A 72,089-nucleotide genomic window follows, 5' to 3' on the forward strand; every position below is an offset into this window, starting at 1 on the left:
AGTAATCAATTTAAAAAAAAGAATATGTGACAGAGAACTGTGTAGACTACAAAACCTAAACTACTTATCTGGCTTTTTTTTTTTTATGTCTCCACACAGGGTGAGTAAACATGGTCAGTCACTCCCTTTAAAGAAAAATTAGGCCTTCTCTTTGATTGCCAGGGACCTAAACAGCTCTGGAATTAGTAAAATCAAATTATCAGAGCTTACATTTGACAAGTGAAACCTGGGAAGAACAATCATTTAAATAAACATGCATTTTCAAATATATTTAGTTATAATCACAACTGGTGGGCGATGTCTTTACTCTGTATTTGATGTTAATTTCAAAAGCCAACCTTCCTAATCCATATTAAAGCTCTGGCTTTTGGAGCTTCAACATGAGATATGCTGTGGAGGAAGACTGTCCACAGAAATCCCAGCTTCAGCAGTGTAGAATGAAGTTTTAGGGTTGTGTGTGTTAATTCATCTAAATTTTATCATGTAAGAAATTAATAAACTGAAACCTCAGACTTCCCTGGTGGCACAGTGGTGAAGAATCCGCCTGCCAATGCAGGGGACACGGGTTCGAGCCCTGGTCTGGGAAGATCCCACATGCCGCGGAGCAACTAAGCCCATGCGCCCCAACTACTGAGCCTGCACTCTAGAGCCCGCGAGCCACAACTACTGAGACTGCATGCCACAACTACTGAAGCCCATGTGCCTAGAGCCCGTGCTCTGCAACAAGAGAAGCCACCGCAATAAGAACTGGCTCACCGCAATGAAGAGTAGCCCCCGCTCGCCACAACTAGAGAAAGCCCGTGTGCAGCAATGAAAACCCAACGCAGCCAAAAATAAATAAATGTAAAAGAAAAAAAAAAAAGGAAAATTCAAATAGTCTTGGGAGACTAGGACTGGGAGCTCTCATGCCCTGGGATGATAGCAGAGCTCAATAGGAAGAAAACTCTTCTTTCCTAGCAAGGACTCAGCCAATGAAAAGCCATGTGCTTTGTTTACTATAGCTCTACCATCTTCCCCGGCTCCTTCCCTTGCCCTGGGGGGACTTGCACATGGCATGCCATGGTTGCAAGACCCTGGATTGCAATTGTCTGATGATTCCGAATAAATCTATCTTTGCTGGAGAAATAACTGGCAGTATATATTTTTTAGGTCAACAGTCATTTATTGTCTCACTCCCAACTGGGTGTACTTTGATCAATTCAATTCTGAGGATAAGCCCCAAGAGGTAACAATCAGGTTTAAGGGCTCAGTCCCACACAAGACTGCCCTTACTACAGAAGCCAGCTCCACATGAGGTCCCCATGCCACTCACACTTCTTTCTGGCTATAATATCGGGTTCCCACGACCTCCTCACATTTTTGAATTCTTTAGAAGCATTCACAGAACTCAGGAAAGCACTATAATTATGATTCCAGTTTTATTATAAAGGACACAAGGTGAGGGACTTCCCTGGTGGTCCAGTGGTTGGGACTCTGCGTTCCCAATGCAGGGGGCCCAGGTTCAATCCTGGTCAGGGAGCTGGATCCCACATGCTGCAACTAAAAGATCCTGAACATGGCAATGAGGATTCCACACACCACAACTAAGACCCAGCGCAGCCAAATATTTATTTAAAAAAAAAAGATACAAGGTGAGGTGTGGGAGGGAGCACAGAGCTCCCATGCTGTCTCTCTGTGGAGTCGTCATGTCACCTTCCCAACACATTAATGTGTTCTCCAACCAGGAAGCTCTATTCAGCCTTGGTGTCCAGTTTTTACTGGGACTTGATTGCATAGGCATGGTTGATTGACTCACTGGCCACTGTGACTGTGACTGAACTCAATCTCAAGTCCCCTGCCCTGTCCTTCTGGCCCAAAGTTCTAACCCTATATTCACCATCACAGGGTGGGTCTTCCTAGGGACTAGCCCTATCCTGAAGCTATCTAAGGGCCCCCCTGCCAAGAGTCACCTTATTAGCATAACAAAGACTTCTTTCACTCAGGAAACTACAAGGGTTCTATAATCTCTATGCCAGAAATAGGGGGAAAAGATCAGATATACTCTTTATTATACCACATTATTTGACCTTGTGTGTTTCATGGAAGTTCATTTAAACCATGAAGCCTCATTTACTGGAAGAAATACCTACTTTTAGTCTCTAGAAACTGGCATAAGTCATTTGAACAATAAATGTCTTTTGATGTTGGAGTTCTGTGCAGACACAGGAAGGTATATTCTTGTGGCTTAGGGTTGATGAGCCGATTATATTAAAAAATAATGCAGGACTATCTTTGTTTTTAGGTACAAAATTGGAAAGAGCTGTGAAGATTAAAAGAAATGTAAGTGCCGTGGAGCAACTAGGCCCGTGAGCCACAACTACTGAGCCTGCGCGTCTGGAGCCTGTGCTCTGCAACAAGAGAGGCCGCGACAGTGAGAGGCCTGCGCACCGCGATGAAGAGTGGGCCCCGCTCGCCGCAACTAAAGCCCTTGCACAGAAACAAAGGCCCACCACAGCCAAAAATAAATAAATAAAATTTAAAAAAAGAAATGTTAGAATTTTCTATAATATATACTGTGTTCTAGTAGAAAATAAAAGTATTATCAGGTTGAGGTAAATTAGGCTAATTCTGTTACCTAGAATGTGTTCACTGATGGGCGGCACTGTAGAACAAATAAGCTTTCTTAGATCACGAAAATCATAGCAATAAACTTGGTAAGAATGGTCAATATGAAACTCTGTGTGCCATAAACTCTATTATTAACAGAAATGGTACCTACTTTTATTGTCACAGGCTGGAAAGGTGTAACCTTACTAGTTCCATTATGCTAAATTATTTAAGAACTATGAAGTTTTCCTCCAAGAGTCACACCTTTATTTAATGGTAGTTAAGCACTAAAAAAGAAGGGACCCCTTTTAATAGCAATTTGTAATCAGAAAATTGCCAGAGTTGGAAAACACAAGGAAAGACGATGCTATTAATACATCACATGGTCCAGAAAACGAAACTGCAGACTCAAAGTGATGAGAAAAGTGAAGTGAAAGAATGTGGACACCTTCTTTCTGTTCTGGTTGGATTTCAAAGTGAGGAAGGTGGAAGAAAATTGACAGAAGAGCTGGGCTGGCTCCAGCATGAGTTCTAGGTCTTGAACTAAAATAGTGAGGACAGGAAAAGCTGGTCAGTGTCTTATGAACTGCCACCATGGAAACCACTGCTTTGATCAACAATGCAAATGAACAGCTTTCTGCAACAGGGCCAGTCTTGAGCTACTTCTTATCTTTCAGAAATGGCTACAAGAGGGTTTGACATTTTCAGGCTGTAGGTTATCATCCATTAGTCACTCATGAAAATATATCAAGTGAGGATACATATTTTGTGAAAGTTTTCTCTTGGTTATATATATGTATACAGGTCAAAATATATTTCTCGCTACAGTTGTAAGCCACAAGTTTATGGAGCTGGAAAGGCAAGACATCTTGTGGCCCCTAATTGCATCAAACACTTCACATTGATCGTGGCAGAGATAATGTGAAGAAAGAGTCACATGCCGCAATATCTACCAATAATAGTACCACAGGGAAACTCACACTGTTGTTTAAAATATATAATGTAAATATGGTATTGACATAAAAATTAAATGCTTATGAACAACTCAAGAAAGATCAAAGGGCATATAAGCAAGTACTATACAGATGGTTTCCTTAAAAGATAAATTTTAATATACAGAATAAAATTCAAGAGTTTATTTTTTCACGTCCCCCCGAATTTGTGGCCATGAATGCCTCTGAATCTGAAGAGGAAAGTTTATATTTTGGTCCAGTACGTTATTAGACTGCCTGTATGATCAAGTCCAGCTTGATTATCATAAATCATAGAGGTTAATGGAATTTACTTTGAAAATGTATTACTTTTACAGATGATAAATTTTCAATTTTTTCTTAGCTAAGAGTTTATTCCACTTTAGCCTCAGAACCAGATTCAAGATATCTTCCTTAAAAAAAAAAAAAAGATATCTTCCTTAACAGCTGGTCATCACTTTAGGCTTAATCTAGGCAAATTACTTAATACTTTATTGGAGATCATAAAAAAACTCCACAATAAATAATGAAAAGGGTATGTAAAATCATTAGCCTCTGTTTGCAATACAGAAAATACATGTCAGTTCTGGACCAAAATAATTCCACTGAAATACAAAAAGTGATAGGGAAGAATGAAAGGATTTGCGGTGACTGCTTTTGGTGGTCAGCTACAACGAACCAACAACCATCAGCTGTTTTGGAAAGTGTAGGTGAGTTTTAATTTTCAGATAAAGAATGTCTTCGGTAGTTTAAAAAAATATAAACTCTAAAAAAGCTTGTGAATCATATACAAAAGCAGCTGTCTGAGACCAAGGTTGAAAACCAGAAACTGTGTGTTAGCACCACCAGCAAGCACAGGTCCTGTGACTCATCTGCCCTTCTTTCTTGTGCAGAATGCAGACTTGACTGTTGTACACATCACTTACAGGTATAAAAACCGGCCTGGAGTACAGGTTTCCTGTTGGGTAAAGTCTTAAGCCCTAAGAGGCACCAAGCAGTTACAAAGGCTGGGCAACCATCCAGATCACAAGTTCCGACGATATAATAAATCCCGTGTTGCCTTATCAACTTTTTGCTGGTAGTCCTCCAATTTGTCAAGTATTTTCTGGGACAGCTGTAGGAGAAAAGAAGGGAACCACTGGAGAATAGGTCAAGGACTGAAAAAGACTGAAGTTATCGATCACTGACTTCAGCAACCAGATTCCCCTAATAAAGTTGTTAGCCACTGGGCTTCATTTAACCACCATTCGGTATAGGAGTCTGCTCTGTGACTCCACTGATATAACTGGACTTCTCTGCTATATACAATACTCCAACCCTGTTTCCCTGACGAACTTCTAAATATGCAAATCATACCAGTATTTTTAATAAAAGCTTTATTAGCTCTCTTCCCAGAACCAGAGAGGTTATATCTGATTTAACTAATCATCTCATAAAGGGATTGGGCAGCATGTGAAGGGCAATAAATGGCTTCTGCCCTCTCCTTAATCCTTGAGAACCAGAAAAGCAAGCTTTAAGGTGTAACTGCTAATGCAAGGGCTTATATAAAATGCCGCAGGAGAGGATTTACTCACTGCAATGTTGTGACTGTTGGCACTGTTCTCTCCCAGAGCCTGGAGAAGCTGATCAATGGAAGAGTATGGGAGCCACACCATTGGAGCTGTTGCAGACAGTGGAAACTGGAAAGAAAAATACCTATTATTTGAAGAAAATCTGAAAAGCGGACCATTTCTTCTGGGTAGCTACTTCCACAGGATTCGATAACATGAAATGCTTTACTTGTTTTCACAACAAGAAATTGTGTGTGTATGCACGCATCTGTGCACACACACGTGTGCACACGGTACAGGACTGGAACCCCGCATCTCTTTTCAACTGGGGAACTGGTCCTTTTCTTAGTTAAATCAAATGTATTTTTAAATTCATATCATCTTTTATCTTAAAGTAGGGCTAAGGCTGATTAGGGATAAACACACTCAACAAAACTCTTCTCTAAATTGTCAATGAACGATACTATTTCCAGTCTGAAATTTAGATGTAAATTATCTGAAAAAACTTTGGAAAAGTAAAGTGTGATAATACAGAATTAAAAGGAAACGTGGACACAAGGCTACCTCAATTCCAAAGTACTGATGTCCTTTTCCCAATACAGCATCCACATATTCTGAAACCAAATCCACAGCTTCTTCTAAAAGGTCATAGTTTAAGTAGAGACGGAGCAACTCAGCAGCATCAACCTTCTGTAAAAAGTTAGTGATTAAGAACATTTACCAATTTCCATCTTACCTGGGCATGGACCAAAGGATGTTGAGTGTCTGATTCCCTGGCATTTATACTTTTCATTATAAATAAACAAACACCTTGGTTTACTTATCTTGGGATGAGGGTCAGATTCCCAAGAGCCCAGTTACCTCTGAGCACCTTGTGAGGCCCTTTCTGTTAAGTGCCCTTCCTCACCTGTTCTGTGATCTAAGACACATTTTAATTCTTTCCTAATTCGTTTCCACAGTAGTAAGTCAACAAACCTTCCCAGAAATGCTGAATACCAGAGATAACATAGTCACATTAATTCTCAGAAACATACGAATGACAAATGAGAAAGAAGTTAAAAGAATCATCAACTTTAAATGCTTGAATTACATTTGTATTTAACTCAGGGTGAGAGAAAAGTGATACAGCCTCAGTTTGGAAGGCCTCTCCTAATTATGTCAATTATGCTTTCTATATTCTGATTTGATCACAGTCTTAACTTTTACCATCTTAGCTGCTTTCTCTACTTTCTAACTTAAAAAAATAGGTTAACTTTCTTAAGCTTTATATTCTCTTTTCCTATTGTGCCCAGTGTATTTCAGGTACAGTAGTTCTCAAACAGCATGCATCAAATCAAACCATGACCTTGTTAAAATATAGATCCTGGATCCCAACTCCAAGGTAATTTGATTCTGTAAGTCTGGGATGGAGCCCAGGAATCTATATTTTGAAGAAGCCCACCATCAAAATAATTTAATGCAGGTGGCCCAAGGACCCAATTTTGACAGAAACTGAAACACTGTTGTAGAATGTAGTGGAATAACTGAGGACATGGAAAGGAGACGTGGCCCATGAGCCGCCCTCCCGGCAAACCGGGGGCCTGCGAAGAAGCATTGAGTGCTTTGGGCACTGATCCATGAGATGTCCTCCGTATAATCAGAGTGGTGGGAACGCAAGGAAATGTCCTTGTGCTGCTTCAGTATAATCAGAATAATGGCGGGAACCTTGTGCTGCTTTTGCGCTCAAGGACGAAGCGCGGCACGTTTTCAAGAAAGCCCTTATTGCTTGTATAATCAATAGAAACATATGTTGCTGCTTTGGCATTTCTGGAATGTTAAGAAAATAAGTCTTAAAATGTAAACCTAGATAATGCTTTAATAAAAGCTACCACAGCAGGACAGACGGCGCTGTTTCGCCTGAGCGAGCGGCAGCCCTCTACTGCTGTGCTTCGGCACAGTTCATCTCGTGTGACGGGCTTGCTTTCGGCCCCGTCATAAGATAAACTACAACAGTAGACTGAAAAGAATTCCACTCACTCCTGTGAATCTTTTGAGTAATGAATAGTGAATGCTGTGTTCCATATATACTCATAGTTCTAAATACATACTCATTGTTCAGTGAGCACACAAGCATGCATTAACTTAATCACCAACACGGAGAACTTTAAATCTAAACACCCAGTACTTCACAGGACTGAAGTAAACTGTTTTTAGCTAAGACTGAGAAGCTGTAAGTATATAAGTCGGTATATTTCCATAAATTGTCACTCTATCTTTTCCTTTTTAATCATCTCATGAAGTTATTCAGGATGATAAAGACCAGGTTCTCACTCTCTACAAGTCAAGATACCACTTACCTTATAACTGTTTATAAGCCAGTTAGGCAGAGGCACTCCATGAGACAAGAGCTTGTTGATTACACAGTGGTGATATAAGTTATTCTGGACTTTGTACTTTTCCAGGTAAGTTGATAATAGCCTCCATGCTTCATCTGTAGCACTTGATAAAAGGAGAAAGGACTTTGAGTTCCAGATTCTTAATAGATAATTATAGTACCATTCAAAACATGTATTTACATGGAAAAAATCTTTATAGACACTCACAACAGAACTGATGATACAGCTAAATGACAACTAACATTATTAGGGCCAATGTGACTTAGGGGTGGTACTAGAAACTAGATGACTTGGATTCTTGTATTTCCCAATAACCACATATTAACTCAACTAAACAATTCACTTTACTTGTTTGTTCCAGATTTCTAAAACAAGGAAATTGGCTCAGACCACTATTTCCAAACCTGATCCAGCATTAGAATCATGCAGTAGTTCTGATTTAGAAGATTAGGGTGATATCTTGTAATCTGTACTTTGATAGTAATTCCGGTGTTAATTTAGGGTTTGAAAAATAATGTCAGAAGACTTCAAGACTGTAAAATGCTATAATTCTAAAGTGCTAAGCTGCATAATACAAATTATAAATATGCAATTCAGGAAAGGGAAGTTTACTGAGGGTTAGGGTTGTTAGAGAAGGATTTTGAAGACACTAAAGTACATTCAGGTAGACACTGGGGAAGGATATGGAGGGTAAGCCCTTGCAGGGTTGGATGAAGACTAGGGCTATACCTAGACTCCTTAGTGGTGATGACTGATGAGAGCTGATTGGCTGCTAGCCAGGCCCAGGCTTCTGCTTGGGCTGCCTCTCCTCCAAACTGCAATTTGATGCATCTGCAATGAAAATGGTTCCACACAGAGTAAATTAATTTGCTGAAAAGCACCACATTATTTTGCTACTGAATCTGGAGACGAGATGACAACTTTAGCTCTAGTCTATTACTAAATTCACCCTGGGTACTGGCTCTTCCCTCTCCTCACAGCCACACAACTGGATGACCCACAAGGCCATTAATAAGTGTTGAGATTATCTACTTACAAGAGAAAATTGATGATGAAAAATTCTGATGGTGGGCTTCCCTGGTGGCGCAGTGGTTAAGAATCTGCCTGCCAATGCAGGGGACATGGGTTCGAGCCCTGGTCCGGGAAGATCCCACATGCCGTGGAGCAACTAAGCCCGTGCGCCACAACTACTGAGCCTGCGCTCTAGAGCCTGGAAGCCACAACTACTGAGCCCACGTGCCACAACTACTGAAGCCCGTGCGGCAAGAGCCCATGCTCTGCAACAAGAGAAGCTACCACAATGAGAAGCCTGCTCACCGCAACGAAGAGTAGCCCCTGCTCGCTGCAACTAGAGAGAGAAAGCCCGCATGCAGCAAGGAAAATCCAACGCAGCCAAAAAAAAAAAAATCTGATGGTTTATTTCTAACTCACAAACAACTTGACTAATATTTAGGTATAATGTAACTTTAATAAGAAGTACTTTTTAACAATGTTGGCAGGGGCCACTAGATGTCCTAAAGGATTGAAGAGAACATATGCCTTATCTAAATGGACACCACTATTTAACCCAGGTTATCTACTGTCATGTGGCCCTGTGGGCTCAGGAATGCCAGATCTGATTTCTCAAAAGAAGCTACAAATCAAGATTAAAAAAAAAAATCATTGTGTGTATTACACAAAAACTGTTCTTTAAAGCAGCCTTGTAGGATACCGGCTCGTGTGACTACTGCTTCACACTAAGCAACAGTAGAGTATTTTTGCGTTACAAAATTAAGATTACAGAAAGACAATTGCATACATACTTGAAAGCAAGTCCCTCAAAGACTGGCATTAAGGGAAGCTTAAAAGTCTGGCAGAGTGCTATGGCAGTGTCAAAGAGGCCAGCCTGAACCAAGAGAGTGACCATCTCCTCTGCTGACGAACTTCCTGCGGAAATGGAAAAGAGCTACTTAGTGCACCCAACGGCATATGGAAATGAACTGAACCCAAAGACTGCTTCCTTGATGAATACCTCAGAATAACAATGACATGCTTTAATACCCATCTAGTATACTATGTCCACTGCCTGGCCCTAAAATGTGCTGTTGGTGTTGAATGCCTACCTGCAACCGCGACTGCTGAGGGATCGTGCTGAGCTAGAGTGAGGCGAATGCGAGCCAAGGAACACTCTTTCTCCAGATCTTCTAGTTCCAGGATTTCAATCTGTCTATTTGCTATAAGCCAAAGAAAAACATTTTCAATTCCCAAAGTACAAAGGAAGTGCCTATTAGACTAACTCAACCTGTTAATTCCCACTAAAAATTAAGTAACATTCAGTTTTAATTTCATGAAGGTGGGGAGAAAACAAGGGGTTCAATAAAAGCTAACTTGAAAAATAAAGTAACATCCCAGTCTCACACTACAGCTGAGTCAAATCAAAGGACTCTAATGACAACAGCTACAAATGAGGAGGCACTTGCAAGGCCTTTCACAAATAATTTCAATTAACTCTTACAACTGTGAAACACTGCTATCTCTATCAGTAAGAAAGGAGCATGCTCAAAGTGAGAGGCAGAATGAAAACCAACTGTGCCTGACTCTAGAGCCCAGGCTCTTTAAGGAAGGAAATCATGCCTCCATGGTGATACCAAAGGAGCCTGATAAAAAAAGTCTGGTACTAAGCTGATTTAAAAACAACAAACGCGCGCACACACACACACACACACACACACACACACACACACACATTTTTAAGCATTTTCATTTCCCATACAGGCATACAAAGTTTTCAAAGAGCTACCAGACAACCTTTAGCAGAATATTGAAAACAAACTACCAAGAAGGAACTTTACAATATTTTAATAATATAACTACCACACATATACAATATACTACAATACAATTATACACAGTATTACGACTACTATCCAAAAAATAAATATAAATAATACTACTATAACAATATAATTGCTCTTCAGCAAAGAATCAGCATGAGATCCCTGACTCACTTGGGGCAGCTGTGCATTCTCCATCATGATTCCTCTTAGGGGATGCTCCAGGGCGATCATACTGAAAAGACAAAACAATAGATATAACTGTGAGAAACTAGGGGTTTTTTAAAAAATTAATTTTATTTTTTGGCTGCATCGTGTGGCATGTGGGATCTTAGTTCCCTGACCAGGGACTGAACTCATGCCCCTGTGGTGGAAGCATGGAGTCTTAACCACTGGACCGCTGGGGAAGTCCCTGAAAAATGAGCATTTTATTTTCATATCATTTTTTTTGTGTGTGGGAACTTTTATTCTTTTTTCTATTTTATTCATTAAAAAAAATTTATTTATTTATTTTTGGCTGTGTTGGGTTTTTGTTTCTGTGCGAGGGCTTTTTCCAGTTGCGGCAAGCGGGGGCCACTCTTGTTGTGGAGCACAGGCTCCAGATGTGCAGGCTCAGTAGTTGTGGTTCATGGGCCCAGTTGCTCCACGGTATGTGGGATCTTTCCAGACCAGGGCTCGAACCCGTGTCCCCTGCATTGGCAGGCAGATTCTTAACCACTGTGCCACCGGGGAAGCCCCTCATTTTTAATATATACCCTTTTCTTTTTCCATTAACTATGATCTAGAGCTTTCAGGCTTAAATTCTCTCAACGTAAATTACGTTTATTTCAACTAGCACAGCTCTTCTCACAAAAGTACTGTAACTACTAGACAAAGAAATGGAGTTGTTTGCCAACTTGGCTCACTTAGCTAAAATATATTACTGAGTCCAAGGACACAGATTTGATCTCCATATAAACCACCTGACTTGCCTTGGTTTCAGAGTTACATTCTCTACCCATAACCCTGGGAAAAAGCATAGTACATTCAGGAACTATACAATTCAAGTAGCTGGGAGTATATGACCCCATCAGCATGACAAAAAAAAAAACACCTCACGGTTCGCCTCCCCTAAAATAGTAGCAATAGATTAAATTAACAAAAATGAATGAAATAAAAGCAGCTACCACTTACTGAGCACTTTCTGCAGGCCAGGCACTGTCACTGCTCTAAGCACTCTACATGAATTATCTCATTTAATACCCAAACAATCCTATAAGGTAGACATTATTATCATCATCCCTATTTTATCCAAGAGGCTAACTGGACAGTAAAAGATTAAGTAATTTGCCTGAAATTAGGTTGTCTAACTCCAAAACCCCTCTGTAATACTTATTCCTACAATAATTCTGAACTTGGAAACTAAAGGGGTAGTAACGTATAACAAATGAATTGCTACAAAAATATATTAAGTCCACAAATCTCCCAGTGGAAATTTTAAATGAAATGAAGCAAAATGAGGTAATAGTTTTCAAAGGACCAAACCAGATAAATTAAATGATCCCCCAATTCCAGGATGGAAAGTTTTCATACCACTGCACCAGATGCTGGCTGAACAATCCATGCGTATTCTGGGCGAATAAGGCGTAAACAATTAATAGCAGCCAGATAACAGTTGCCTTGCTTCTCAAGTCCCCGGAGAGTTCGAACCTCTCTGCCAAGACGCATTCCGTACTCAAACATCACTGTGCCAGCTATGAGGCAATAATAGATATTACAATTTCAAAAATGTATCTCTTTAGAGATACACAGAGAGTTTGTCACACTTATCAAACATTAAAATTTAAAACAAAATTGAGTTTAACTTAAAACCACAAAAAATCATGTGCTGGTGAGAATGTGGAAAAATTGGAACCCTTGTGTACTGCTGCAGGGAATGTAAACTGGTATAGGCACTACGGAAAACAGTACGGCAGTTCTTCAAAAAATTAAAAATAGAATTACCTTATAATTCATCAATTCCACTTTTGGGTATATACCACCCCCCCAAAAACAAACAAACAAACTGAAAGCAGAGTCTTGCAGAATTATTTGTACATCCTTGTTTCTAGCAGTATTATTCACAACAGGCAAAAGATGGAAACGTCCAAGTTTCCAGAAAAATGTGATATATCCATACAATGGAATATTATAAATTCTGACACTTGCTACAACATGGATGAACCTTAAAGAGTTTATGCTAAGTGAAATAAGTCTGTCACAAAAGTCAAATACTATATGATTCTGGTAGCCAAATTTATAGACACAGAATAGAATGGTGGTTGCCAGGGGATGGGGGAGGAGGGAATGGGAAGTTGTTGTTTAAGGAGTATAGTTTCCATTTTGCAAGATGAAAATAATTCTGGAGATTGGTTACGCAGTAATGTGAAGGTACTTAGCACCACTAAATACTTAAGAATGGTTAAGATAGTAATGTTTATGTATATGTACTTCACCACCACCACCACCAAAAAAAGAAAATCCCCCAAACATCTAAAATGTTACTTTTGATGTTTAGATACTACGTTCCCAGAGAGTACAGAGAACTAGTCTCAGCCATATTGTCACCTATTCCCCACCCAGGATTTGGGTGCTCTGTCCAAATCATACTCATTTTTTTTTTTTTTTTGGCTACGCCATGTGGCATGTGGAATCTTAGTTCTCCGACTGGGGACTGAACCTGCACCCACTGTATTGGAAGTGTGGAGTTTTAACCACTGGACCACCAGGGAAGTCCCCCAAGATCACAGACTCTTATTTTATTTTATTTTTTTAATAAATTTATTTATTTTTATTTTTGTCTACGTTTGGTCTTTGTTGCCGCGCGCAGGCTTTCTCTAGTTGTGGCAAGCGGGGGCTACTCTTTTTTGCAGTACGTGGGCTTCTCATTGCAGTGGTTTCTCTTGTTGCGGAGCACAGGCTCTAGGCGTGCCGGCTTCAGCAGTCGTGGCACGTGGGCTCAGTAGTTGTGGCTCATGGGCTCTAGAGCGAAGGCTCAGTAGTTGCGGTGCATGGGCTTAGCCACTCCGTGGCATGTGGGATCTTCCCAGACCAGGGCTCGAACCTGTGTCCCCTGCATTGGTGGGTGGATTCTTAACCACTGCTCCACCAGGGAAGTCCCAGACTCTTATTTTTTTTTTTTTTTTTTTTGCTGTACGCGGGCCTCTCACTGTTGTGGCCTCTCCCGTTGCGAAGCACAGGCTCCGGATGTGCAGGCTCAGCGGCCATGGCTCACGGGCCCAGCCGTTCCGCGGCATGTGGGATCTTCCCGGACCGGGGCATGAACCCGTGTCCCCTGCATCAGCAGGTGGACTCTCAACCACTGCACCACCAGGGAAGCCCCCAGACTCTTATTTTTATAATGCTTTAGTTACATAGGTTGAATGAAATATTGAAAAAACATTGTTCTGAGACAGCATGGGACTCCAGAAACTAAATAGATTTAAAAATTCCCTTTCAGTTTCCAAATCAAATCGAACTATTTTTCATCCCAACAAATATTTTGAGTGCCTGCAATATGTAAGACATTTTGTCAGAAAAACAGCCTTGCTCCAGAAAGACCTGAACGTTAATCTAGCTAAACTGGTCTTAATCAGGTTGATGTAATGGATGTTGTCATTGTGAAAGCAGTAATACATCTTGAATCATCTGTTTTTCCTTTCTTGCATTACTCAAAGAATATGCAGGACTTCCCTGGTGGCGCAGTGGTTAAGAATCTGCCTGCCAATGCAGGGGACACGTGTTTGAGCCCTGGTCTGGGAAGATCCACATGCCACAGAGCAACTTATTCCATGAGCCACAACTACTGAGCCTGTGTGACACAACTACTGAAACCCATGCGCCTAGAGCCCGTGCTCCGCAATAAGAGAAGCCACTGCAATGAGAAGCCCATGCACTGCAATGAAGAGTAGCCCCTGCTCGCCACAACTAGAGAAAGCCTGCACAGCAATGAAGACCCAACGCAGCCAAAAATAAATAAATAAATTTATTAAAAAAAAAAAAAACAAAAGGACTATGTAAACATATTTTACCATTAGGAATATTAAGAACATGCCTATGAATTACTTCCATCCACTCTTTCCAATGAAAATGAGTAAGAAACCTAATAAAAAACTCAGTGAAAATGGTATAAAAATGTTTGAGGTTCCAAAGGGTAACCACAATGGTCATCTTGTAAAATATGATCTTAAAACAGATATGTAATCCCTTTATTTTAGCTGACCTGATAATGACTTCATTGTCATCATACAAATCCAAATTTAGAAACGTTCTACAAAAATGACTGGCCTTTCTTCTTCAAATATATCAACGTCATCAAAGGCAAAGTAAGGCTGAAAGAATGCTCCAGATTAAAGGAGACTAAAGAGGACAATTAAATGCAAGATGTGATCCTAGATCAGGGGATGAGGACGGTAGGGGAGAAATGTACTATTAAAAAAAATCATTGGTCTTCCCTGGTGGTGCAGTGGTTAAGAATCTGCTGCCAATGCAGGGGATACGGGGTTGGGCCCTGCCCCGGGAAGGTCCCAGATGCCGTGGAGCAAGTAACCCCATGCACCACAACTACTGAGCCTGCACTCTGAAGCCTGCAAGCCACAACTACGGAGCCCCGCACGCCTAGAGTCTGTGCTCTGCAGCAAGAGAAGCCACGACAATGAGAGGCCCGCACTCGGCAACAAAGAGTAGCCCCTGCTCGTCACAACTAAAGAAAGCCCGCGCACAGCAATGAGGACCCAACACAGCCAAAAATAAATAAATTTAAAAAAAAAAAAACCATTATGTTTGGCCATATTTAAATGTGAATAGCACACAAGATAAGAGCACCACATTTACATTTAATTCACAAAATCAGTTACATGTTCTCAGTTTGATAATTGTATTGAGGTTATATAAGGAAATGTCCTTGAGATGCAAGTATTTATGTACTGAGACATGATGTCCACAACTTACTCTCAAAAGGATCAGCAAAAATAAGAGAAAAGAAAGGCCCAAAGCAAAATGGTACAGGAACTTAAAACCAGCCACAAAAAAAAAAAAAAACAAAAAAAAAACCAGCCACAAGAATTCAAGGTGCCTTTAGTGAAATAACATTTCTTTTAAAATTAGATGGAATGGACTTCCCTGGTGGTCCAGTGGTTAAGAATCCGCCTGCCAATGCAGGGGACACGGGTTTAAGCCCTGGTCCGGTAAGATCCCACATGCCGCAGAGCAACTAAGCCAGTACACCACAACTACTGAGCCTGCACTCTAGAGCCTTTGAGCCACAACTACTGAGCCAGTGTGCCACAACTAATGAAGCCTACATGCCTAGAGCCCATGCTCTGCAGCAAGAGAAGTCACCGCAGTGAGAAGCCTGAACACCACAATGAAGAGTAGCCCCTGCTCACCGCAACTAGAGAAAGCCCGTGGGCAGCAATGAAGACCCAATGCAGCCAAAAAAATAAATAATAATAATAAAAAATAAAATTAGATGGAAGATACACATAGAATGCCATCTAACTAGAAATGCCTCAAGAATGTTCTAGAATGGGAGAAGTGCCTTTTTTTTTGGCCACGCTGAGTGGCTTGTGGGGATCTTAGTTCCCTGACCAGGGATTGAAACCGTGCCCTCGGCAGTGAAAGCGGGGAGTCCTAACCAGTGGACCACCAGGGAATTCACGAGAAGTGCCTATCTTTAGGGCTTACAGGTAATCCACAAAAAGGTGAAGCTAGCCTCGAACTTAAACATAAGTTCCCCAAATGCCTGTAGAGAACACTTGTCCAATGGTAAAAATAAGGTAAAAATGACTAAGTCAAACAGATAATATTTTTTGTAAGACACGATACAACTGATAAGGTTGCCTCCACAAAGACTGCATGCTTCAACTGCTCACCCTTCCGGTAATTGTGACGATAGATGTGGAAGGCATACAGAAGCTCATAGTAATTGTAAGTCATAAGGTCCACAGCTCTCGCACGTGATTCAATTATTCCCACAACCTAAAGGAGGCAATCAGATATCAAAGTTAGTAGCCAGCGTGACAACCACCACAGCTGTGTCCAGTCATCAGTGGATCAATAAAATTACCTCATTATGCAGATTCACATAGGGAAACTCTACGAGATCCTGTAGCTGTGAGCGTTCACAAAGAACTACCACCAGCTGCCGTAAACAATCTAACTGTCTAGAAGGAAAAGTGATATGAGGGTAAATTTTCTTAGTGGATTACACAGGGCTGGTAAATTGCCTCCTCTAAATAAGACTGTGAGATTGATTACCTGCTGGAATCAGGAATTTGGGTTAAGGCTTCATATGCGTGGCTATTGTGACCTAAATCCAAATGATGTTTGAAAATGCATGTCCTTAAAGTAGCCTAAGTATCAAACATAGGGAAAAGAAGAACAATAGAAATTAAAACACCACATCCACGATAAACCTCAAGGGCAATAACTAGATTACAGTTAGTCCTTACCTGACTTTTCCAGTCATCACCTGCTTCAGTTATTGCTGATGTAGCCAACTGAATAACCAGTTCAGGCAACCCAACGACATCGAGCAGACGCAAAACCTAAGGGGAAACAGAAGAAGAAATTTCCATTAATATTAACGTGGTATAGTGCACTTCAAATTGGAATACGATTTAAAATCAATTAGAAAGATAAGTAGGTAAGAAAAAGATTAAATCAAAGGTGCCGACAACAAGATGGACAAGATTATTTGGTTAATATTTGAGATTTTCCTTTAGATTCTACTGTTAAATAAGACACCTGTTGTAAAACCCTTTATTGGTCTTTTCTGTGCACAGCTCTATCCTCAGTGTTTAGTACATAATAGGTTCTCAGTAAATGTTTGTTGAATGAGCAAATATAATTTCCCTACTAACTTTTCCTACTAACTGTTTAGGTCACAGATGAATTTAAAGCCTAGTAAATTAGCATCATAGCCTTATAGAAACACTAAAGAGAATACATTAATGTCTGACATAACCCATTTTAATACAACATAGGATAGTGCTCTTTAAACTTTTTTGATTGTCCACCCTATTGAGAATGTCTGAGTACACTCCCCAGACATTTACTTATACTATATACACACATTTCTAAAAAGTATGTATAACACTTTCAAAATAGAAATTTCTTGAAGATAAAGGTAGTTTAAAAATTATTATTTGTAGTTATTAGTACTTACTGATTATTTGCTTTTTTCTGCCTTATTAGCAGTATAAAAACACCTTTTTCTTCTGGATGCTTACAGTTTTTTGTTTTTTTTTTTAAGGTTATACTTCTTAATGAAGTATAACATAGTTAGAAACGTACACAAATCCTAAGTACATAGCTGGCTGAACGTTCACAAAGTAAACATACCCATGTTCCCAGCAGCCAAGTTAAGAATTATAATATACCAATACTCCAAAGCCCCCGCATAACTCCTTCCAGCCACTACTGAATTTTATTAGTTTTGTTTTTAATTTCATGGAAACAGGATCTATAGTATTCTTTTGTGTGTGTGTGCCTACTTTTTTTTTCTTTTTTTTTTTTTTTTCTTTTTAAAAAAAAATAAATTTATTTATTTATTTACTTTTGGCTGTGTTGGGTCTTTGTTGCTGCACGCGGGCTTTCTCTAGTTGCCGCGAGTGGGGGCTACTCTTCATTGTGGTGTGCAGGCTTCTCACTGTGGTGGCTTCTCTTGTTGCAGAGCAGGGGCTCTAGGGTGCGCGGGCTTCTGTAGTTGTGGTGCACGGGCTTAGTTGCTCCACGGCATGTGGGATCTTCCCAGACCAGGGCTTGAACCCGTGTCTCCTGCATTGGCAGGTGGATTCTTAACCACTGCGCCACCAGGGAAGCCCTGTCTGCCTGCTTTTGCTTAACATGTTTGTAAGACTGATCTATGTTATTTCATTCAGCAATTCATTTCATTGCTGTGTTGTAGTCCATTGAAAGAATATACCATAATCCATTGATCCATTCTGTTAATGGATAGTTGGATTGTTTCTAGTACATGAATTTATGACATGCTGCTTGGAACATACATACATATCTCTTTTAGTAAACATGTATATCTTTCCATATATATTTAGAATTGGAATTACTGGGTCAGAAGGCATGTCAAAGATTGGAGCCAGTAGGTAAAAAGTTTTCCAGAGTGGCTGTAACCAATTTATACTCCACCATAGGTGATCAGGATGCCTTGATTATTTGCATGGCTTCCTACTATCTTCAGTTGACATTTTAATTCAAGGTACACTTAGATTTTAAAGTGGCATTCTTGAAAAGTTCAATTGTTTCTGGCTGATTCTCAGACCTGATTATAGACCGTCACTGTTTTTACCTTGCAGTGCGGTTGATGAAGAGCCTATATGAAAAGTAGAAGTGCCGGGGTGGGGGTGTAAAAAAAAAAAAAGTAGAAGTGCCAGCCCTATCTTATCCTAATTTGTTCGTATGTACTTTGTTAATATATTCAATCTGGCTGCTTCACAGGAATTTTTTTTTTTTTTTTTTTTTTTGCCACACAATGCATGGGATGTGGGATCTTAGTTCCCCAACCAGGGATCGAACCCACACCCCCTGCATCGGCAGTGTGGAGTCTTAACCACTGGACCACCAGGGAAGTCCCTTCACATGAGTTTTTAAAAGCCAAGTCCATACTGTGAAGGTGATTTTCATTATTTTAAAATTTTATTTATTTATTTAATTGAAGTATAGTTGATTTACAATGTGTTAATTACTGCCGTACAGCAAAGTGATTCAGTTATACATATATACACATTCTTTTTTTTTTTCGGTGATTTTCATTAAAATTAAGCAATATAATGTGTAAATCAGCTTAACCAGGCAAACATACTGAAATCAAGTGGATGAGTGAGAGTGCCACTCTGCAACCCTGCCCCTCGCTGTGACTCACTCTTCCCTCAGATGCCTACCTCGAGACTAAGTGACAAATGACCACCTGGTGAAAGGACCAAATAAGGGCACTGGAGTCAATCCTGATATTAAACATCAGCATATCTTAATTTATTTGTTCTGTGAATGAGTCCACTGGAGCAGTGATTTTTTTATGTTTTTTTTTTCCAGTGATGAAAACTATGGAGTGTCTCCACAGAAAAAAATACAAAATGCTTTGCACGTATTTTCAGGGGATGTACTGATACCTCAAACCTATCTGGCCTCAGATTAAAAATCTTTACTTAAAATTCAAAATAATTTTCTCATTAGTAGAATGGCAGACAGTTATTAAGAGTTACAAATCTACTTCTGTATAAATTCATCTATCTCTTTAACAAGCAATGAACAAACTGTGAAGCCTGCTCCTGTCGCATTTACTTTTTGGTAGGAAATCCAGATAAACAAATAACGTAGAATCTAGGGGTGGAGTCAAGATGGTGGACGAGGAGGACGCGGAATTCGTGTCTCCTCACAACTAGGGCACCTACAGGAACCTGTTGGGGGGAACCATGGACACCTAAGGGGATGGCAGGAACCCCCAGCGACCAAGTAGGATATGTGAAGTGGGGGGGAGTGAGGGGGGAGAAGTGGAGGCGGGACAGGACTGGTGCCCCTGAGGGGCGGCTGGGGGAGGGGGAAGGATCCCACACCCGAAGGGGGAAATTGGGGGACCAGTGGGAGGGCAGAGGATCAAAAGGGAGAGTGGCCAGGTTTCCCTGCCCACTTGGGCCCCCGGGAGCCTGCTGAGATCTGGGCCTGATCCTCTGCCCACCGAGGCCCCCTCCAGCCGCGGGGTCCTGACGGAGTGGGAGGGAGGGAAGGGGGAGCAAAAATAAAGGCTGGAACTACGGGACTGCACCCCTGAGGGGCGGCTGGAGGAGGGGAGGAGTTCCTACACCCAGCAGAACCCACCCACGGTTAGGGGTCCAGAGGGGATGGGGGAGACCCTGGGGGAGACTGTGGGGGGGGGGCACAGAGGAATGGAAGGGAATGCAGCCAGCACTTTCCCTGTCCACTTAGGCACTGGAGAGCCTGTTGGGCTCTGGGGCCCAACACTCTGCCCAGGGAGCCTCCCTCCTAAAGCGCAGAGCCCAAGCCCCACCCCTACACCCCCACCCAGGGTCACACCTCTACACTTGGAGACCTCCTCTGAGACCCCCTCCAACATGCCAGGCCTAAACCCCACCAACACACCCACACCCAAGGCCTTACTCCAAACTCCTGAACCCCACATTCCAGAGGTCCTCCTTGGGAGGTGCTGCCACTCCCCTTCCACGCAAGTCCTAAGCAGAGGCCCCACCCTACAATTAAATGTCACCCTGGCTAGGCCTCACCCCCAAGGCCTTTTCCAGCTGTGTGGGTCCTAAGTCTATGCCCTGCCCCATGCTCAGATGTCACCCCCCACCCGCCTAGGTCCTGCCCCAGCCTAAACTCTGCCGCTGCCTAAGTTCCGTCCCCACCTAAACTCTGCCCCCATAGCCAAGGTTTTTTTTTTTTTTTTTCTTCTTTTTTGCTCTTTTAGATTGGGGTTCTGTTTTACCTTGTTGATTCATTTATATTTTTTTCTAATAAATCTTTTATTTTTCTACTTTTATTCTTTATATTTTGTTATTGTTCTGCTCCTTTTGGCTTGTTCCCCCCACCACCACCACCCTTTTTTCTGTTGTGGTTTTATTTTACCTTGTTGCAGTTGTTTCAATTATATTTTTATTTTTCCTAATATATTTTTTATCTTTCTAATTTTATTTTGTTTTTTATTCTTTGTTATTGTATTGCTCCTTTTTTTTTTTTGCCACACCACATGGCTTGTGGGATCTTGGTTCCCAGGCTGGAGGTCGGGCCCAAGCTCCTATAGTGGGAGCTCTGAGTCCAAACTGCTGGACTAACAGAGAACCTCAGACCCCAGGGAATATTAATCAGAGTGAGGCCTCCTGGAGGTCTCATCTCGGTACCAAGACTTGGCTCCTCCCAACTGCCTGCAAACTCCAGTGCTGGATGCCTCAGGCCAAACAACCAGTAAGACAGGAATACAGCCTCACCCATCAAAAAAAGAAAAAAAAAAAAAAGAAGTGAAAAAAAAAAAAAGTTACAGACAAAGGAACAAGGTAAAAACCTACAAGACCAAATAAATGAAGATGAAATAGGCAACCTACCTGAAAAAGAATTCAGAGTGATGATAGTAAAGATGATCCAAAATCTCAGAAACAGAATGGAGAAAATACAAGAAACATTCAACAAGGATCTAGAAGAACTAAAGAGCAAACAAACAGTGATGAACAACACAATAACTGAAATTAAAAATACTCTAGAAGGAATCAATAGCAGAATAACTAAGGCAGAAGAACAGATAAGAGAGCTGGAAGATAAAACGGTGGAAATAACTGCCAGGGAGCAGAAGAAAAAAGAATGAAAAGAACTAAGGACGGTCTCGGAGACCTCTGGGACAACCTTAAATGCACCAACATTCGAATTATAGGGGTCCCAGAAGAATAAGAGGAAAAGAAAGGGTCTGAGAAAATATTTGAAGAGATTATAGTTGAAAACTTCCCTAACATGGGAAAGGAAATAGTCAATCAAGTCCAGGAAGCACAGAGAATCCCATACAGGATAAACCCAAATAGAAACACTCCAAGATACATATTAATCAAACTATCAAAAATTAAATACAAAGAAAAATGTTAAAAGCAGCAGGGAAAAGCAACAAATAACATACAAGGGAATCCTCATAATATTAACAGCTGATCTTTCAGCAGAAATTCTGCAAGCCAGAAGGGAGTGGCAGGACATATTTAAACTGATGAAAGGGAAAAACCTGCAAGATTACTCTACCCAGCAAGGATCTCATTCAGATTCGATGGAGAAATCAAAAGCTTTACAGACAAGCAAAAGCTAACAGGATTCAGCACCACCAAACTAGCTCTACAACAAATGCTAACAGACCTTTTCTAAGAAGGAAACACAGGAGAAGAAAAAGACGCACAAAAACAAACCCAAATCAATTAAGAAAATGGTAATAGGAACATACATATCAATAATCACCTTGAATGTAAATGGATTAAATGGTCCAACCAAAAGACACAGACTGGCTGAATGGATATAAAAACAAGATACTTACATATGCTGTCTACAAGAGACCCACTTCAGACCTAGGGACACGTACAGACTGAAAGTGAAGGGATGGAAAAAGATATTCCATGCGAATGGAAATCAAAAGAAAGCTGGAGTAGCAATACTCACATCAGATAAAATAGACTTTAAAATAAAGACTGTTATAAGAGATAAGGAGGGACACTACATAATTATCAAGGGATTCATCCAAGAAGAAAACACAACAATTATAAATATTTATGCACCCAACATAGGAGCACCTCAGTACATAAGGCCATAAAAGGAGAAATCGATAGTAACACAAGAATAGTGGTGGACTTTAACACCCCACTTACACCAATAGAAAGATCATCCAAACAGAAAATAAATAAGGAAACACAAGCTTTAAATGACACAACAGACAAGATAGACTTAATTGCTATTTTTAGGACATTCCACCCGAAAGCAGAAGAATACACTTTCTTATCAAGTGCACACGGAACGTTCTCCAGAATAGATCACATTTTGGGTCACAAATCAAATCTTGGAAAATTTAAGAAAAATGAAATTGTATCAAGCATCTTTTCTGACCACAACGCTATGAGATTAGAAATCAATTACAGGAAAATAAACAGTAAAAAACACAAACACATGGAGGCTAAACAGTGCGCTGCTAAATAACCAAGAGATCACTGAAGAAATAAAATGAGAAATCAAAAAATATCTAGAAACAAATGAAAACGAAAACACAACAATCCAAAACCTATGGGACGCAGCAAAAGCAGTTCTAAGAGGGAAGTTCATAGCAATTCAAGGTCACCTCAGGAAACAAGAAAAATCTCAAATAAACATCTAAACTTACACCTAAAGCAACCAGAAAAAGAACAAAGGAAGCCCAAAATTAGTAGAAGGAAAGAAATCATAAAGATCAGAGCAGAAATAAAAACAAAGAAAACAATAGCAGAGATCAATAAAACTAAAAGCTGGTTCTTTGAGAAGATAAACAAAATTGATAAACCTTTAGCCAGACCATCAAGTAAAAACAGGAGAGGACGCAGATCAATAAAATTAGAAATGAAAAGGGAGAGGTTACAACTGATACCACAGAAATACAAAAGATGGTAAGAGACTACTACAACCAACTATAAGCCAATAAAATGGATAACCTGAAAGAAATGGACAAATTCTTGGAAGAGTAAAACCTTCCAAGATAGAACCAGAAAGAATTAGAAAATATAAACAGACCAATCACAGGTAGTGAAATTGAAACTGTAACTAAAAATCTTCCAACAAAGAGAAGTCCAGGACAGATGGCTTCATAGGTGAATTCTATCAAACATTTAGAGAAGAATTAACACCTATCCTTCTCAAACTCTTCCAAAAAATTGTGGAGGGAGGAAGACTCCCAAACTTGTTCTACGAGGCCACCATCACCCTGATACCAAAACCAGACAAAGATATCACAAAAAAAGAAAATTATAGACCAATATCACTGATGAACACAGATGCAAAAATCCTCAACAAAATACTAGCAAACAGAATCCAGCAACACATTAAAAGGATCATATACCATGATCAAGTGGGATTTTTCCCAGAGATGCAAGGATTCTTCAATATATGTAAAACAATCAATGTGATACACCACATTAACAAACTGAAGAACAAAAACCATATGATCATCTTAATAGATGCAGAAAAAGCTTTTAACAAAATCCAACACCCATTTATGATGAAAACTCTCCAGAAAGTGGGTGCAGAGGAACCTATCTCAACAGAATAAAAGCCATATACAACAAACCCACAGCAAACATCATTCTCAATGGTGAAAAACTGAAGGCATTTCCTCTAAGATCAGGAACAAGACAAGGACGTCCACTCTCGCCACTATTATTCAACATAGTATTAGACGTCCTAGCCATAGCAATCAGAGAGGAAAAAGAAATAAAAGGAATACAAATTGGAAAAGAAGAAGTAAAACTGTCAACGTTTGCAGATGACATGATACTATACATAGAACATCCTAAAGATGCCACCAGAAAACTACTAGAACTAATCAATGAATTTGGTAAGGTTGCAGGAAACAAAATTAATGCACAGAAATCTCTTGCATTCCTGTACACTAACAACATAAGATCAGAAAGAGAAATTAAGGAAACAATCCCATTTTACCATCACAACAAAAAGAATAAAATACCTAGGAATAAACATACCTAAGGAGGCAAAAGACCTGTACTCAGAAAACTATAAAACACTGATGAAAGAAATCAAAGATAACATAAACAGATGGAGAGACATACCATGCTCCTGGATTGGAAGAATCAATATTGTGAAAATGACTATACTACTCAAAGCAATCTACAGGTTCAATGCAATCCCTATCAAATTACCAATGGCATTTTTCACAGAACTAGAACAAGAAATCTTACAATTTGTAAGGAAACACAAAAGATCCTAAATAGCCAAAGCAATCTTTGAGAAAGAAAAACAGAGCTGGAGAAATCAGGCTCCCTGACTTCAGACTATACTACAAAGCTACAGTAATCAAGACAGTATGGTACTGACACAAATACAGAAATATCAATCAATGCAACAAGATAGAAAGTCCACACACATATGGTCACCTTATCTTTGATAAAGGAGGCAAGAATAGAAAATGGAGAAAAGACAGCCTCTTCAATAAGTGGTGCTGGGAAAAATGGACAGCTAATGTAAAAGAATGAAATTAGAACACTCCTGGACTTCCCTGGTGGCGCAGTGGTTAAGAATCTGCCTGCCAGTGCAGGGGACATGGGTTCAATTCCTGGTCTGGGAAGATCCCACGTGCCATGGAGCAACTAAGCCCATGCGCCACAACTACTGGGCCTGTGCTCTAGAGACCATGAGCCACAACTACTGAGCCTGTGTGCCACAGCTACTGAAGCCCGCGGTCTGCAACAGGAGAAGCCACCATAATGAGAAGCCCTCAAACCACAAGGAAGAGTAGCCTCCGCTCACCACAACTAGAGAAAGCCTGTGTGCAGCAACGAAGACCCAATGCAGCCAAAAACAACAACAACAACAAAAAAAGAACACTCCCTAACACCATACACAAAAATAAACTCAAAATGGATTAAAGACCTAAATGTAAGGTCAGATACTATAAAACTCTTAGAGGAAAACATAGGCAGAACACTCCATGATGTAAATCACAGCAAGATCCTTTTTGACCCACCTCCTACAGTAATGGAAATAAAAACAAAAATAAACGGGACCTAACGAAACTTAAAAGCTTCTGCACAGCAAAGGAAACCATAAACAAGACAAAAAGACAACCCTCAGAATGGGAGAAATTATTTGCAAACGAAGCAACTGACAAAGGATTAATCTCCAAGATATACAAGCAGCTCATGCAGGTCAATGTCAAAAAAACAAACAACCCAGTCCAAAAATGGGCGGAAGACCTAAATAGACATTTCTCCAAAGAAGACATACAGATGGCTAACAAACGCATGAAGAGATGCTCAACAACACTAATCATTAGAGAAATGCAAATCAAAACTACAATGAGGTATCACCTCACACCAGTCAGAATGGCCATCATCAAAACATCTACAAACAATAAATGCTAGAGAGGGTGTGGAGAAAAGGGAACCCTCCTACTGTTGGTGGGAATGTAAACTGATACAACCACTATAGAGAACAGTATGGAGGTTCCTTAAAAAACTGAAAATAGAACTACCATATGACCCAGCAGTCCCACTACTGGGCATATACCCTGAGAAAACCATAATTCAAAAAGAGACACATACCACAGTGTTCATTGCAGCACTGTTTACAATAGCCAGGATATGGAAACAACCTAAATGTCCATCAACAGATGACTGCATAAAGAAGACTGTGGCACATATATATAATGGAATATTACTCAGCCATAAAAAGGAACGAAATTGAGTTATTTGTAGTGAGGTGAATGGACGAAAAATCTGTCATACAGAGTGAACTAACTCAGAAAGAGAAAAACAAATACCATATGCTAATGCATATATATGGAATTTTAAAAAGCAGTACTGATGAACCTAGCGGCAGGGCAGAAATAAAGACGCAGATGTAGAGAACAGACTTGAGGGCACCGGTGGGGCGGGGGGAAGCTGGGATGAAGTCAGAGGGCAGCACTGACGTATATACACTACCAAATGTAAAATGGATGGCTAGTGGGAAGCTGCATAGCACAGGGAGATCAGCTCAGTGCTTTGTGACAACCTAGAGAGATGGGATAGGGAGGGTGGGAGGGAGGCTCAAGAGGGAGGGGATATGCGGATATATGTATACATACAGTTGATTCACTTTGTACAGCAGAAACTAACACAACATTGTAAAGCACTTATACTCCAATAAAGATGCGAAAAAAAATAACATAGAGTCTAAAATACAACATCAAGCATGGCTAAATGTCATAAAGAAAAATAAAGCGGGGCAAGGAGACTGCCCACAGTGCCTCACTCTGCACTAAGGGAGAGAAGGAGCAGGTGTGCAGGAGAGCACGTGCACGACAGTTACTCTGCTTCTTCGTAGGCAAGGCAGGGAGGAACTCTCAGGAGGTGACACAGGAGCAGAGACCTGTATGAAATGAGGGCATTAGAAACTTGACTACCTGGAGGAAGACCATTCCAGGATGAGGAACAGCAGGGAGAAAGGTCCTGAAGGGAACAGAGTATGTGCTTGGCTTTTATGAGACAGTAAGAAGGCCACTACTGTTATAGCTGAGTGAGTGACCACAGGAAAGAGTAGAAGGAAAAAAAGGTCAGGAGGGGTACCCAGGGCTAAATCACAAACTAAGGCTAAATACAGCATTACAAGTTAATTCTTTGAGATATCAGCAAGATGAATACTAAGTAACAAAGTTCTAATGATGACAGAGCTAACAAAATTATATCATGATGGGAATTTCATTTAAGTTAAAAACATTTATCAGGGACTTCCTTGGTGGCGCAGTGGTTAAGACTCCGTGCTCCCAATGCAGGGGGCCAGGGTTTGATCCCTGGTCAAGGAACTAGATCCCACATGCATGCCGCAACTAAGGAGCCCTCCTGCTGCAACTAAGACCCAGTGCAACCAAATAAAAAAAAATGAAAAAACAAAAAAACCATGTATCAAATTTAAAAATATGTTTCTCTAATTTCTCTAGGCAAATTCATTTTTCTCTTCATTTGGAGATTCAGGGACTGATTAAATTTTTATGTTATTTTTCTCCCCAAATACCAAACTAATATATTTCAGATACATTTTTTTAAACTGAAGTATAGTTAATTTACAATGTTGTGTTAGTTTCAAATGTACAGCGAAGTGATTCAGTTATACATATTTATCTATACGTATATATTCATATTCTTTCTCAGATTCTTTTCCATTATAGGTTATTATAAGATATTGAGTATAGTTCCTTGTGCTATACAGTAGGTCCTTGTTGTCTACCTATTTTATGTATAGTAGTGTGTATATGTTAATCCCAAACTCCTAATTTATCTGCCCCCCCGCCCTGTTACATTTTTACACAGAGTGGTGTAAGAAGGACCAAACCATGACAGAATATACCTTATCATAATACTGCAGCCTGGGGGTGGACACAATCTCCCCATCCTCTGAACGGATCAAGCGATCTAAGAATTCCTCTTTGCCCACTTCAGATGCTGCCTGGCAGAAACATTCCAGAGCCTGGAGAAATAGAAGAATACAAAATGACTTATGATAGACTGTTCCACTTCTAGGTGCTATAAGTCAAGGTTTCTTGTACCAACGAAAACCAAAAAAGAAATAAAATTATTTAAGACCATTGACTGCATTTGCAGTTTCTGTCATATCTAAATTCTCTCTGATGCAATATTTAATATTTTCTTTAATTTATCTAACTTTTTTTTTTTTCGGTATGCGGGCCCCTCACTATTGTGGCCTCTCCTGTTGCGGAGCACAGGCTCCGGATGCACAGGCTCAGCGGCCATGGCTCATGGGGCCAGCTGCTCCGCGGCATGTGGGATCTTCCCGGACCAGGGCACGAACCTGTGTCCCCTGCACTGGCAGGCAGACTCTCAACCACTGCGCCACCAGGGAAGCCCTAATTTATCTAACTTTTTAACTTAAATGCTGTTAATTAAAAAGTAAACTTTAATAAGAAAATTGATGGATAAATGTGATACACCAACTGTAGCAACATGTTAACAACTGTAGAATTTGAGTGGGGGGTATATGATTGTTTAATATGAAAGTCTTTGAACTTTTCTTTATGCTTGAAAAGCTCCATAACAGGATATCAAGAAAAAATTAGAAATGTAAACTATCATAATGGGAAGAAAACCAGCATTAAAAAAAAAGATATAGGACTTCCCAGGTGGTGCAGTGGTTAAGAATCCACCTGCCAATGCAGGGGACACGGGTTCGAGCCCTGGTCCGGGAAGATCCCACATGCCGCAGAGCAACTAAGCCCGTGCGCCACAACTACTGAGCCTGCGCTCTAGAGCCTGTGAGCCACAACTACTGAGCCTATGCGCTCAGAGCCCTTGCTCTGCAACAGGAGAAGCCACTGCAATGAGAAGCCTGTGCACTGCAACGAAGAGTAGCCCCCGCTCGTCACAACTAGAGAAAGCCCATGCACAGCAACGAAGACCCAATGCAGCCAAAAAAAAAAAAAAGATATAATAAAAACAGTGTAATTGAGAAATAAATTTTATTTGCAAAAACGCATCCCTAAAAATACCTGCACAGGGGCAGGAGGGTTTTAATGTTTTCTTCTTCATATTTTCCTGTGTCCTAAGTAATTTGCAAAGTATGTGAAGCTAAACGGTCCCCACAGGTATATTATGCCCCTTGTTGGCACTATTAGTTTTCTGTATCTTTATCTGGAGGATTCTGTGCCTCCCATTCCCTCACTTAGATGGAAACTAAGTGTTCTCCTTGCACTAAGGTTTGCTCGTCTTTCGAATGCAGTTTACCTTCTGTCCCTCTCCTGTAACCAGGTAACACCGTCCCAGCATAAATCGACAGGAACCAACATTGACTTGACACCAGGGATGTAGCAGTTGAATATAATCCTTAAAGGCATAAAAGATGCTTTCTGATTAGAGAATAAATATTCCTTAAGGAGATACTCATTTCCAAGTTCTTCACAGAGGGAGAGAAGATAGTGGTCAATCAACACAAAAGTTGTATTTCCAGAAATCATCTGGAGATTAAAACCGAATTCCATTAATCCATTCTTATACTAGGTTATTAGACACTTTAAGAAAGCAAACAGGACTGCAACAACACTAACACATGTAAACAAACATGCACTTTCCATCCTAGCAATTTTCCAACTTTTGGTATTTACTGGTTCAACTGACTGGATTCCAGTGAAGGATTTATATTAAGACAATGGTATGTTTTCTTACTATAAAGAGAACCCAATAAAGAGAACTAACAAAAAAATACTCTATAAAAAATTGTTAGGAATGATATTGCCAAGAGGGAAGTAAAGAAAATCTCTCTGGGGTATGTTTCAGTGTAAATGAGTGTACATTATTGTGGTTCTTACTATCAGCCCAATTAAAATGCAGGAAACATTTACAAAGAAAAAAGTCCCAGAAATCCCATTCTTTACAAGAATGATCGTCCTGAAATGTTCAATAGTACTCACCTGCAATTGTACATACTGACAATTTCCCATCAAACATTCTAGAAAGAGGCAACCAGGATTGCTAGGCCATCTAGTCATTGGTTAAGGAGATTATTTACTGATTTGGCAAGACTTAAATATATCAATATATGTTAGGCATCAAACTCCATGAAATGGCTTAATTTTTAAAAAGAAGGTAAAGAGGGGCTTCCCTGATGGTGCAGTGGTTAAGAATCCGCCTGCCAGTGCAGGGGACATGGGTTCGAGCCCTGGTCCGGGAAGATCCCACATATCACGGAGCAACTAAGCCCCTGCGCCACAACTACTGAGCCTGCGCTCTAGAGCCCGTGAGCCACAACTACTGAAGCCTGCACACCCTAGAGCCCGTGCTCCACAACAGGAGAAGCCACTGCGATGAGAAGCCCGCGCACCGCAATGAGAGAAAGCCCGTGTTCAGCAACAAAGACCCATCGCAGCCAAAAATCAAAAAATAAAATAATAAATAGATTATATATAAAAAAAGAGATCTAGGTATCAAATGTGTGTGCACCAATAAAATCTGGCTCAACTCCTGAGCACAAAAACAAATTAAAAGAAAATAAAAATTGGGATATCTGAAAATAAATATCATCTCTTGTTGGGGGGATAAGTACCCAACCTCATTAAAAATCTTCATTACACAGGCAGAATATTACTGAATCTTAGACTATTTGGATAAGAGAAACCATTCAACTGGCTTTTAAATGAAAGGATACAAAAGCTGCAATAAATAACTGGTAATTGCAGTAATCATCTCAGGCCAGTTCAACTCAGTCTGGCTTAGAGGTGCCTTTGGTTGAGAGAACAAATGAGATATAATGTGTTTTCTTGCAACTTCTTGGAAGAATAACTCCACAATTGTCTGAGGGCTAGATACTTAAAAATAAAAAGTTTTAACAGTCACCAACTTGTGATAGTAGCATCAATTTTCAATTAAGACAGTCTACTGATTCATTTTACGCCTGTAACAAAGAACATTTTTAATTTCAAAATATAAAATGCATCACTGGTGTAATCAATGCCAACATAAATAAAAGCATCTGTAAACTATGAAGTACTATATAAATGCGATAAAAAATCCACTTAACATTGTAGTCATTCCTTTTCTCTAGAAAGTGCTTCCAGTAAGTACAGTCCTAAGATTCTAAGTTTTATACCTAAACAATAGAAAATATTCTCCAGAATGGTTCTCAAGCGTGAGAGAGGGCTCCTTTTGAATATCTGCTGATGAAGACAAGATTACAAAAGCTATATGAACTTGGCAAATTAAAAAAAAGATTTTGTTGAATTAATCACTGGAGTGTCAATATACAATGGAAAAGCAGCAGTGCATATAAACACACGCAATACCCTTCATTTATGTCTGATCTAGGGTTACACCTGCACAAACCTCTTGTCACAACCAGAGGTCTCAGGACACAGCTTGCTTGTACCCTCTCAAGGTGAAAGCACAGCCTAACCGACCTTTCCAAAGCAAAGGTGGCAAAAGACCACTTTAATGAATATGCAATAAATGCCAAACTTGAAATCAAATGCATACACAGTCCAGTCCTTACCGAACTTATTTGCCATTAAAGCACCAGAGTCAGTTAGTTCCAGTACTGATAAATGTTGAAGATTAGACTCCCTGTGAGGAAAAGGAAAACAGAAAAACAACAGCTCAATAAATTCTCCTATGCTAAACATTACTTCAACAAGTTAGCCTATCAAGAACACTGTCAATTTTATTAACAAATTACACATGAAAGCTCCATTGAAAGCACAAGAAAATCTGGAAAATGAGCCATGGTTCAGATTGTTGCCCATCGTATCATTCAGTGATCCTTCAATGAGAAGCCAGAGCAGAAATTTCTTAAGACCTCCATGCCATGAAAATCTTTCCCTTGCCAGCAAAAACAAAATGGCTTATCTAATTGAAATGTGAGTCTTGTAGGTACATATTGAATTTTCTTTCTTCTTTTGGCTATAAAGAACCTCAGCCTACCCTTAATAACTAGCACATTTTTATGTGTGGTCTAACTTTCCCCATGACCTCATCTTATTATTTTGCCTTCAACAGGATTTGTCTTTGCATTATACATACACATATATAATAATAAATATATATTTATTATTTTCATTCTTAGAAGTTGCCTTTAACTTTTATAAAAGGGAGTACCTGAAAGCTCTGAATTTTAAAGGCATATCACTGCTATAGCATAATATTAAATTTTTTTCTTTCAGACAATGGAAAAAATAATTAAGCTCACAATTTATTTTTAAAATAATCAGAACAATGAAACTCACAGTGTGTCAACTGGAACATCAGTTGCCAAGCACTGACTTCCCCATTTAATGAGGTAATAAGATAAGAGTAGGGGAGCTGTTCGATGTAGTAGGTCTTGCTGAGCTTGAAAGAGCTGACCAGCTCCCAAAATCACCTATACATGGTGGGTGGGTGGGTGAGACAGTAAATAGCAATTAGTAATGATAACTCTTAGGTTCAGGTGGAGGTAAAATAATACAGTTACAAAGGGCATACATAAAAGCAACACATACACATACATAAAAGCAACACACCTATTACATTTTGGGGTAGCAGGCGGCAAAAATATCTACCCATTTAACAGTACAAAATAATAAAAAACAGCTCACCATGTCATGGGAGCTGATGGTGTAAAAGAAAACAACAACAAACAGCTTAACTTGCACTAAATCTGTAGGTTCAGGAGTCAAGAAGAGTAACATGGAAATCTAAGTCCTTTCTTAAGCTTCTGGTCTTGGGTAAAAATAGGTATGACCATTAGAGGAAAATTTTACAAGAATACCAAAAGCTTTAAAAATGTGCATAACTTTGGGACTTCTCTGGTGGTCCAGTGGTTAAGACTCCGCGCTTCCACTGTGGGGTGCACAGGTTCATCGTTCCCTGGTCAGGGAGCTAAGATCCATATGCCACGCGGCGTGGCCGAAAAGAAAAACGCCGAAAAGAAAAAAACATGTGTGTTAACTTATGACCAATCAATTCTAGTTCTTAGAATTCATCCTGGAGATATAGTCAAAGGGGTGCAGAAAGTTCTATCTATAAGGGGAAAACTGGCAACAACCTGGATGGCCACAGGATTGGTTGAATAAATTAAAATTACAGTAGGTAACTATTAAAAATAATGTTGTATAAAAATACTTAGTAACATGTGAATATGCTGGTGAGATTTGTAAAGTGTAAGAATAAAAACAACCAGATTCTGAAAAATAATATATAACATATACTAATTTTCTAATAAAAATTTAAAACTATTTGCAGAGAAAAAAAATGGGTGTATAACAAAATGTAAATAGCGGGACTTCCCTGGTCCAGTGGGTAAGACTCCACGCTTCCAATGCAGGGAGCCTGGCTTTGATCCCTGGTTGGGGAACTAGATCCCGCAGGCATGCTGCAACTAAGAGTCTGCATGCCTCAACTATGACCCGGCGCAGCAAAATAAATAAATAAATGAATATTAAAAAAAAAATGTAATAGTGGTTATCACTGGGTAGAAGATTACAGATGAATTCCCTGGTGGCCCAGTGGTTAGAACTCAGGCTTTCACTGTCAGAGTCTGGGTTCAATCCCTGGTTGGGGAACTAAGATCCTGCAAGCCATGCGGCAAACAAACAAAAAAACAAACAAAAATACCCCCCAAAACCTGAAGAAATGGAAGAATCTACAAAGATTAAAAAGAACTTGGTTAGTAAGGGCTGCCCTAAGTGACAGACTCTCAGGAAAGGTTCCTGTTTCTCCTTGGTGTCCTAAACAAATCATCTTCCTAAATGTTTTTTCCTTATTTTTACCTGAAATTCTGCCATTAGCAACATATTTGAGTTAATAAATTCTGATTTAAAAAGTATAAATATCCCTGGGAGCCCCAAAGGCCTTTCAGCTATTTATACATTAACATGAATTAGACTGCTTCCTTGTCAGGTTCAGATGAGTGAGATAAATGGGACTTCTGATGGTGGGCAGAAAGGTAATTTTTGAACATAAAACATTCAGTAGGTGGGGAGAAGAGGGCAGTTGTATGGCAACAAGGGTCTGGTGGCCTAAGGAGAATAAAATGGAAAAGGATGCAGAGAATGGAGTTAGGAGGACCCCCAAAACAAACTCTATAATCTTAAAACTGCTTAGGGTAAATCCTGTACTGCAGAAATAGAGAAGTTCTTTTTCTTCTTCTTCCTCTCTCCTCCACACTAAATGGTGCCCTGCTATCACATCCAAAGTTGTACTAATAATACTACATTTTGGGAGAGCCACCCTAGGAAATTATCCCACCATTATATACACAAATTATCCCACCATTATATACACAAAGGTTAAGAGTAAAACAACCTGCTTCATATACGTTCTTAATCTGTAATTTTAGGTTATCATGTTTACTCATTCTTAATTCAACCTGTATTTATAGAGTACCTACTAAGGGCCAAGCATGGGGGATAGAGCAGTGAACAAAGACCGAAGTCTCCGTGCTCTCAGAGCTGACATTCTGCTATGTGCCTGTAGGTCAAGAAGAGGTTTCAGATGTTACAAGCTTTCCCTCAAGTAGTACTTACTGCATCTCCTAGCCTCGTTAGTAGCTGCTGTAAGATCAAGAGGTCTCGGCAGATGAGGAAGCGAGTACTGGCAATTTTACACACACTTCTGCACACAATACGCCCCGCTGTGCTACTACCATAGACCTGGGAAAGATTCATTCGAATATTCAAAGGCTGAGCTGTAATTAAAAAACAAAACAAAACAGTTAAATGTATCACTGTTTTCTCTAAATCAGAGAGGTACATTTGTTGTTCTGTCATTTACCTGGATCGAATCCCTTTTCCATTTCCACTTCTGTTTCATAATCCATTTCCCGTATAAGAAGTCCAATGGCATGGGTTGGGTTCCTAATCTCTTGCAGTTTACTACAAATATCCTCCATCACACTGTCTCTATAAGGAAATTAGAAAACTCCTATTACTACCGAGAATATATGAGATAGACTCTATATGCTGTATAAGCTAAATGCTCTATGAAACAGGAAAACCAGCCATATAATAAAGGAGTAGAGATAATCACTCTGGTGTACAAGATACTTTTACTCCATGTAGAAATTTTTCCCTCATTTTTTTTTTGGAAATGACAGACAAAATGAATGTGAGAAAAATACTTTTACATTTTAGAATTTATAGCTCAGTTAATAGCCAGACCATAATTCATGAGTCTGTTTCCAAACCTGAATTCATGTATTAGATTTTCTGTTTAAAAGCTGAAATATCTACTGAGAATCATGGCAACTCACTTTAACTTTAAACCTCTACTTTGTACACACTTGAGTGTACATTAAAAACCTGATTTGGGGGGCTTCCCTAGTGGCGCAGTGGTTCAGAGTCCGCCTGCCAATGCAGGGGACACGGTTCGTGCCCCAGTCTGGGAAGATCCCACATGCCGCGGAGCGGCTAGGCCCGTGAGCCATGGCCACTGAGCCTGCGCGTCTGGAGCCTGTGCTCCGCAACGGGAGAGGCCACAACAGTGAGAGGCCCGCGTACCACAAAACAAAAAACAAACCAAAAAAAACACCTGATTTTGGCACTGAGAATTGCTAAATTTCCATTAGGAAATGGACTTTACCCTAAATTCTCCTTACACATCAATAGCGATCAAATCTTCCAGAATCTGTTCTGCAGCCTTTTCTGGAGACTGTAGGTTGTAACAACTCATTTCCATCATTACTGACATATCCATAGTTACTGACTCTCCAATCAGCCGAAGGCATTTTATGAGACATACGACATCCCGAGCAACATCCACATCTATAAGTAAGAGAAAGTTGACATTCATGTCTCAAGCCAATGAAGAGCGGCTAGCTAATATTATATTAAATTAAAATATTAATAATTAAATGCCAGGTATCTATCTGAGGTCTTAATGTTTAGCCCTCTTCAGTTTCTCCTAAAATATCTACAGTGTGGTAAACTGGCCAGGAAAGACCACAGTGGAAATCAATGTTTTCTGCATTCATTTGAAAGAAAGCATAGGGTTCATGGCGGAAAGGGCTTAAATACGGACATGACAATTACTATTACCATCAGATATGATTGTCTCATCCTCTGTCAAAAGATTCTCATCAGGTAGGAGATATAAATGATCCACAAAGGAGGAAGGCACAAGGAAAGACAGGTACCCCTGGAAATACAAATCTTCCAGTTACACTTTTTTTTCAGTGAATGTTTAAAAAGATAAAAAATATTTGAGACCTGAATCTTATCATGAGCTAACCCCAGACAAATCCAAATTAAGGGACACTCTACCAAACAACAGGCGTAGTCTTCAAAAAAATGTCATTGTCATGAAAGACAAAGAAAGGCTAACAACAGCTGGAGATTAAGCTAAAGAAACCTGACAACTAAATAAATGCAAGATCTTGGATTGGATCCTAGATCAAGAATAAAAATTGTAAGCACAACTGGTAAAATCTGAATATAAACTGTATAATATTATATCAATATCAAACTGCCTGATCTTTAAATTGTGCTGTGGTAATAAAAGAGTACCCTTGTGCTTAAGATACATGCTAAAATGTGTAAGGATTAAGGGGAATGAAGTTTATAACTAACTCTCAAGTGGCTCAGGAAGAAAAAGACATATCTATAGAAAGAAAAAAGCAATGGAAGTTAAGGAACAGTGAATCTGGTTGAAGAGTATACAGAAGTTCTCTGTATTACTCTTGTAACTTTCAAATTAGAAATCACTTCAATACAAAACAAGATGCAAAAAAGTATAAATAATGCAGAAGAATATTTAAACAAAAATGAACTATAATTTTAGGACCCCCGTCCAACAAAAAACCCACCAAAATCCTAAAAGCTAACTACAATATACAATAGACACTACATTCTGAAAGACCCACTGAACAGTCTAAAGGAGTTCTTCTGTTATGTTTCTGCTCTTACTTTTTTCAGCAGGCACACCATGTTTGTGTGTGGATTCACATGTAGGGCAAGAGGATGAGAAAGGGCTTCTTGATACTGAAGACAGCAGGCATAGAACTTGCACCAAAATTCCTGTTGTAAATTTCGGAACTCTTCCTGGGAAAATTCATACTCTGTTACACTTCCTTGGAGCTGGCAACGGAAAAAAAAAAAACTCTTGATACCATTTGGGATCTTTCTCCCCCCAAAACATAATTGTTTAATATCATTTTACTCAGCTATAGGCAAATGAATATCCCTTATGCATTACATGCCATAGACTAATTAAAAAGTTTAGACATTTATAGTTCTTACTAACAAGGTCCAAGGAACAATTTGAACAATTTCTCAGTACCAATCTTTTCCATAGGGAAATGAAAGAAATTATCATTCTTTCTTTACCCAAACCTCACCTCACTTTCAACAGCTAAAGTAACTTCTTTCTTTAGTTCATTCCAGGAGAGATCTAAATTCCTGTCAGTTCCTCGACAGAAAATCTAAAAATAAAACAGACACAAAGAGACACTTTAGAGTATCACATAATACTAAAAACTGAATGAAAAATACTCCAGGTCAGAAGATACTGAGGTAATATACTATACAATAGAGACTGGACATGCCTGAAACACACATTTACTCTTAACATTGCACAAATAATTTCTTTTTATAAACTGATTGATTGATTGGCTGCGTTGGGTCCTTGTTGTTGCCCGTGGGCTTTCTCTGGTTGTGGTGAGCGGGGCTACTCTTTTTTGGGGTGCTCGGGCTTCTCATTGTGGTAGCTTCTCCTGTTGTGGAGCATGGGCTCTAGGCACATGGGCTTCAGTAGTGTGGTTTGCGGGCTCTAGAGCACAGGCTCAGTAGTTGTGGCACACGGGCTTAGTTGCTCCGCAGCATGTGGGGTCTTCCCGGACCAGGGCTTGAACCCGTGTCCCCTGCATTGGCAGGCGGATTCTTACCCACTGCGCCACCAGGGAAGTCGTATGCAAATAACTTCTAATTGTGAAATCACAGCAACTTGGAAATAGTTTCTATAGTCCAGAATAAACTATAGAAGCTCATGAATCTGTAAGAATTATAATTGGGTACATCTGGATCATTACAAAAAGCAAAAGGAAACATAATGGCTATTGCTTAGCTGGAGGAAGATATAAGATGATGCCAAACATATACATCCTGACTGGCACAAAGGTGAGCTAGAGTAGTGGTGGGGTAGGTCACTCTAATGGGAATAATTCTCCTAAGGCAAAGCTTGTGAGCAATGCCTTACTGATTATTCAGTATCTCCGTGTGCAAGAGATACCATGAGAAATCATACATGTGATTACTGTTAATAAGAAGGGCTGATGAGATGAAAGAAATAATACCTTAGAAGAAAGTGACCATGTCATCTTGGAGTTTTATTAGAGAGAAAACAGAAAACATAGAATAGCCAGATATTTAAGAATGTACCTAGAAGAAAAGTCAAGGATCTGGAAACCAGATCACCTGAAAGAAAGTTAAGGAACTGGGTATATTTTTACCCTGCAGAAAGATAACATGGAAGGATTCTTAAAATATTTGAAGGGTTGCTTTATAGAAGAGACATGTTCTATGAAGTTCCCAAAGAAATATGCTACCTAAATGATGGGGGGTTAAATTTGATCCAATACTGGGATGAACTTTTTTTGGGGCCGTACTGCACGGCTTGTGGGATCTTAGTTCCCCGACCAGGGACTGAACTTGGGCCCGGGCAGTGAAAGCACCGAGTCCTAACCACAGGACTGCCAGGGAATTCCCAGGGTTGAACTTTTAAGTGGCACAGTTTTGAACAGTAAGTCACAAAAGAGCTGGTGAGAGACTTGTCACTGGAGGCAGACACAACTAGAAGCTGAATAGTTGTCTGTCAGAGAAGCCTCAGAAGGTATTTCTGCTTTGTGTGGGAGGTCAGATCAGGAGATCCTAAGTAACTTTTCAATTCTATAAGTGATTATTCTATTTTAAATTCATGAAGCTAAGTAGCAATTTAAGGAAGCCTAAGTGACTTTAAAGTAAAGAATTCTTTTGGAAAAGGTTAAACATCTCTTAAACCATGTAACTTTGAAGCTTAGATTATTTTCTTGAACCTGAACCAAGTCAGACCTTCTCTGTACTAACAAAGCCATCAAACCTACCCAAGAAAACTCCTTTCAAGCATAGAGAGTATACGCAGTGTAGTATGGTATATCTTTTTACAATAGTGTAGGTACAAGTTTCTCTTTTTACTACTGGCATGCTTCACTAGTCATTGGGAAAGTGCCCTTAATCCTATCTCCCCGCCTGGACTCTTGCCATTTTTATGGAAAGAACATTTAAAAAAATTACAGTAGCATTTACAAACACATGTATATACAACTGCAAAACTATGTGGTATTAGTATATGCAAAACAACAAAATTAACAGTAATCATTAATTATATAATATTAGTAATAAAATAAGAGAGTCTTAAATGAACACTAAATATTTTCTCACTGACCTGTAAAGCTTTACATAAAGCTGCATTAACGAATCGCCCTGGTGTAAAAAGACTCTGCAAATACATCTCCTGTTAGAACATTGAAACAAGAATTAGTATCATTCTAAAAAAGATAAAATTTGGAAAAATCTGAATGAACAATTCAACACATTAAAACCAAAGGCTGCATTCCTATTACATGAATGTGGAAATTCTGCCCTTCAGCATTTGAGCAGTAACAAGTGGCAGAGCAGTCATATATTTTCACACTGTGAAGCCTGCAGTGTCTGTGAGTCAACTAGATGCACTACACTGAGAATGCTGTGTTCCTCATGGTGCACTTCAATGGGTTCCACTGGAAAACACAGCTTGTCAAATGCCAATCTTAAATGCAAGAGTTGTATCTAGTTTATTAGTGACAAACGCTGGTTAAGAGAATAATTAAACTAAGGTGGTTTCTACACCATCCACAAAAGAACTCATTTTATGGTTTACATATAAAAGAAAAGGAATTGATAATGATAGGTATTATATGTAAAAAACAAACAAAAAAAACTGCAGTAAGCTCTCACAAGTGGGGAAATGAAGTAGAGAGAACAAAATGGAAAGTCTCATACTGCCTATGGTCTCATTTTGACCAAATTTTATAAACCAGATTTGGCAATAAGTAGCAAACCTGGCTGACCTTCATTCAAGTTTCCTTCCTTCTACTGAGGTTCTAGGAGATATTTATAAAATGACCAAAATGGAGAAAAACAAGAATTTTAATAATTAGCATGTGATTTTGGCTTTTAGACAAAAGTTAAGTGCCAATAAACTCTTGGGATTAAAAATTTTGCAATATTCAATTTCAGATATTCAAAATGGGCTTTCCAATCCTACAAAGGGTCATTGTTTCAGACCCAGAGCCCATGATCTTTATCTCATTTTAATATTAATGCATCAACTGAAAGTTCTTCTTCCATTTATCTTGAGGACGTCCTTGAAAAACAGGGAAATTGGCCTGTTTTGCTACTGCATTACCTTTTTGTTTGTTTGTTTGTTTTTTTGTGGTATGCGGGGCTCTCACTGTTGTGGCTTCTCCCGTTGCGGAGCACAGGCTCCGGACGCGCAGGCTCAGCGGCCATGGCTCACGGGCCCAGCTGCTCCGCGGCATGTGGGATCTTCCCGCACCAGGGCACGAACCCGTGTCCCCTGCATCGGCAGGCGGACTCTCAACCGCTGCGCCACCAGGGAAGCCCTGCATTACCTTTTAAAGTTATGTTCGTCATAGCTTATACCTCTTATGTCCAGTTTTTATGCATATATTCACATGGTTAGTATAGTGGACACCTACTGTCTGTGCCTGCCTAGAATCCATTTCCCCTTCTTTTACTAACAAATCCCTTACCTTTCTCTGAAGAACCATTCCTCCCATACCCATACCCAACTGACTTCACCCTCCACAATAGCAAGGCCCATGCTGGACATGTTTCTCATGCCAAGCCAGAATATTCTATGCCTTCTGATCAGAGTGACTATGCCAGGAATTAGCACGTGACTAAAGCCAGGCCAGTGTCAACTCCAGGGCCTGGAACAGAAGTGCTCTTTCCCCTGGGGTTGCTAAGTTCACAGAAGGCAAGCTTGCTCAGAAAGCCTGCCGGACAATAAACCCAACAAGGAGGAAAGCAGAATTGAGACAAAGGAGAGATCAAGCCCTGAAGGCATTGTTTCAGCCATGGCTGAAACCAGGTAACTCTGAACTTCCCAGCAGCACAAGCCAATACATTCAGCTTAAGTCAGTTTGAGGTGGGTTTCTTTCATCTGCAGCTGAAAGAGTTCTACTAATACAACTGGTTCTTCTCAAACTAATGATCAGGGTAAATCATCTCCTTACAAAAGACTTTAGCATTGCTTACTCTGGGGTCTTGATCATCTCTGATAATGATTTCTTCCTCTGGCAGAGGCTGCATAAAAACTGGATTCCACTGACCTGTAACATTACTACAGAGAGAAAAAGCCCATCAGTCTACATAAAGATGATGAATAAAATTGAAGCTTATGTTGTTGGCAGTATTTGGGCAGGGAGGGTCCCATCACTGAACCTCTGCAACTACTGCTTGATCAATTCTATTAAAAAAGTTTCCAAAAAAAAGAAACATCTTCATAGCAGAGTCTGGACTATAGAAGTGCTCTTACTTGTTCTAATAGGCACCTTCCTGAAATTAAAACTCTAAACACAAATCTACAAACAGCCAACTTTCCTTCTGCATTTACCATATGCGGCACATCATACTAGGTGCAATTCTAGATACTATTCATGTATACCTTACGATAACTCTTTGAAGGATACACTGCCCTCATTTTTAAGATGTCAAAAGTGAGGTCTAAAAAAAAAAAGTGAGGTCTAGGGTATCTCACAGCTAGTAAGTTGTACAACCAGGATTCAAACTCTCACCTGACCGCAGATTCTTTGCTTGAACGCCATCTATAAGTACTCTCAATCCTCTGAGGTGTGGTTCAGGGTCAATCTGGGGGCAACCACTCCTAGAATCCTATTCTAGAATATAGGGTCATGAGAGACCCACTTAAGCTCAGTTAGTTTACAGCTGACTCTTGAACGACATGGGGGGTTACAGGTGTCAACCCTCTGTGCAGTCAAAACTCCATGTATAACTTATTCAAGCAACTGCAGATCAAACAGTACTGCAGTATTTACTACTGAAAACAATCCGTGTATTAAGCGGACCCCCCACAGTTCAAATCCATGTTGTTTGAGGGTCAACTGCAGTTCCAGAGACGTCAAACTATGTTCTAGGGAATCCTCCACAGGTATTTCAGGGACTACACAGTGTTTGATTCAAAATTTGTTTTTAAATGTATTTTGTAACTATTGAAAATGTTAAAATGAATATCATGTACATTAAAAATATCAGATATTCCAAATATATCTTAGTTATCAACATGTTAAATTGTGTTATAATTTTATATTCATAAAATACTGGTTTGTTATATATTGGAGTTCATTATCTTTTTTTGTGTGTGTGGTATGCGGGCCTCTAACTGTTGTGGCCTCTCCCGTTGCGGAGCACAGGCTCCGTACGCACAGGCTCAGCGGCCATGGTTCACGGGCCCAGCCGCTCCGCGGCATGTGGGATCTTCCCAGACTGGGGCACAAACCCGTGTCCCCTGCATCGGCAGGCGGACTCTCAACCACTGAGCCACCAGGGAAGCCCTGGAGTTCATTATCTTTTGAAAAAAAAAAGGGATTCCTGCTTTAAAAAAAAGTTTGAGAGGCACTGTATTTGTCCAATCTACTTCTCATCTCATGAGGAAACTGAGACCCCAAAGGGGCTGCAGTGTCTTTTGGAAGTTGTGGGTATCAGAAATAGTCTTTGCACAGAAACAAAGAAAATGCAGATTAGAAGCATTTGGGGCCTTTCTCGCTCCCTGGCCATCTTGGCAGCTGCTCTTGGTTGGGGGTGTCCTGCACCTCAGGCAGGAAGATGGTGCCCGCAAGGAAGACAGAAAAGTCACTGGAGTCGATCAACTCTAGGCTCCAACTTGTTATGAAAAGTGGAAAGTATGTGCTCGGGTACAAGAAACTTAGAAAATGATCAGACAAGGCAAAGTGAAACTGGTCATTCTTGCCAACAACTGCCCAGCCTTGGGGAAATCTGAAATAGAGTATTATGCCATGTATCCATCACTACAGTGGCAATAATACTGAACTGGGCACAATGTATGGAAAATACTACAGAGTATGCACACTGGCTATCACTGATCCAGGTGATTCTGATATCATTAGAAGCATGCCAGAACAGACTGCTGAAAAGTAAATCATGCATAACTTTTCTTTAATAAAACCAGCCAGAGCTTGTTTTAAATAAAAAAAGAAGTATTCTGGTTATGTGCTATCTCTCCCCAAAAAGATGGTATTTTCTTCACCTCATTCCAACTCTAAGAATACTTATTTTGTCCTAAAATCATAAGGTAGGAAATAACACACAATAAAAAAGAAGGTATGTCAGAAAATAGGCAAACCCGGGTCTGAATCCTTTAAATGCGAACATTTGACTTTTGTTCTACATAAAAAGCTCTCCTTCTTTTCTAAGTATGAATTTGCTTGGGGTAAGGTAGGATGACAGAGGTGAGGGACCCGTACTGTTCAAAGTTGATATATTTCACAACTGTTTGGTTCTCAGCATCATGCCACAAGACCCAGATATCCGTAGAGGTTAAGGCAAAGTCAATCAGTGTCTCCTAGAAGGAAATGTAGGGGGGAAACAAATAAACAAAAACTCTTGTTAAAACAAGAAAGAAAAGGTACTAAGTTATGGTGACTTAAACTTGTATTAGTAGGAGAGGTAAAAGCATGAAAACAAAAGACAGTACCACGTGAACTTGGTAAAATCCAAATGAAATTTTTTTGCATGAAGTTTCATTAAATATTCCATTTTAAGATTTCAATCCCATTACAACATAGTCAAGTTAGCCAATGTTTCTTTCCTGTACTTCTCTGATATGCAAAGGATGACTCAACCTACCTGAGAAGTGAATAGTGAGGAAATGTGATCTATGCTGTAGCGGTTATTCTCAACGCTTACCAACTGGAAAATGCAGAACTGTTAAAACACAAGTTGATAATTCAGTACTTGAAACAACCAACATGCTATGCTTCTATGCAAGACTTACCAGCATTCGGAAGCTAATTTTTTTTAAAAGTATGGTAAAATACATGTAGACTTTACCATCTTAACTATTTTTAAGTGTACAGATTAGTAGTATTAAGTATATTCACATTGTTGTGCAACTGAACTCCAAAACTGTTTTTCATTTTTTCAGAACAGAAACCCTGTACTCATTAAATAACTCCCCATTCCCCCTCCCCACAGCCCCTGGCAACCAGCATTCTACTATGACCTTGACTGCTACATAATGGAATCCTAACAGCATTTGTCTTTTTGGGACTGTATTTTTACTTAGCATAACATCCTCAAGTATCATCCATGTTGCAGCACGTGTCAGAATTTCCTTCCTGTGGGAGGGAGGGAGATGCAAGAGGGAAGAGATATGGGAACATATGTATATGTATAACTGATTCACTTTGTTATAAAGCAGAAACTAACACACCATTGTAAAGCAATTATACCCCAATAAAGATGTTAAAAAAAAAAAAAAAAGAATTTCCTTCCTTCCTTTTTTCGGCCGCATGGCATGTGGGATGTAGGATCTTAGTTCCCCGACCAGGGATTGAACCTGCACCTCCTGCATTGGAAGTGCAGTGTCTTAACCACTGGACCACCAGGGAAGTCCCAGAACTTCCCTCCTTTTAAAAGTTGAATAATATTCCATTTTATGTATATACCATGTCTTATTTATCCATTCTTTCATCGATGAAGACTTAGGTTGCTTCCACTTTTTTGGCTATTGGGAATATTGTTGCTATGAACATGGGTGTACAAATATCTCTTAAATACCCTACTTTAATTCTTTTGGGTATACATCCAGAAGTGGAATTGCTTGACCCTATGGAAATTCTATGACTAATTTTTTTGGGAACTGCCATGTTGTTTCCCATAGTGGCTGCAGCATTTTATATTCCCACCAGTAGTGCACAAGGGTTCCAATATCTCCACATCCTCTCCAACACTTGGTATTTCTGTTTTTTTCCCCCATAGTAGCTATCCTTTTGGGTATGAGGTGGTATCTCACTATGGTGAGAAATCTATTTTTAAGTTTATATTTTTACCAAAGTACCAAAAATAATTTAAAACATACACACAATACAAATCAACTCTAGTCAATCTTCACTAAAAATAAAACCCTATAAAATAATTCATGTTTAGTATTTAACTCTGTTGCTGAAACAAAAAATGTCAAACTCAAAAATAATATTTGATGGACAATATTTTAAATAATTTTTTGATAAAGAAAGTGTATTATAAACTGGTAAGAGTGATGAAGATTCTATCCTTATAACACAAGCAACTGTTCACAAGGAAATACTAAAAGAAAAATATACAGTGAGAGTCCTTTTGAGAGAAAAATAGGAGTGTATGAAATATGAGAAATATATGTAATGCTCATATTCATTCTACCCTAGAGCTGTATTTACAAGCTGCATATTTCAACCCATCAGTGGGACATGAATCAAATTTAGGAGGTCGCAACCAGCATTAAAAAAAAAAAGAAAAAAAAAGAAACAAAGTATCAGAGTTTATCAGTTCATCACTCATGGTAAAGGTAAACATGTTTCATGAAAACTATTTTCTGTTACATGCCCATCATCACCACATATGTATATACTATGTAGCAATGCAAAATATTGTAGATTCTAGCCAAAAAGTTGGAAAAATGCTGGCCTAGTGCAGTGCTTCTCAAACTATCTGTGGAAAGGAACAGTGTTTTTTTTCTCTTTAATTTCTAATCTGTTCCAGACTGATACTTTTATGAAATACAGAAACCCTGAATGTCTGTGGCAATGTCACTATAAAAGCTTCTAATGCATTCTCTCACTTTCTGATTTTATCTATCTTACTGCGATCCAGTAACAAATAATTTGTGGCCCAGGACCATTCCACAGACCACACCACAGGTCTACAGGACTTCTGTTTGAGATTTTTATTAGTGTCCTAGATGGAAATACAGATGGCATATTTATAACACTGAGAACATGATGCTGGAAATGATTAAATTAATGTACTTATTAACATAATTAGAACCCAAAGAACGAAAAGAAAACCAAGAAGAAACAAATGAAATTAACAGGAATGGGTGTAGGGCTTGCCTGGTGGCGCAGTGGTTAAGAATCCACCTGCTGATGCAAGGGACATGGGTTCAAGTCCTGGTCCCAGAAGATCCCACATATCACGGAGCAACTAAGCCCGTGCACCATAGCTACTGAGCCTGCGTTCTAGAGCCCGTGAGCCACAACTACTGAAGCCCGCGAACCTAGAGCCCGTGCTCCTCAACAAGAGAAGTCACCACAATGAGAAGCCCATGTACCACAACGAAGAGTAGCCCCGCTCACCACAACTAGAGAAAGCCTGTGCACAGCAACGAAGGCCCAACACAGCCAAAGATAAATAAATAAATAAATTTAATAAAAAAAAATTGGAATGAGTGTAAAATATTACAGAGATTAAAAATAAAACCTTCAAATGTGTAGATTAGGGAGAAAAAAACATGCTGAAGAGCAGTTTTTGTTCAAAAAAAGAAGGAAAAAAAAAAGACCTCAACTTCATTATACTCTGAATAGGCACAACAGTGTTACATGGCTGCTAAAAGTGTATCTGATTTTAGGCTTCATTAATAGAACCATAATGCTCAAACCAAAGGAGGTAATAGCTCAGCTCAGTTTGATACCACTCCTAAAATAGCATATTCAATCTCAGACTAATGTTTAGAGCAGTGGTTCTCAAAATATGGTCCATAGATTCCTAGAGGTCCGATTCCTAGAGGTCCCTAAGACTGTTTCAGGGGATTAGTGAGGTCAAAACACTTTTCATAATAACACTACATCATTTGCCCTTTTCACTGTGTTAATATTTGCACTGATAATGCAAAAGCAACGGTAGGTAAAATTATTGGTGTCAATGTGAATCAAGGCCGTGGTACCAAACTGAATACTCTTTCATTAATAAAACACTCAACAAGCTAGGAATAGAAAGTAACTTCCTCAACACGATAAAGGGCATTATGAGAAACTCAGATAACATCACACTCAATGGTGAAAGACTAAAAACTTTCTCTCTTAAATCAGGAATAAGACAACTCTTGTCACTTCTATTCAACATTGTACTGGAGGATCTATCCAAGGCAATTTAAGGGAAAAAAAAAAACAAAAGGGCACCCAGATCGGAAAGGAAGCAGTAAAACTATCTTTATTTGCAGATGATATTGTCCTGTAAATAGAAAGTCCCAAAAATTCCACTATAACACTACTAAAACTAATAAGAGTTCAGTAGGGTTACAGGATACAAGGTTGATATAAAAAAATGAATTGTATTTCTATAAACCTGCAATGAGCAATCTGAAATGAAATTAAGATAATTTCATTTACAATAGTATCAAAAGGAATAAAATATATACAAATAAACTGATTAAAGAAATCCTGCAAAACTTAATACTATGAAAATTATAAAACATTGCTAAAAAAGTTAAATACAATCTAAATAAATGGAAAAGCATACCATGTTCATGAACCAAAAGCCTTAATATTGCCAAGATGGCAATTCTTTCCAATATGATCTACAGAGTCAACAAACCTCTATCAGAATCGGTGAAGTAATAATAAATATATATATTGGTCTCTGGTTCTGCCTCCTGACACTGAGCTCCTAAAACTCCTGCAATCTCCTGAGTGATAGAGGTGCTAGGAGCATCTTTTGTTCTAATATTTGATCTTGGACCCTGGTTCCCGACACAGAGCTCCTAAATTCCTTGGAATATCCTGGGTTATGGGAACACTTTTTGTTCTAATGAGGGGACTCCTGGATAGCTTCAGGATGGGAGCTAGTCACCAGAAAGACCAAGTCTAATTAAAAGCTTGAAACTTTCAGCCCTAACTCCCATCCTCTGGAAAGTGAAGAAAGGCTAGAAATTGAATTAGTAACCCATCATGCCTATGTGATGAAGCCTCCTTAAAAATTCTTAAGGTATGGGATTTGGAGAGCTTCCAGGTTGGTGAACACATCCATGTGTTGGGAGGGTGGTGCACCTCAATACCATGAGACCCTTCTGGACCTTGCCCTACATACCTCTTCATCATTTATCACCCAATAAACTAGTAAATGTAAGTGAGTGTTTCCCTGAGTTATGTGGGTCATTCTAACAAATTATGAGCCCAAGGAGGGGATTGCAGAATGAACCAAGAACCCAAGAATGTAGAAGAGTTTTCATATTTGGGAGTAGCCTGGCTTAGGGTGAGGCGTATCAGTAGGGTGAGAGGGTGTCCACATATATGGAAGGTCTGGGGCAGGGTGAAAACAAGCAGGGTGAGGAGTGTCCACAGAGAGTGGCAGCCTGCGCTGGGGACTAGAGCCCAAGTAGGTGAGAAGGGTGTCCACTGCATGGGACGGGGGGTGGACTAGTACAGAGTGTCAGGGCCCAAGTAGGGTGAGGAGGGCATCCATGTGGAAGGGCAACCTGGAGTGGGATATCAGAGCCCAATAGGAGTGAGGAGGGCACCAAGCAGAGCAGCACCCAGCATGGGGAATCAGGGCTCCGGCAGAGTGAGGACAAACCCTGCCTCACTGGAATGTTATTAGGATTAAATGGATGATATGTGTAGTGTGTGAGTAATAAGCACAGTCCAAGCGTTTGCTATTAATGTACATAAAGGGCCTGGCAACATGCCAAACACACAATACCCAACAAGCGGCTGTTTATTTATTTATTTGGCCACGCAGCTTGCGGGATCTTAGTTCCCCTTTGAACCCAGGCCCCTGGCATTGGATGCTCAGAGGCCTAACCACTGGGATGCCAGGGAATTCCCGTGGCTGTTTATTACGTGATTATACTATTGTATTGTACCCTAAATACCTCACTGACATACAACAGCTAGCGATTAGATGATGAGCAAAAGTACTTCTAAAAATTAACTTCCCCTGTACCTCTTAATAACACCTACATCCCTTTCACAACTCCATTTTTTCACCCAGACTTTCAAATTGGCTCTTTCTTGCTTAGTTTTGGTTAACTTTTCCTTCCATATTCCTTTAAACTCTCTACTCCCTTTCATCCTGACTTTTCCTTCAAGATCTTTTAATTCACATATTAGCACAAAACCTACCATCTCTGTGGAAACAACACAAGATACATCTAGGTTGGTGTGAAAAGCTTAAATAGACTCAATGAGTCTATAGCTACTTCCCCATATCAGTACATACAGAATAACTTGATACGTGTCTTATTTGTTTCATACCTGTCCTCGCTTTGGTGCATGCATGTATATCCCTAGGCAGACTCCCAGGGTAGGGGAATAGGCAAATCGTAATTTGTGTCCAGTCCCAGCAGTGAGCCGAAGATCTTTATTCACAGGGACATACTCTAGCATGTCAGCTACCATCAGGCACATTTGCTCCTGCCCAAGAAAACATTTAGTAAGCAGTATTAAAGAATATTCAGGAAGAAAAACAAACTCCTTCCCTTTTTAAAGAATGCACATTCATTACATCTAGCACTGTATCTAATTTGTCTGAAGGGCCCTAAGGGTTTTTTTTTAAAGGGCTGAGATGAAAATATCTCTTTAGTCTGATAGATAAAATCATCAGCTGTTTTGTTTGCAAATGTTGAAAACTATTTTACCAACTTGCATTTTAAAAATACATTTGTTGGGCTTCCCTGGTGGCGCAGTGGTTGAGAGTCCGCCTGACGATGCAGGGGAAACGGGATCGTGCCCTGGTCCGGGAAAATCCCACATGCCGCGGAGCAGCTGGGCCCATGAGCCATGGCCGCTGAGCCTGCGTGTCCAGAGCCTGTGCTCCGCAATGGGAGAGGCCACAACAGTGAGAGGCCCGTGTACCGCAAAAATAAATAAATAAAATAAATAAAGATAAAAATACATTTGTTTCGAAGTGAAGAGTATACTCTGTACCACTTCAATGTTTCTGTAGGACTCATAATTTTCAAAATAAAAATACAAAAAGTTAGGGGAGAAATATATGAAAAATAAAGCTAAATGAAACTGTCTGAATCTGGAAATGCCCCATAATTTCTAATCTAAGAGATCTGATCATATTATGAGAAGCAAGATTTATTTCAATTCCCCTTCAATTTGCAATCCTATTTTAACTTGCAGTAACTATAAATGTAACATTTACCTTATAAGACCACATTCGTAGTTTATGATCCTGACATAGAGCAAAGATGAAGGCATCGTTCTTGACACAATGAACAGCAAGACTCAGGGGACGATCTGAAGGCCCCTGATCACCTCTGAAAACATAAGGCCAAGTTTTAGAGTTTTATTGTTGCAAATTACCTGATCGTTAGAATTTGCAATTTACGAGATAAAATAAAATTATAAATGCACACTCTTAACAAAAGGAAAAGAGATTATAGGCTGGTATAAGATGACTACATTTTCTGGGCTTCCCTGGTGGTGCAGTGGTTAAGAATCCGCCTGCCAATGCAGGGGACATGGGTTTGAGCCCTGGTCTGGGAAGATCCCACGTGCCACGGAGCAACTAAGCCTGTGTGCCACAACTACTGAGCCTGTACTCTAGAGCCTGCGTGCCACAACTACTGAGCCCACACGCCACAACTACTGAAGCCCACGTGCCTAGAAGTGTGCTCTGCAATAAGAGAAGCCACTGCAATGAGAAGCCCGTGCACTGCAACGAAGAGTAGCCCCCGCTCGCCGCAGCTAGTGAAAGCCCGCGTGTGGCAACGAAGACCCAACGCAGCCAAAAATAAACAAATTAATTAAAAAAAAAAAGATAACTACATTTTCTATTTGATTTATATCCATTATTCTGATAAATTTTAAAAAGCTCTAGATATCAATGGAATACTGTTCTAACCATCAAACTTTCTACTTCTAATATTACACAAAATTGGATTTGGTAAGTCTGGGCAGAGCACCGAAATGGATATTGTGAGAAGTATAGTAAGCCAATTTCTGTTGTCAAAGTGTCAAGTCCCAAATGAAGTGGGCTCTGGAGTGCAGCTCTTCTCAGATGGAATGTAACGTTGTGTAGACCCTTCTCCTTTCCAGTATTATGTTTATTTGCCTTGGAGTCAGACTGGAAGTACTAACAGGTGTTGACCAGGGCAAAAGATTAAGTTCTTGGGCCCTATGATTTACCGACCAGAGACCACTCACCTGATAACTGTTGGCATCCAGCCTATAAGCAATCGTTGCATTACTGAACTCTGTTTCAGCTCCACAACTGACACCATCCCTACAAGATTGAAAATAGACCAATGATATCCAAGGCACCTCTTGATCAGACTTAGTGAAGCCCAAAGGCAAGAAGGATGCAACCATGAACAAGGAATTTATAACAGGTGACAGGCTTCTACATTTCTATACTAAGAAGTCTTAGGCTGTACCTTTCCACATACACCATACCTAAAATATTTTGAATCATTATGGGAACAATAACAACAGCATTTTTATATTCCTAGGGGAAATTTTTGCCATTTACAAACAGTAACCCATATTGCTGCTCAGAAGCAACACCTCATTCTTTCCAAAAGAAACACCGAGTACCTTTCATGTGCTAGGCACAGTTCTAGATGCTAGAGATACAGCAGTAAATAGAACAAATTAAAACACTCCTGTCCTCATGGAACTTACATTCCATTGGCAGGAAGGGAGAAGCAGAGACAGTTAACAAATTAAGTAGAATGTAAAGAGTGGAGAAAAATAAAACATAGAAAGGGTATAGTGAACGGGGATGGGGTGCATGTGTACAATTGTGTTAGTGTTAAAATTGTGTTACAATTTTAGAAAGGTGGTCAGGTCACTCACTGAGGTGACACTGAGTAAGAACCTAAAGGAGTGGAGGGAATGAGCCACACTGGTAGCTGGGGAGACTAGCCCCGCCAAAGCCCTGAGCTAGGTGTACCTGGTATGTTCAAGGAATTGCAAGAAGGCATGTGGCCGGTTCAGAGGAGGGGGGAAAGAATGAGACGATGAGATTAGAGAGGCAGTGGGGTGTTGCAGTAAGGACTTTGGGTTTATTCAGAGTGAGATGAAGAACAGCCCCGATCCGAGGGCTTTGAGTAGTGGAATGACATGACTCACCCTGGGTTTTAAAATGTATCAGTCTTCCTGAGAAGTTTCTGCTGAGGGGTAAGGACAGATCTGGGGAGCTATTTAGGAAGCAAATGCAATAATCCAGGTAAGAGGAGTGGTGACTTGGAGCAGGGTATCAGCACTGAGCTTCCTTGTTTCAGGTAACTTATTTTAGTTACAATACCACAAAGTGAAGGTAGAAAACCAGTCAACTCATGTCTACTAAAGCCCTTAGAATAGGTCACCTTACAGTTATCTGTTTTCCCATACTCCAGTAAGCTGGACAGTTCCTCGTTCACTATATAAAATGCCGCCCTCTTAGGAAAAAAACAGTAAAGCATTAGGGAGTCATAATGCAAGCAATAATGAATGATCATCTTAGGGTAGTACAGAAGCAATTCCTGCATTGGATGATGGCCTTGGACTTCTAACATCTGTTTTAATGCCAGTATTCCTTGGTTTAAAATTAAATTCATGCTCAGTTCCTGTTCTTACCAGGTACATCATGAGGAGGTAGTTTAAGAACAAAGATTCCCCCAGAGGCAGATGGTACAGCAAACAGAGCCTCCCCGTCATTGCTAAGCCAGGCTGCCGAGGTGGTAGAATTAGGGGAGAGTCCAGGTACTGTTGGAATTAACTGATAGTTGCAAGGATCCCTGAAGTCAACTTTTCCAATGTCAGTGAATATTGACTGCATCTGACTTTCAATTACCAACTCCTGTGGAGTAATTAAAAAGAAAACTCTGTTAAACCAAAATAAACTGGATTTTGCTCAGTTCCTTCCAATCGCTATCAGTTTTTAAAGTAAAAAATTGTTGAGCTTAAAAAGAAAGCTATTTTTTCTTTTTTTTAAATCATGGCTCTCCACTATTATTTATTTTAATTTTTATTTTTGGCTGGGCTGCAGGGCTTGCGGGATCTTAGTTCCCCAACCAGGGATCGAACCTGCACCCTTGGCAATGCAAGTGTGGAGTCCTAACCACTGGACCACCAGGGAATTCCCAGAAAGCTATTCTTTTTTTGGCTGCACCACATGGCATGCAGGATCTTAGTTCCCAGACCAGGGATGGAACCCGTGCCCCCTGAAGTGGAAGCATGGAATCTTAACCACTGGACTGCCAGGGAAGTCCCCAAAGCTATTCTTTTTAATGAAACTATTTTTGCAGCTTAAAATGTGTGTGATCATTTTAAATAGTAACTATGATAGTATGCTTGGTTAGGGCCAGCAAAGAATCCAAATATTCTTCAATTCCAAAGGACATTGCTCTATTACTAAATTTGTGACAGTCAGAGTAACTTTGGGAATTAAAGGATATTATACTTAACCAACTTACACTCCTATACATCCGGGAAGGGTGTGGTAAAAGTAACCTGTGCACTGTTTGATTGGTTAATATCAAGATTATCACATGATTCTGAGTCTCAGAGACATGAACCCCTCCGGGTAAGAGGATGCAATTTTGGAATTTGAGGCGAACTGCATTATTTAACAGATTTATGTCCAGTGACTCTTCCACCAGCTCCAATGTATCTCCAGAGGTCTTCCTATTAAAGTGAAGAGACATTTGTTAAAAAAAAAGTTTATGCTTTTCTTTCTGATTGTTGCATTGAAATGTATGGCAATAATTTCCAGGTGAACTCTCCCAATTTGAAAATTTTGGATAAACAAACTCAGACCAATTTTGACATTCCAAACCACCACATTATATAGTCTACAAAACACAGCACTGTGTAAAATCCAAATCTTATTATATGATTCTCTGTTAAATGGAGGCATTTCCAAACTTCATAGTCCATTTTTTAAAAACAATATTCAAAGCAATTAAACTCCACTATAATGAAAATTCACACCACACACCCTCATTACTTATAGTGCAATGTGGCCTCTACATATGTTACTACAGGGTCAAACTACAGTGACCTTATAAATGTGGGTATTTCCCCTTCTATAGCTTCCTCCTACTAGGACGCAGGGAAGACTCTTCTTGAGGCACAACTCTGCCATGTGGTAGCTTTGGAACCATAGAAAGCACTATTCTGGGAATGCCCTAACTTGCCATCACCTCATCTACCACACTACCCGAATCCATTCTCTAGATGATCTCCTTTGATATAACAGCTTTAAATGCCATTGAATGCCTACAATTCCTAAATGTGTATCTCATTCAGCCCAAACTCTCCACTGACCTCCTGACTACTGCCTCAACACTTCTACTTGTATATCTAACAGGGATCTCAAACTAAACCTGTCCAAAACAGAATTCCAGGACACAGCAAACCTGAAAGACAAAGAAACAAAAACACCTGCTTCACCTGCACTTTTCCAACTCATTAATGACATCTCTATAACTTCTAGTTGTTCAAGCCAAAAATCTGGGTGTCACCCTTGAATCTCCTCTTTCTATTTCCACCTCATGGATTTTGTGCACGGTGATCCCACTTGCTGAACTGCTCTCTCCCTCAACCCCTTGCCTGCCTAACCTTTCATCCTTCAGATCTCAGTTTAAATGTGACTTGCTTTAGGCCTTCCCAGCACCACCAATAATATTTGGTACTCCCATTAGCCCCTCAAAGCCCCTATACTTTTCCTCTGAGGCAAGTATGAAAAATTTGTATTTATAAATGTGGTCATTAGCTATATAATGTCTTCCCCCTTCTCAAAACTGCCCCATGAAAGGTGGGTCCACATCTATTCTTACACTGTTACATCTTGCATGATGAAAATGGTGATTGTTTTTGTTCCTCACTTCACCCCCAGCACACCTAGCAGTGCCTGACTATAAAGGCTCAAACATATTTGTAGAATGAAGGAAGCTGTAAAGCACTATAAAAACATAATGGGTTCATGTCTGAAACTGGTCTTTTGGACTTTAACCCCTAAGCTACATTTCTTCTGCTTTTAGTGCTGCCTGGGAGGGTACCTCTTCTAGAACTCTGGGTTTCCTTAATTTTCCACTGATTCACATATGAATAGAAAACAGTCTTTCTCTTTTCCTGTCGATGACCACTTCGGAGAATGGATGACACCTTAAGAACAGCCTCGAAAATTCAGCCGCCGAACAACCCGACCTTCCAGGGGGTTTGACAAACACAGCACTTACCAATGAATGAACCTGTTTCTGGTGACGGAGAACAACTTGCCACTTTCCACATAACAGAAGCCTCCCGCGCTCTCACCGTATTTCACGGCTCCGGCCACGACATTTGCAGTTCCTGCAAAATGAAAGTGGTCAGCCTGCACAGGGGGTTCTCTGGGAATAGACACGCACTGAGGGTGCTGACAAAGCAGAGGGTGACGGACTGACAATCCATACAAAAAGAAGGGGAAGAAAAGACGCAGAAGTAGGACACTAAAGAAGCTCTGATTCCGGGGCTATAGGCATGTGGGCTCAGAAGGATGAACGGGAGGTCAGAGATTTAGGGATCCAGGGGAGAAGCCAGAAGCGAAGGATCGGATCGCGCCGTACCAATGCCGCAAACTGTGAACTCCCGAAAGTGCCTCGGCCTTTCGCGCTCAGCTCCGCTGAGCTCCACGAAGCTCCGTTCCACGGCTCCCGCCGTCGCCATCTTTCAGCGCCACCGCGAGGCCCGACGGGACACCAGCAGGACCCGGCGGATGTCGTCACTTCCGGGGGCGGAGCGGGCGGAGCTGCGGGCACGTGAAGAAGCCGGCAGAGGTCAAGCGCGTGTCTGACACTGCGTTGTGAGGCTCCCACCGAGTTAGTTGGAGACAGGGTGGGCAGGGAGGAATCCAGATGAGAAGCGGGTAGGGGAAGCCTGCAGACTCTACCTGCGGGGACCTTTGCGTGGCCTGCTAGGAAGCCCCAAGGCGCGGCGCCATTTTCCCGGCGTTCTCAGGGCAGGGGGCGGGGCCGGGCTTGTTTCCATTTTAAAAACGCCCGCCTGGGCAGCGGGGCCCAGTCTCCCGCGAGGGTCGAGGTCTGGGGAGGCCCAGCAGATGGGCGCCCTCTGCTGGATTCCTAGCTTGCGGTCACCTCTCCCTGCGTCGCTGTGTCAGTCAGTGAATCTCCACCCTGTCTCCTTTTCTTTGCTCTTAAGCGACCGTAGGGACAATGAGGAGAGGGAGTGAAGGGCAGAGGGGCCTTTTGTGTTGAAAGTTTTTCAAGAGACTGTATTCGTGTTTTTTTTAATAGATCGTTATCGGAGTATAATTGCTTCACGATACTGTGTTTCTGTTGCACACCAGAGTGAATCAGCCATATGCATACATGTGTCCCCATATCCCCTGCCTCTTGCGTATCCTTTCCCTCTCACCCTCCCTATCCCACCCCTCTAGGTGGTCACAAAGCACCGAGCTGATCTCCCTATGCTATGCGGCTGCTTCCCACTAGGCATCTGTTTTACATGTGGTAGTGTATATATGTTGATGCTACTCTCACTTTGCCCCAGCTTCCCCCTCACACCTGATGTCCTCAAGTCCATTCTCTATGTCTACATCTTTAATCCTGCCTTGCAACTAGGTTCACTTTTTTTTTTAGATTCCATATATGTGCGTTAGCATACAGTATTTGTTTTTCTCTTTCTGACTTACTTCACTCTGTATGACAGACTCTAGGTCCATCCACCTCACTACAAATAACTCAATTTCGTTTCTTTTTATGGCTGAGTAGTATTTCATTGTATATATGTGCCACACATTCTTTATCCATTCATCTGTTGATAAGACACTTAGGTTGCTTCTATGACCTGGCTATTGTAAATAGTGCTGCAATGAACATTGTGGTACATGACTTTTTTGAATTATGGTTTTCTCAGGGTATATGCCCAGTAATGGGATTGCTGGGTCATATGGTAGTTCTATTTTTAGTTTTTTAAGGAAACTCCATACTGATTTTTTTTTTTAATTTATTTTTGTCTGCGTTGGGTCTTTGTTGCTCTGCGCAGGCTTTCTCTAGTAGCGGCGAGCAGGGTCTCCTCTTTGCTGCGGTGCGTGGGCTTCTTATTGTGGTGGCTTCTCTTGTTGCAGGGCATGGGCTCTAGGTGTGCGAGCTTCAGTAGTTGCGGCACGCAGGCTCTAGAGCGCAGGCTCAGTAGTTGTGGCGCATGGGCTTAGTTGCCCTGCAGCATGTGGGATCTTCCCGGAGCAGGGCTCGAACCCGTGTCTTCTGCATTGGCAGGCAGATTCTTAGCCACTGTGCCACCAGGGAAGCCCTTTGTTCACATTTTTAATGTAACTGTGCTTTTATCCATGGGTTGGGGAAATTTGGGTTTTACCATATTGAACTATTTCACTTGCGATGTCATCTTCTTATTAGAGTTCTGTGTGCTTTATCGTATGGGTTTTCTATTGCTACTAGAACAAATTACCGTAGATTTAGTGCCTTAAACAATACTGTTAGCACACAGTTCCGTAGAAATCCAATACAGGTCTTATGGGGCTAATATCATGGTGTCTGTATGGCTGTATTCTTTCTGTAGACTGTAAAGGAGAATCTCTTTCCGTTTCTTTTCCAGCTTCTAGAGGCCAACACATTCCTTGGTTAGTGACCCCCTTCTTTCATCTTCAAAGCCAGCAGTGTCATATCTCTCTCTGATCTCAGGGAAGGGTTCTCTGCATTTAAGGACTCATGTAATTAGGTTGAGCTCACCCAGATAATCCAGAGTAATCTCCCCATCTCTAGATACTTAAACTTAATCACATCTGCAAGGTACCTTTTGCCATGTAAGGTAACATATTCACAGGTTCCAGGGGTTAGGATGTGGACATCTTTCTTGGGGGGGGGGGCATTTTTTTTACCCACCATATTTATGATTTACTAATCATGTCACATTCCGATTTCATTCTCATAGCATCCTTGTAAAGCAGCATTATCCTTGTAAGGTAGATAACTTTTCTGAAACACTTGTTAAAAATGTAATTTCGATCAGTTGTCATCACCTTAACCCAGAGTTCAATCTTAGCATTACTCACTAATAAGGACAACCAGATATAAGGTGCCTCCTGGTGTGCTATCAAATGAAGGATGCAACATCACCTGTAAGGCTTGTTTTTGGTTTTTTTGGCCACACTGTGTGGCTTGGAAGATCTTAGTTCCCCGACCAGGGATTGAACCTGGGTCCTCGTCAGTGAAAGTGAGGAGTCCCAACCACTGGACCACCAGGGAGTTCCCTGTAAGGCAGTTTTAACCAACTTTCTTCAGATAGTGTTCACATACCATAAAATCCCCCCTCTAAACTGTGCGATTCAGTGGTTTTGTCTATTCACATAATTGTGTGACCATCACCACAATCTCATTTGGGAACCTTTTTATCACCCAGAAGTCACTGACCGTGCCCCCTCCTCAGCCCTTGGAAACTACTAACCTACTTATGTTTCTATACATTTGCCTATACTATATATGTATATATATATATATATATATACACACACATACACACTCATATACACACATATATACATCAGTTGCTGGACATTTGGGTTATTTCCACTTTTTGGCTATTATGAATAATGCTGATATGAACATATAAATTATTCTTGCAAAAAATATATAATCCAGATTGTGGTAGGCAGAATTCTGCCCCCACCCCACCCCCGCAAGATGTCTACTTCCTAATCCCTGGAACCTGTGACCTTACATGACAAAAGGGACTTTGTACTACATGTGAGTAAGGTAAGGATCTACAGATGGAAAGATGAGCCTGGATCATGCAGGTGGGCCCTGTCTAATCACATAGTCCTCAAAAGGAGAGAACACTTTCCTGTTGAGGTCAGAAAGAGAGAGATGTGAGGACGGAAGAAAGGTTAGAGTTATACGAAATGGCTGGCATATAAAGATGGAGAAAGGGGGCCATGAGCAAGGAATATGATCAGCCTCTAGAAGCTGGAAAAAGCACAGACACAGATTCTCCCCTAAAGTCTCCAGAAAGGAGTGGAACCCTGCCAACACCCTGATGTTAGCTCACTGTTTTTTTTTTTGCTTTTAGCTGCCTTGCGTATGCTTATGCCCCCTGTATCCAGTGAGTGGTCATTGTGGAAAATCTGAAGGTCCTGCCCTCTTGCCTGGATCTAGAACAACTGTGAAGGACCATTCAGCTCCAGAGCACTGAGTGGGATCATCTGAGGCTTCAACTTCTCTTCTGCCCAGTCCTGCCTCGCTTAGTCCCTAAGAAGTGCTCGTCCTGAGTGCGTCCTCCAACAAACCTCCTGTGTGCAAATCTCTGCCTCAGAGTGTTGCTTCGGGGAATCCTGTAGGAGACAGTCACACATCACCTCTTGTCTAAGGATGGGCAGCCAGCTGGGAACCAGCAGGGAAAAAGAAGTTGGAAAGAGTTTAGGCGAGGATCTTTCCTCAATTGTGAAATTGATGATGCAGTATTGGAAAGAACATCAGCCGGGCATCAGAAGACTGGGATTCAAGGTCTAGCTCTGTCTCAGCTAACCTCTTTTCACTTGGGAAGTCCCCCAAGATCTCTGTGCATCAGTTTGTTAGAAGAGGATGATGTACTTACTGACTTTCAAGCTCTTTCCTGACACTAAAGCTCTAGGGTCTGTGGCCTAAAAGTTGGAGGCAGGCTGGGTGTTCACCTTCATCTCTCCTCAATTTCAAGGGTCAGAATGCTCCCTGGGACTGAGGACTGGCATGTCCTCCCTGAGTCAAAATTGACTTCAGAGTCACCCAACCTGTGACCTTTGTGCCACTTAGTTCAGACTGTGATAATTTCTTAGGTACTTGTCTATCACAGTGCTCTCCATACATCACATTTTCTCACTTCTGTGATGTATACTTAAAATTTTTTTATGTATTAAAAAAAGGGTAAAAAAGATTAAAAATTTTGTTGCATAATAAATGGCTTAACTGTGAAAAATTAATAAAATGTTTAAGATAAAAAAGCAAGAATATGTCATGCAATCAATATGCCTAATGTAGTCATGTTTCTTCCTTTCTTTCTTTCATTTTTTTTTGTCAAAAAATAAGGTTGGTAAATTGATGGGGCATCTTCTTTCTTTCTTTTATTTTTTTTTCCAAAAAAAGTGGTTGGTAAATTGATGGGGCATCTTCGTTTCCCAGGAATCCAGGAATTATAGTTTTTGACAACTGTCTCATTCCTCTTCTTATTTTCAGCATCCATCAGAGCCCTCAGAACTTAAATTTTCCGAGGAAGTGTTTGAAAGAGTGACTAAAGATGAATAAACGCGCATATACATTCTTAGAACACTCAATTACCCTTTGAACTATTAATATACTGGCATGGTATGGTTGTAACGTAAGTGGAATTATATCGCCATCTAGTGGTTAGGGGGTGACTTCGTTTAGAAACATAGTGCAGAATGTTACCAAGATTATTGTTTGTGCAGCAAGTTTTTTTTTTTGTTTGTTTTTTTGCTGTACTCGGGCCTCTCACTGTTGTGGCCTCTCCCGTTGCGGAGCACAGGCTCTGGACGCGCAGGCTCAGTGGCCATGGCTCACAGTCCTAGCCGCTCGGCGGCATGTGGGATCTTCCCGGACCGGGGCACAAACCCGTGTCCCCTGCGTCGGCAGGCTGACTCTCAACCACTGCGCCACCAGGGAAGCCCCGTGCAGCAAGTTTTATTTACAGATACTTTCATAGGAAAAATATTTTTATTTCTTAACACTATTGTCTTGGTTTGCTAGGTCACCACTAAGTATAAGTGAAGGGTATTGTAAATTGAACTTTAAAGCAGATTTTCCTAAACTAACTGAAGAGCTAGTCCTTAAAAGAAGAAATCAGTGGTTGAAATAAGCATGGGAAATGATGATAAATGAAATTCAACATATTTCTTTCCTGTAGAACTTTTCAGAGACATTAATATGATAGTGTGCTTTGTAAACCTCCAGTTGGGCCTTACGTGTGATGTGTTTCCCAGACTCTGCTCTTTTCAAGGAACAACTCATTGGACCATTGTTCTATGGGAAAAAATTGGGGAAGCACTGCTTTATTGTCATTTTCCCCATATGTTAAAAATACCCAGATTTTTCATTTTGTTTTGGTGAGTATGGGGATTTTGTGTTTGTACAGAAGCATGTTTGGGTTTACTAAGGTATGGGAAAATTCACTAAGATTAATTTACTACATTTTATTAGTAAAAGATTCTAAAATTGAAAAAAATGATTACTGCTTAGTGTTTTCCTGACTACAAAGCCTTCTTTGACCTTCATGTCCATGTTCTAGACATGGTGAATTCAAGGAGTATTGTAAGAAGTCATAGTCATGCCTTACATTTATAAGGATCTTAGTTAATATTTTAGGTAATTTCTTTAATTGAAGTTAGCATTATTTCACATTGAATATGTTTTACGAAATCTTCTTGGGTTCTAGGAATGTGGTTTCCTGCTGTTTGGACAGTTACTTTCAGTAATAGCTGTTAGTGATAGCAGAAATGACTTGGGATATAACCACAATGCAAATGACTTGAGATTTTCTATTTCTGTTCTTTTTTTTTAATTGCCATTCACCTTTGTTGCTGTGTTAATCATAGCGACTAAATTTCAGATTCCTGGCAGGAGCTTCATTTATTCTTGCAGTCTTGATTGCACGCCTACCATGTGCTAGTCACTGGGGTTAGAAAGATCCCTCAGGATATAGGCTCTGTGCAGTCAGGGGTCTTATCTGCCTCGTTTTCTGTTGTTATCACTGGTGCCTAGCATTGTGACCAGCACTTCCTCTTTGTTCATGAAATAGTATTTGTGGACAGAATAAAACTTTCACACTCTCTGCTTTTGGGACTCTGCCAGTTTAACAGAGAGACAAAGGAGAAATACAGATAACAGGAAAATATGTTAATTAATATAAAAGAGATATGTACCAAAAGGAGAAAGAGCATTACAGGCAAAAAGTCTTAGAAGCATGGAGAGGACTGGGGTGAGGAGTAGTTTTTAGAAGGCTGGGGACCTTTTGCAAGAGCTTTTCCTTTATTACTGAAGAGTTTAGATTTACTTAAATGTCTTTCCTTACAACTCAGTGCTTAAAGTACTCTATTAGACATTCTTGTCTTAGATTTGCTATAAGAATTTTATTGTATCTCAAACCAAACTTTTTAAATAGTTCAAAAAAATTTTTTGAAAGGTTGATCTGACCCCAGTATAGAGAACCTTAATATGCCTGGGCCTTGTTGAAACAGAGAAGACATCACTGTAGGGTTGGTAACTCATGGGGAAACCAGGATGACATTGTAGGTTCTTAATAATTGCCCCAACATTCTGTCTAGAATTTTGAAATTCTCCCCAGGAAGCCCCCAGAGCAGAGCCCATCAGGAGAAGTTTCTTTAAAAAGCAAAATTGTGGAATAAGCAAAGTGTGTTGGTGACATTTCAATTCCCTTTACATGATTCTTTCTACTGGCTTAGAAAACCACCATGACTTCAGAAAGCAGGGTCCTCTGATGGCCCCTGAAAGCCCAGGGTTCCCACCCAGACCTGATTTTCCTGTGCTTTGGACGCATCCGTGGGGACCATATGCCTTGGATCTTTTTCACCTTTCCTATAATATTTCTCATAAATTTCAATATGTTGTGGTTCATTACATGCTTACTTAAATGTTATTTTTATATCTTTGTAAGAGCTTGCATGTACTTAATTCACAAAACCAGAAAAGAAAGTCCTTGCTTGAACCATATATCCTGAATTTTGCTTCTATGTGTGCTATACCTATTGAAACCAGCATTGGAAATGATCTGAGATGAATTCATGCTGAGATGCCAGTGATAGAAAAGCTTAATAAATTGCCCTTCCCAGAGGTATGGGTACTGCAACACACATTCCCTTAACCCACAGACCATTGTCACTCTTTCCTCTCTTGCCCATCTTGCTAATCAGTTGTGGGAGTCCTTTCCTACCTCAATATCCTTTCAACACAGTGATTCAGACAGCTGCTATCAGTTGACTGGAATTAACATGTGATAAGTAATCAATTTACCATCTAATTCAAAGAAGTGGAACTCTAATGGTGGAATTGGAGGCATCAACAAGGAACCAGATGTGTAGACAGGCTTAACAGGGACAGTTAAGCCATCTCAATAAAATATAATTATTATTGAGCTTAAAGACCAAGATCAAAGCTGATGCAGTAAACAGTTTTACTTGCATGTACACAAAACCCAGAGCTGCTTTTTCCTGTGAAAGTACACAATATAATTAATCTAGCGATTCAGGTTTTTTAAGTATAGATTCTCATTTGAATCAAGATTCTTGCGACGTCGCACCCACTTCAAATGCTGCATTCTCATTCCGTCCTTTCTTAAAACCTCAGGGCTGTCACTTCTTTCGTCACGGGTAATGTCTTTGCATCTTCCTCAGCAAAACAATGATGGCAATTAATAACAATTGGGAGATTTTGCCATCTGTTTAATTCTTTTCTCCTTTCATCACCTCCTGTGAGTTCTCTAACTCTCTCTCCCGTTCTAGTCCTTCAAAGAGTAAAAAGCTTCAAACCATAAAAATAGAGTTTTAAGAAGTATTACCCCCTCCTCATTTTGTCTGCCAAGTTTCAATTTGGTGCAGGTGCTGACAGATGTTTATAGGCAAATAGGTCATTTTCATATCACAAAGCAAGGATGCTCACTGACCTGAGCAAGTGTTAGGACTTTGATTAGAGGCTCCAGTTTGAGGTCAGAGGCCAATGCTTTTCTAAATCCCAGACTTTAGTTTTGTTTTAGCTTGCTTTTGTCATCGCCCAAATCCTGCAAAATGTCTGGAAATTAAATAAGAATGTACGACTATAATCTTGGGCCTGGCAAAGCTTCTATAGGCAACCACAGGTCCGCACCCAGCGATTGTTTATACTCCTCTTGCATCCTCTAGGATCCTGCTTACGCATCAGTTTCTGTTGAGTAACGGTGTGCAGAGCCAAGTCAGGAACAGTAATGTTCCTTGTCTGCCTTCTTGGGCTGGTCCTGACGCTGGCCCCTGACAATGCCAGGCTCGGGAACTATTTGTTTCTGAACTCCAGCCAAGAAGTCTAACAATTCTCTCCCTTCCTTTCCATCGCCCTCTTCTTCCTTACCAATGCCAAGTTTGGGATTTTTCCTTGTCTAGAGACTGTACAGGCAAGGAAATGAACTTTCTTGGGATATGACAGACCACTTAACAGAAAATGTGCCCTTTGTTCTCATTCAACTGCCTTTTCCTTAAATGACATTTCTAAGGCTTCTGCAGATATATCCGCGTTTAGCTACTTAATTTCTACAAGGTCCCTGTCAAAGGCTAAGAAGTACGTGTTGGAATTCTCATTTTTCTGATAGGGAAGAAGTAGCTCAGAAAGGAAAACTGATATACCCAAGAATTTAGTCGAGCGGTTCTATCAGTTGTGTCTGAATCCATTCTTTAAATTTACTTAAAAATCCTTTTAGCTGCTAGCAACCACGTCCAAGACAAAGGAAGCAGACGCTTACATTTACTTACAGAAAATAGACACAGGTCTGAGTGTTGATTGCTAATTCCACCATGAGTCAGAAAATTTTATTTCATTTAGACACACCCAGGGACAGCCTAGCACAGATTAGAGTCCACAGGGGTATGGGTTCTACTTCCCACTGTTGTTTTTTTTCTTCTCATTTTTTGGCTGTACCATGCAGCATGTGGGATCTCAGTTCTCCAACCAGGAAAAGAATCCACACCCCCTGCATTGGAAGGGCGGAGTCTTAACCACTGGACCACCAGGGAAGTCCCTCTACTTCCCACTGTTAACTAGCCACTTGACCTTGGGCAAGTCACTTCAGTTCTCTGGGCTTCAGTTTACTCATCTGTAAAACAGGGAAGTTGGGTTTCATGATCCCTTTGGTTTTCTTCCAGTTTCAGAAGTCTGCACATAGGAAAAAGCTGAAATTAAGACACAAGGCTAAAACATGTTCAAGAAGTCAGCAAAACATCTACATATAAAAAGAATAATTTTAGGGGCTTCCCTGGTGGCTCAGTGGTTGAGAGTCCGCCTGCCGATGCAGGGGACACGGGTTTGTGCCCCGGTCCGGGAGGATCCCACACGCTGCGGAGCGGCTGGGCCCGTGAGCCATGGCCGCTGAGCCTGCGCGTCCGGAGCCTGTGCTCCGCAGCGGGAGAGGCCACAACAGTGAGAGGCCCGCGTACCGCAAAAAAAAAAAAAAAAAAAAAAAGAATAATTTTAAAAGAATAATCTCTGGTAAATAAAAATATCTATACATTTTGACTTGGCAATTTCACTCTAGGGGCTTTATCCTAAGGAAACAATCAGAGATGTGCTTCAAGATACAAGAATGACTGTCACAAAGTTCTTTTTTTTTTAAATAAACTTTTAATTTTAGGATAGTTTCAGACTTACAGAGAAGTTCCAAAGATAGTGCAAAGAGTTCCCATATATTCCATCTACCCTCCCTCCCCATTTCCTTTACTGTTAACAACTTATATTAGTAGGATACGTTTATCATAACTAATGAACTAGTATTGATACATTATTATTAACTAAAACCCATACTTTAATCATATTTCCTTACTTTTACCTAATGTCTTTTTTCTGTTCCAGGATTCTATCCAGAACACCACATTACATTTAGTTGTCATGTCTCCCTAGGTTCTTTTTTTTTTTTGCGATACGCGGGCCTCTCACCGTTGTGGTTGTGGAGCACAGGCTCCGGACGCGCAGGCTCAGTGGCCATGGCTCACGGGCCCAGCCGCTCCGCGGCATGTGGGATCTTCCCGGACCGGGGCACGAACCCGTGTCCCCTGCATCGGCAGGCGGACTCTCAACCACTGCGCCACCAGGGAAGCCCCTCCCTAGGTTCTTTAAGCTGGTGAGAGATTCTCAGATTTTCCTTATTTCTGGTGACCTTGATAGTCTTCAGGAGCGCTGGTCAGGTGTTCTGTAGAATGTATCTGGATTTGGGTTGGTTTGATTTTTTAAAAAATCATGAATAGACTGATGTTATCGGTTCCTGGGAGGAAGACCGCAGAGTTAAGTGCCATCCTTGATACATCATATCAGGGGTACCAGCTGTCTACATAATTTCACCAATGACGTTAATCACATAGCGGAGGTAGCGTTTGCCAGGTTTCATCATGCTGTTTTTTTTTTTGGCGGGGGGCCACCCCTCGCGTCTTGTGGGATCTTAGTTCTCTGACCAGGGATTGAACCCGGGCCCTCGGCAGTGAAAGCATGGAATCCTAACCACTGGACTGCCAGGGAATTCCCTCACCATGCTATTTTTTAACAATAAAACTTTTCAAGCTAGATGTCAATAATAGGACTGTAGACTTCATGAGGGCAGGGACTTTGCCTGTTTCACTCACCACAATGCACCTAGTGCCAAGAACAGTTCTGACACATAGTAGGTGTTCAATGATTTGAACTTGTTGAATGAAAAAGAGATCAATTTATATAAATTAATGTATGCAATATGATAGAATACTAGCAGTCATCATAAGTATTTGGTGATATGGAAAAACGCTAGTGATAATTTCAGTGCCCAAAACATATTAAAAAACAGTTTCTATACATCCTATTTTCAATAGTGTGTGTGTGCACGTGTGTGTGCATGTGTAGGAAAAAGACTAGAAGACTATCGTCAAAATTTTAACAGGGGTCATTGGTTATTGCTGGGTGGAAGGACGGGGGATTTAAATTTTCTTCCTTGTTCAATATTTTCCAAATTTTTAACAATAAAAATGAATTACTTTGGAAATCAGAAAAATACAATAAATATGGAGAGAAGTTTTAACCTTCAAAACGATTCTGGAGCAAGGAAAACAGATGTTCCAATACAATGCCCAGCTAACACATTATTTAGCCATGTATTAGTATCTGTGAAGGAGCTGAAATCAGTGGTGCAGTGCATAGAGGGTGTTGTCCTCAAAATTCTGCAGTTTCTAGGAAACAGGGTACAGTAGGCACCATCTGTTTCTGATTTAGGGCATTAGAGTTGCAAGATCATGAGCTGTATCTTTGTTACTCTCATAACAAATTGTTTAAAGTTAAAAAAAAAAAGAGTAAAGAGCAAAACCAAATGCACGGGATGCCAGAGTGAATGGCATTATTGTATCGTTCGCTTTCTCCTCCCTGGGGCTTTGCATTTTAAAAACACATGTTGTGGTTTCTCTATGATTATCTTCCCACTTCCTGTGTTGTATCTGCCTTACTGTAAATATCCTTTTGTATAGTCATGCTTTTCTTGTATCTTGCATGTGTGTTTTTCTTCATATTCACTAACTTTCTCCAAACTTCCACTGTATATTTTTTCTAATTTGTTTGAGTGCAGTGGTATTTTTATTCTCTAACAAGATTTTTAGGACCCTGGTTTCAAATCCTAGTCCCATCTTTTATTAGCTGTGTGATTTGGGGAAAGTCGCTTAACCTCTCTGAGTTACCCCCTTGGATACTGGAGGACAGTATTATATACCCACTGGAAGTGTTGCAAGGACTGGATGAGATTTAATGTAAATATGTAGAGGATCTATCCTAGTGCTAGTCGCAAACAGGGCACTTAACCGTTTGTTATCTATTACTTCCTTTTCCCCTTCCGTGAACGCTCTGTACTGTGTCTCTCGCCATCTTTCTAAAATGCCAACACATACTAAAGGATCAAGTCTAAACTTAGGCTTTCAGGGTCCTCTTCAAATGAGGCCCAACCCATCTCACTGGTCTCACTGTCTTCCAGGCACATTCTATATACACATTACACTCCAAGCACACCAAATCACTGGCTGTTGCCTAACTACACGTTACTCTGTCTTTTCTGCATGCCTTTACGCATGCTGTTTTCTGTGCCTGGAAGTCTTTTGTGCTCCTACCTGACAAATTTCTTTGTGAAGCCTTTCTGACAACTTGAGGCCCCTATGCTCCCTTCCGACCACAGTAATTTGTTCAGACTTTTATTAATGCAATTCCTTATTCAAGTGTCGTGTCAGTCACTCATTTACTTAACAAAGAGTTATCCAGCTCCTACTATGTGCCGGGCACTGAGAATGCAACCTCTAGTTAAATTATAGATTCCATAATGACAGGAGTCTTGTCTTATTTCTCCCTCCCCAGTGCTTAGCACAGGAGAAAAGCAAACAATGTTTGTTCAACATTGAATAAAATTAGAACATTTCGTTTTCAATAATCAAATTGAAAATCATAATGCTACCAAGTACTTCCTCGTTTGCCTTTTAAAGGCAAAGATTAAAGACACATATTTTCTTTTACATGTAACATATTGTTATACTTATTAACAATTCCAGGAGGCTCAGAAATATTCCTTTGCTTTGAATGTTCTCCATCTGGAAGGGTTTAGCTAATTAAACCAAAGACTGCAGATGAGTTGGCCCCATTTATCTTCAAGGGATGAAATCTTTTTCTCTCCAGAGATTTCTCAGACAAATATCAAGGGTCAATGTTATTTTTAGTAACATATAGTTTTGAAAGTCTTAAAATTTTATTTTCAATTTCTAAATTTGGTAACACATACTTCTAAAAATCTTTTCATCAAAAAAAAAAAAATTAAATTTACTAGTGAACCTTAGCCTATGCAGGAGCATTTGTATCAACTCTAGATTATGTTGAATTACCACACTGGAGGCTAAGTTAGCCATTAATCTACAAAAAAGAAGTGAGAAAAAGATGCTTTCTCTTTCCTTTTTTTGGTAAATGCAGGATTCCTGTTGGTGATAATATTCTGTGCAGATTGAATGGGGATTCAGAGAAAGCTATTATTATCCTTCATTTTGAGGGGTTTTCAATTTTGATGATTATTCGTCGCTATTTCTAAGTTTTCATTCTTGCCCCTACCCTCTCCCCTTCTCCATCCTCTCCTAAGGTACAGAAACATATGGGCGTCGCTTTCTCGGATTAATGTGGATCCCCCTTGTACACTCCACAGGACAATTATGAAAATTCATGTGAAAATTACATGCTGATTTCTTTGAGGTTCAGAGTGAAAACACTTTATAATTTCACACTAACAACAATGAAGAAATGACCACAAAAGCGGAGTTTTATTGACATAAATTCAAGAATTTTTTTCCCCAGTTGGAAATAATTTGTCCATGTCCTGGGTTATATCATGAGATTTAAACTGAAGGGCCCTGATAGGAAAGAGCTACCTCATTTTTAGTGAAAAAGATATTATGCGAACTCTGATAGCGCATAAAGCAAATTTCATGGCTAATACTGCCGTCTTTGCTAGGCAGTGTCAGCATGCACAATGGATTCAACTGAATTTCATATAAACTAAAAGTCAAAGAAAGTCAGTATGGGGCCAAAGAACCCACTGAAGTTCTACCGGCCCTATGTGGGCGAGGCCCTCTTTTGCACCCCTGCCTGGGGCTGCCCCCCAGCCTTTCTCAAGACTCTGACCTCCTTTTCCATTTTTCTTCTTGGGGGACAAAAGGACCCAACAAAGCCAAGGACGGGGGTAAGGGTTGGCAGTGGAATTCAGAGCACTGGGTTTAATGAAACAAACAGGTTCTGTGGTCATCACAGCCCCGAACAATAGATTTGATCAAATCCTTAGCTCCTGAGTGGTCTTTGGCATTTTACAGTGCCCCAGAAGTCCGAGGGCTGTCACCAGGCACTTTTTTCCTTTTTCTTCTCTGAGGCCCTCCTGGAGGTCATTCCATCCAGCCTTCATCTCCGGGTATTGTCAGAGGAGGTTAGCCCAGTTTTGTAGCCTCAGGTAGAAATACTTCTGCTATCTTGGGCTTTGGTGTTGTTAAGGAGGGCCCAGGCAATCCTTCACTGTGTTTTGAGAAAGATGTTACTAGGATACTGTTCACTGAACTTCTTTGGAAGGGTCCATGGGAGACACTGTCGATTTAGAACAATTACGCTCTGTCTATGCAACTGGTGTGTTTATCCTTCAGGGACCCTGTGCGTTTTGTAATCCATCATTTTTCTCTCTTGCGTTGATTACCGGGAGGCTCTGAGCCAACTTTTGTCCCATCTGTCGCAAGGGCTCCACAATTTGCATCTTACTTCTATACCTTTGCTTTCCCTCATGTTTCTTATTTCCAATTTATTTGATCTTCCTCTAGTGTTTGCATTTTTATAAGCAGCCTTAAATTCTTCTGACAAGAAGATAAGTTGTAGATAAATAAGTAAAATAAACATTTGTGGGTAGGAAATTTCAGAGAAAATGAGTTCTCTCAGGCAACAAACCTTGATAGGACTTAGGACTGCCACAGTACAGCATGGATTGTGTTAGAAAAGGCAATGCCCCTTTGAGTAACGTGGCCACCATATTTATGGTATGGATAAATATGTCAATGGATATATGAATTGCAACTAAGCCATGAAGCTCAGGAATCAGTGAATGAATGGTAAAGCAGGAGTCTAGGAACGGAAATTCTTTTTTAACTTAGTTGTTGAAAATGATTAGACTCTCCTACAGGAGAAAAACTCAAGTGACCCAAAGGAAGTGATTCATAGGGGATGAAACCAGAGAGTGGTGACAGAAGGCTAAAGATGGCGTCCCAGAGGGAAAGCGGGAAGTGCCAAGCAGGAACTGCAAAAAAAAAAAAAAATAAATCCACATTTGTCGAAAGGCGAGTACATAAGCCGTCCAAACCAGGGTCACAAGCTCCCAGCAAAGTGGCTAGAATTTCTGCTGATGAATTGAAGGAAATTTGCAATAAGGAAAAATACACCCATCTGAAAAGAAATCCAGTTCATAAGGTCAGCCCAGCCCAAAGCAACATCAGTGGACAGGAATTTCATTCTCTGAACAATACCAATCTTCGCGCTGCAGTGGCCAACTCGTTCCCTTCCAAAGGGCACACAGTTCACACCTATTTTTGTACTGAAAATTCTACAGAGAACTTTTGAAAAAAGTGCTGCGCCGTCAGGAACCCTCAGAAAATGTGAGTCTGTTTCCTTGTACGGCTGCATGGTAGCACATGTCCCCTTTACTATGTTAGCAATTGCCAACTTCACTAAAACTGCATAAATGGGGGTAGTGAAACCGCCAGTTACCTCATACACAGAAAGTCTCTCAGGGAAGGTGACAACGTCGCATCGTAATATTTTACATTTAAGTGCCCATAGCCTTTTACCAGGACAAGTAAGTAATACCGACCTCTTATAGATACGATGATCGTAATAATTATAATAGCTCATACCAACATGGTGCTTACTATGTACTAGACCCTGTGGTAAGCATTTAGTACATATTAACTCATTTAATCTAATCCTCATCACACTTCCCTTTCAGGTAGTCACGTAAGATAGCCCTATATAAGCTTTCCCATGTTCAGAATGTCTAAGTGTGTATGTACGTCTCATTGCCATACACTAGGTCAAAATCTCCCCTGAGCCTGAATATTTATGAGCTCATTCCTTGGTCAGGTGGGGTAAGGACGTACCAGATGGCCGATTCATTGAATCCCTACTCTGTGCCTGTGCTTTGCTAGGCGTGTGTCATGGAATCCCTAAAACAACCCTTTGAGGTGCTTTCTGTTATGAGCTCCAGTTTACATTTGCAGGAACAAATTCAGAAAGGTAAAGTACGGTCAGTGCCTTGCTGAAGATTACACAGCCAACAAGTGGCAAAGTTGGAATTTGATCCCAGAATTGTTAAGCTTTAGAATTTTAGTTCTTAACCAAGATTCTATATTGTCCCTCTGCTAGACTCCATTTGAGGGGGTGGGTGTCCCAACTGCTTTCAGGTTTAAAAGTTTAAGGTGTGTTGGAGCCTCCAGATCTTCAGCTGACTGGTCCTAAGTCATGGAGTTGGGGGCATCAGCAGCTATTTTTGTGGGACATCCTAACAAGAAAATGCACTGATTCCACCATAAGAAACATACAGATGAGGGCCATGCCCTAGGGGTGGAGAAGCCTCAAGATAGAAGGGTCTGGGCCTCTGATGACTTTGAGGAAGAGAGCTGCTACACTGCAGTGGGGAAAGAAACTCTTCTCTTGTTTAAACCATGCTGTTTGGGGGGGGTGGGAGGCAGGTCCAAGAGGGAGGGGATCTAGGTGTACATGTAGCTGATTCACTTCATTGTACAGCAGAAACTAACACAACATT

General features: G+C 40.4%; 1 protein-coding gene and 1 pseudogene across 1 annotated transcript; one reads left to right on the plus strand and one right to left on the minus strand.

The window, feature by feature from the left end:
* Positions 1 to 4,252: 4,252 nt before the first annotated feature.
* On the minus strand, positions 4,253 to 55,804 carry NUP160 (nucleoporin 160). Its single transcript, XM_065882027.1, has 36 exons — positions 55,610 to 55,804; positions 55,244 to 55,355; positions 53,477 to 53,687; positions 52,638 to 52,860; positions 51,225 to 51,303; positions 50,221 to 50,335; positions 49,323 to 49,481; positions 43,942 to 44,019; positions 43,560 to 43,657; positions 41,314 to 41,398; positions 39,437 to 39,505; positions 37,356 to 37,439; positions 36,925 to 37,095; positions 36,058 to 36,157; positions 35,619 to 35,784; positions 34,796 to 34,923; positions 34,549 to 34,709; positions 32,272 to 32,405; positions 31,542 to 31,612; positions 30,702 to 30,861; positions 29,968 to 30,037; positions 29,285 to 29,383; positions 27,894 to 28,013; positions 16,766 to 16,861; positions 16,572 to 16,666; positions 16,381 to 16,477; positions 16,187 to 16,292; positions 11,868 to 12,028; positions 10,470 to 10,530; positions 9,585 to 9,695; positions 9,285 to 9,408; positions 8,212 to 8,313; positions 7,444 to 7,585; positions 5,672 to 5,797; positions 5,132 to 5,236; positions 4,253 to 4,671 (listed from the first exon to the last, which is right to left on the minus strand). Exons 1-36 carry the CDS (start codon positions 55,707 to 55,709, stop codon positions 4,582 to 4,584), a joined length of 4,209 nt encoding a protein of 1,402 aa, XP_065738099.1. The 5' UTR covers positions 55,710 to 55,804; the 3' UTR covers positions 4,253 to 4,581.
* Positions 42,901 to 43,233, plus strand: LOC136127409 (large ribosomal subunit protein eL30 pseudogene; annotated as a pseudogene).
* Positions 55,805 to 72,089: the final 16,285 nt, after the last annotated feature.

This window comes from Phocoena phocoena, chromosome 8 (genome assembly GCF_963924675.1).
Source record: "Phocoena phocoena chromosome 8, mPhoPho1.1, whole genome shotgun sequence".
In the NCBI taxonomy this organism is placed as follows: domain Eukaryota; kingdom Metazoa; phylum Chordata; class Mammalia; order Artiodactyla; family Phocoenidae; genus Phocoena; species Phocoena phocoena.

Coding starts and splice junctions, on each gene's coding strand:
- NUP160 (XM_065882027.1), bottom strand. CDS start 55,709: ATGGCGACGGCGGGAGCCGTGGAACGGAGCTTCGTGGAGCTCAGCGGA. Junction 51,304..52,637: donor ACCTCCTCATGATGTACCTG/GTAAGAACAGGA, acceptor TCAATCTTGTAG/GGATGGTGTCAGTTGTGGAG. Junction 39,506..41,313: donor GAGATGATCAAGACCCCAGA/GTAAGCAATGCT, acceptor ATGTTCTAACAG/GAGATGTATTTGCAGAGTCT.